General features: G+C 41.4%; 5 protein-coding genes across 9 annotated transcripts; 2 read left to right on the top strand and 3 right to left on the bottom strand.

Moving 5' to 3' along the window:
* Positions 1 to 10037: 10037 nt before the first annotated feature.
* On the bottom strand, positions 10038 to 11070 carry LOC114627678 (olfactory receptor 52B2-like). Its single transcript, XM_028775563.1, has one exon. It carries the CDS (start codon positions 11003 to 11005, stop codon positions 10058 to 10060), a length of 948 nt encoding a protein of 315 aa, XP_028631396.1. The 5' UTR covers positions 11006 to 11070; the 3' UTR covers positions 10038 to 10057.
* Positions 11071 to 19358: 8288 nt separating this feature from the next.
* LOC114627668 (olfactory receptor 52B2) lies at positions 19359 to 20330 on the bottom strand. Its single transcript, XM_028775551.1, has one exon. It carries the CDS (start codon positions 20325 to 20327, stop codon positions 19359 to 19361), a length of 969 nt encoding a protein of 322 aa, XP_028631384.1. The 5' UTR covers positions 20328 to 20330.
* Positions 20331 to 37501: 17171 nt separating this feature from the next.
* On the top strand, positions 37502 to 38491 carry LOC114627651 (olfactory receptor 52W1). The gene has a single exon (XM_028775532.1). The coding sequence runs from the start codon at positions 37502 to 37504 to the stop codon at positions 38489 to 38491; it is 990 nt and encodes a 329-aa protein (XP_028631365.1).
* Positions 38492 to 44047: 5556 nt separating this feature from the next.
* Positions 44048 to 47395, top strand: CUNH11orf42 (chromosome unknown C11orf42 homolog). 2 transcript variants are annotated; one of them, XM_028775544.1, is made up of 3 exons: positions 44048 to 44179; positions 46079 to 46906; positions 47169 to 47392. In XM_028775544.1, exons 2-3 carry the CDS (start codon positions 46372 to 46374, stop codon positions 47300 to 47302), a joined length of 669 nt encoding a protein of 222 aa, XP_028631377.1. In that variant the 5' UTR covers positions 44048 to 44179; positions 46079 to 46371; the 3' UTR covers positions 47303 to 47392. The 2 variants fall into 2 exon arrangements, with proteins under 2 accessions (XP_028631377.1, XP_028631376.1); XM_028775543.1 differs by having other exon boundaries at positions 44054 to 44179; positions 46108 to 46906; positions 47172 to 47395.
* Positions 47396 to 47620: 225 nt separating this feature from the next.
* On the bottom strand, positions 47621 to 69706 carry Fam160a2 (family with sequence similarity 160 member A2). 4 transcript variants are annotated; one of them, XM_028775538.1, is made up of 13 exons: positions 69590 to 69706; positions 64345 to 64383; positions 59124 to 59455; positions 58349 to 58987; positions 57868 to 58026; positions 57601 to 57687; positions 57229 to 57396; positions 54344 to 54423; positions 53956 to 54161; positions 52775 to 53566; positions 50386 to 50564; positions 50067 to 50229; positions 47621 to 48145 (listed from the first exon to the last, which is right to left on the bottom strand). In XM_028775538.1, the coding sequence occupies exons 3-13, from the start codon at positions 59259 to 59261 to the stop codon at positions 47787 to 47789; spliced, it is 2970 nt and encodes a 989-aa protein (XP_028631371.1). In that variant the 5' UTR covers positions 59262 to 59455; positions 64345 to 64383; positions 69590 to 69706; the 3' UTR covers positions 47621 to 47786. The 4 variants fall into 4 exon arrangements, with proteins under 4 accessions (XP_028631371.1, XP_028631373.1, XP_028631372.1 ...); XM_028775540.1 differs by having other exon boundaries at positions 53998 to 54161; XM_028775539.1 differs by lacking the exon at positions 64345 to 64383 and having other exon boundaries at positions 69590 to 69703.
* Between the last annotated feature and the right edge of the window lie 2091 nt (positions 69707 to 71797).

The following is a 71797-nucleotide window of genomic DNA, read 5'->3' as shown; positions in this document are numbered from 1 at the left end:
TGAGCCCAGAAAGACCAAAACCCAGCAAGAGAAGCATGAACTTGAAACTCTATGTCCATCATCAAGGGCACATGGTTCTGTTGTTATAAATTCCAAAGGACTGAGAGAGCCCCATTTCCATGGTTTTCCTGGGTAGAGCCCACAGGGCATCTCTTTTGGGTTAGTTCTGCTTGCTGGGAAACTTTCTTTCCCCTGCATATCTTCAAAGTTCTTGGCATCTATGCCTTCTAGGTGTCCTGATTATACTTCTTACTTACTTTCATGGTTATATACCTGTCAACTCAAGGTCTGTCTACAGAAATTCTAACTGCTTATCCTCTCAGCTTATCTATCTTTGGGTAGCTATCTCTATGATTTCACAATTCTTGCACTCTGCAGGCCTACAAACCAACACTGATAGTCTAATACTAAGAGAAGCAGTGAGACTGTTTCAACCTATTAATTAATTAATGAAGTAGCACAGAAAAAAAATTCAACGCAGTTCTGTGATACCATACCTCTTAGATCAATAAAGAGTAAAAGTTGTCCTAATATTGGAAATTGAGTAGGAAAACAGGAAATGGACTTAGAAAACTATAAACCATCATTCCCTATGATGTCTGAAGAAAAAGCTCCAACATAAATCAAGCCATTAACATAGCCCTTATTTCCCTTACAGTTTTGTCAAAGGTATACAGCAACATCCCAAGATGGCCTATTAACAAGGAAAACAACCACACAGCCAATGAACAAGTCTAACAAAACTTTAAACATGTTTATTCCCAGAAATAGCCCCTTAATCTCCCTTTTCTCAGAGCATTTGCTTCAGAAATTTGTTCAGCTCCTTCCAGTTCCCCCACACATACTTCCCCTGTCCCCTGCCCCAGTTCACTGCTCTGATGTTTTCCCTCAGAAAAAGTGCAGTCCTTCAGGGATATCAACCAAATATACAATAAAGTGTAATAAGACTATGCATAAACCCTCAAAACAGGTCTGGAGGAGGCAACCTAGTAATAGAAAAACAGTGCTAAAAGTAGGCAAAAGAGCCAGAGACACTCCCAGTTCCCACTGTTAGGAGTGTCATAAGAACCCAAAGCTAAACAACCACAACATATATTGAGAGGACCTAGTACAGACCTATGTTGGCTCCAGGATTGCTACTTCTTTCTCTGTGAGCCCCAGTGAGCCCTGTTTAGTTGATTTTGTGAGCCATGTTCTCATGGTATCCTTGACCTCTTTGGATTCTACAATTTTTCCTCTACAGAGTTACCTGGACTCCACCTAATGTTTGGCTGAGGGTCTCTGAATCTGCTCCAAGCTTATATAGCTCCAAGATGCAGGAGAAATCTTCTTCGATGATGATTGGTCTAGACACTGATCTATGAATATAACAGAACATCAATAAGAATCATTTCATTTTTTTCATATTCAATTCTATCACAGGTCTCTGGGACAGCCACCTTCCAGTTTCTAGCAATCCAGGCAGTGCTGGGAATGGGCTTCATCTCCTGACTTGGGCTGCAATTTAGACCAGTAATTGGTTTGCCGTTCCCACATGCTCTGAGCCATCATTATCCCAGCACATTGTTCAGTCAGGACTGGTTGTGAGTCAAAAATTTTGTATCTAGGTTTGTGTCCCAGTCCCACCACTGGAAGCCTTGCCTGGTTACAGAAGATGGCTGGTTCAGACTCTGTATCCTCCCTTACTAGAAGTCCCCACTAGGGTCCCCCTCATAGGTTACAGGAAGTTTCCACTGCACTAGGTTTATAGATTACCTCCTAAATGTCCCCCTGTTTCTATTCATCTTTCACAGTGTTCTCACCCTCCACCCCTCCATTCTCAACCTGATCCCTCTTGTTCTCATACCCACTGGCTCCCAGTCCACCTACAAAATCTATACTATTTCCTCTTCCTAGGAAGATCCATATGTCCTGACCTAGACCCTTCCTTGTTACTTAGCCTCTTTGGGTTTGTGGAGTTGAGTGCAATTATTCTTTACTTAACAGCTAATATCCACTTATAAGTGAGTATACATCATGTTTGTTTCTCTGGGTCTGGATTATCTCACTCAGAATGATTGTTTCCTAGTTCCATCCGTTTGTCTACACATTTCATTATGTCATTTTTTTCTACCAGCTGAGTAATACTCCATTGTGTAAATGTACCACATTTTCTTTATCCATTCATCTGTTGAGGGATGTTTATCTCTGTTGTTCTCAGTTTCTGGCTCTCATAAATAAAGCCACAGAAAACATGGTTAAGGAAATGTTAATGTGTTAGGATGGAACATCCTTTGAGTATATGCCTATGAGTGGCATAGCTCAATCTTGAGGTGTACTGATTCCCAATTGTCTGAGGAACTTCCATATTTATTTCCATATGATAGTATACATAACTGACCCCAAAATTTCTACCATGGAACTCTTATTGCTAATAAACACCTTCAGCAATGTGATTGCATACAAGATTAACTAAAAAAAAAATCAGAAGCCCTCTTATATACAAATGGAATGAGAAAGAAGTCAGGAAAATAACACCCTACCTAGTAGTCACAAATAATAAATATCTTGGAGTAACCTTAACAAAGCAAGTGAAAAATTTATGTAACATAAACTTCAAGTATTTAAAGAAATTGAAAAAGTTATCAGAAGACGGATGAATCTCCCATACTCATAGATTGATAGAATTAACATAGTAAAAATAACCATCCTATCAAATTAATCTACAGATTCAATACAATTCCCATAAAAATTCCAACACAATTCTTTACTGATTTTGTGTAGTGGTTTGAATATGCTTGGCCCAGGGAGTGGCACTATTAGGAGGTGTGGCCCTTTAGAAGTAGGTGTGGCCATGTTGAAGGAAGTGTGTTACTATGGGGGTCAGCTGTAACACTCTCCTCTTAGCTGACTGGGAGACAGTCTCTCCTGGCTGCAATCAGATCAAGATGCAGAATTCCCTGCTTCTTCTACTATGTCTGCCTGGATGTTGCCATCTTCCTGCCATGATGCTAATGGACTGAACTTCTGAAACTATAAGCTCGCCCCAGTTAAATGTTGTCCTTTATAAGAGTTGCCTTTTTCATGGTGTCTCTTCACAGCAATGAAACCCTAACTAATACAGAAATTGGTGCCAGGTATTTGGATATTGCTATGATAGGCCTGGCTAAGTTTTTGTTTGGAAGAATGTGGATTTTGGGACTTTGGATTTGGAATTATTTAAGTGGAACTTAATGTACCATCCTAGTAGGAACATTATAGGCTTAGATTTTTCAAAACTTACTTTAATAAGGGTTCTTAAATGCTTCAACCTCCTTTATAGCCCATGACTAAAGATGGGGAGGAAAAAAGGTTCATTGGACAACAGGGACATGGACCTGTTCAGAATTAGTACTTTGGGGTAATTCTAATCTTTGTTGTCAGAATATCACCAGTACAGTCAACAGTGTCACCAAACATGAATCAGCAATGGCAGTCCAGTCCAGAAATCAGTAGCAGCAGTTAGATCCAGAAAAAACAGAGAGGCTATGCTGATTAGCATAAATCCATAAAACCAGCAACATAAGTTCTTTGGTGCATTTTATCTATGAAGTTACAACAAAGACCTGTAATGTAGGGCAAGGCAAACCAATGCCAAGGCATCATCAGCAAAGACCATTGTTGGCAAAGCTCAATGACCAGGGAAGAATTGCAAGGTGAACCAATACAATCTCCTTATCTACTATCTGTTGGGTTATACTTATAATCTTTCTATCATTATGTGTTTTCTCAGGAAAACATCACATGTTCTTTCACCAGACAGCTTCCAGAAAAGTATCACATAACACAACTGAGTCTCCAACAAAACAATAAATTTCCATGTGAGAATATGGAAGACAATGGTGCTGAAGGTGATTTGAACTCTTGAGATTGTTTTTCTGATGTTTTGGTGAAGAATGTTGCTGCTTTCTGCCCTTGTCTGAGGAGTCTACTTAAGCCTAAGGTGAGGGTTTTCAGTTAATTGCATTGACAAAGCAAGTCTCAGAAATGCCCAGCATAGACTTTGTCCTCTGGTTTGCTTCAAGGAAGAGTGCTTTGATCAAACATAGCAAGCTTAGAAAGAAAAAAATAGAAAATGTATGGTTCAAGTAATAAAATGTTACTAGGAAATGCAATGGACCTAAATTCTGTGTTCAGGAAGATAAACAGCTCAAGGGAGTGTTGTCTTTAGTGCAAGAGCCCACCCAGCTATTCTTTTGTTTATGCATTTGCCATAATAATATCTAACATGACATAATTATTCCTTGATTATTGTTTTCATTTTGACTTTTAATCTGGAATTAACTACAGTCCAGAAATGGAGGATACAGACTTTTGATCCAGATCTTGAGGCATGGTAGCTATGAAAAGCTTAGACTCAGGCATGGTGGTATATGCATTTAATCCCAGGAGACAGGGGTAAACAGATCTCTGAGTTCAAGGTCAGCCTGTTCTACAGAGCAAATTCCAGAACAGCCAAGCTTAGGCAGTGAAGGATGTAATAGAACAAAAGGGTCATGCTCCAGCCCTAGCAAGCAGCAGAACTGTGACTTTGCCTTTTAGAAGGGACATATGTTTAGTAAACTGTCATATCATTCCTTGTGGATGTTTGTATGATCCCAGGGAGACTACAAAGTTATACTTTGTTCCAGGCTACATATAAGCCTATAACCTATTCTAACATTCATAACCAGATATTGATTGCAACTAATAAACAGTAGAAAATATTCAAGGAATACTGACAAATATTTCATTTACCCCAAAAATATGCTGTTTTCCTAGGACATGTGGGAAACTGTTTAGATCTAACCAAAAGTAGAGATAGCTCATGAAGTTGACTCTGCTGTGAAGAAGCTGTGGTATAGGGAAGCATCTTTCATTTGCACTTGTCTTTTCTTACTTCCTAGTGCCTGAGCCTTACCAAATGTCCATGACTATGCCCTAGGTGTTCTACTTCTTATCCTTTATTCCCTTGACCAAGATCACTCAGTCAGTCAACAGGGTCTCGAGGGGGTGGGGGAAATGAGGATTAAAGAAAGAAAAGGCAGTTAGACAATACAATATGACTCCAGCAAGTGCTGAGGTAAGTTTATTTTTTCCCAGCTGCTTTTATACCATTCTACGTATATACAAAGAATAGAGTCAGTTCTTGGTCAAGGACAAACAAGGCATAAGCAAAAGTCCTGTGATCACTGGCTCCAGGGACTTATCAAGATGATTAAGATACGAGGAACACATTCCTCAGTTGTATTTATCTTGAGCCTACTTTCTTGTCCTAGCCCAGTGTCAAATATTCTCACTGATATCCTTGAAGCAATACTAAGAGCTCTCCACACTCCCTAAGTGTTTGATGTTGTATGTGATGCACTCCAATTTACAACTGAGGTGAAGAATTCCCTTAATGGTAAGATAAGAAGTCATGCTGTCAATCAACTGGATGCACAAAACTCAGGATACCATTTTTCTTATGAAACAGAGTTTATACATAAGAATATAATATATCATATGTAATATAAGTAATATAATGTAATGTGATATAAAACAGTAAGGAGTGAGAGACAATGGAAGAAAGGATTCATTACTTACATATTCCATCCTGTCAGGACATATCTGTATTCCACATCCTAGAAAGGAATCCGCACATACACATTTTCTGAATGGAAGATGACTCTCTAAGTCACTCAATATATATTGGTCACATACCCCTTCTACTAAGACAACGTGGAAATGTTATATGATTATCTGAATCAAAATGAAGACTTAATATCCTACATGCATGGCCAAATATCTAGCTTCTGAGACTTTCTTCCTATCCTATAAATCAATAAATTCTAACTCTGCTTGAAGAACTTGTTCTACTTGTCAACAACAGTCCCAAAGCCAAGAGGGAATTATGTTATTTGAAATTTACCAACCTCTCAAATTTCTCTCCTCATCTGTGCAAAGACAAAGTTGATATTTCTCTATGTGATTACAATGTTCAGAAAATCAAGAGACAGATGAGGTTAGAGCATGCCTAGTATGCATGAGGAGGGAGAAAGATGAAGCAGAAAAGACTATGTCTAAATGTGAATTCCATAGAGTAGTAATTTATTTACAATAAAATTCAAAGTATTCTAAAATCATTCCATATTCCCTTTTATAGCATTGAAATAATTTTTTAAAATTTTTAACTCTAATGAAACTATGAACAAAACAGGGTATCTGTCTGGCAGGGAGTTCCTATTCCTGAACCTATCCAACAAATTCACTAAGGATGGCACAAAGTAGTCAAAGAAAGTAAAGGTAGCATTACCTATTGGTATTTTTAGCAGTAAGTAAAAATAATGTAGGTGAATGGACTGCCACAGACCTAAAATCCCAACTCTTGAGATGCAGTGGAAGAAGAATCATACGTTTGAGGATAGCCTGAACTATATAGAGATTTATCTGAAAACACACAGATACACACACAGAGACACACACACACACACACACCTGTGAACAAAAGCATCCTTCAAAGACATCTATAGATGAATCCAGGCTTAACAATGAGCTGCCTGTAAAACAGGCTCTGGATGTGGAAAAACGATATGAATCATGAGGAAATCAGAACTACATGGTTTAGTACAGAATGACACAGGAAATAAAAAACTGGAGCACAGCCACGGATAATCAGCCCTTAAACGAGGATAGGTGAATTTGAGAGCCATGTTCAGGTATTCACATGGTAAAGCTGCATTCTCTCCCAGTAAGACAGGTGCATCATTCATGATCTGCAATTTCAGCCTCTAAAAACGTAAGAGCTAGGGGGTAAAATATGAATATTGAAACCATTCTGACTACCCCAGTAGTGCACGTGGTGAAGCACACAATAACAGTTATGTCTGTGGGTAGTGTTAAGGTGCTCATACTACAACTGCCCCATCCTTTGAAATTCCTGTTAGTAAAATAATACTTCTTGGTACTTCAAAAAACTGAAGCACAGCTACAAGTAGTCAGCCCTTAAACAAGGATGGGTGAGTTCAAGAGCCTCTAATGGACTTCTAAAACCCTTTCACTTTAAGGGCTGCTGTCTTCCTCCAGAGGTCACAGAGAATCTGCAGGATACTCAATGACCTTAATGTGAAAGAGATACCTATTAATTACCTCTGCCTGTACTTCTTGATGATAGCCAGTCGTGTGGCCCCATCTAGAGGTGAGATTACAAAGTCCCTCATAGCTTCCTAAGAACTTTTATCCTGCATGGCTGGAGGTTAACAGGATTGTGTGTTCTGTAATTTCTCTCCCTGTTCATGGCTGGAAGTAAGTGAATGAATAATCAATTAGTGGGTGTGAAATCTTAACAGTTGCCAAATTATGACAGAAGCTGAAGAGAGCTTAATGGTAATAGGGAGACGATTGGTTCAGGGGTGTCCCCGTGAGATCAGACCACCTGAACTCACAGCACCAGCAGAAGATATGTTGGGAAAGAAAAGGTTGGTAATGTGTGTTGGCTACATTTCTGAGGTAGCTAAATGAGAAGAAAACATAAATAATTGGTCACTTTTTCAGCAGGAAACAAGGTGGCTTGGAGACTTAATGGCTTGAAACAATATGTCTTTACATTCTTCCAGTTCTGCAGGTCAGAGGTCTGAAGTGCATTTCTTGAAGCTAAAATAAAAGTGTGGACAAGGCTGTGTGTATTTCTGGAAATAACTCTGCAAGTCCTAGGAGAATCTGACTCTTCTGTGCACGGTTCTTGGTTTGTTGTACTGATTCATCTCCAACACTGGCAAAAGCCAGTTGTACCTTTCCCATTCACAATAAGTTCTTTCAAAGCTTCAAGCAAAACTATCCCAACAAAACGTCTTCATTAAATAAAATACCTTAGGGAGAAGTTTGTGTTATGAGTGTTGTGCCCAATAAATACTTCATATGAGGCAATTAACAGCAAAGGTCTCAATAAATCGTTATTACTACAAATTATCCTCCAGTAAGTTACAGAAGTAAACACAAAGGCTATCAAGAGAGAAATAGAGAAAAGTTAAGAATTATGTCTATAGAAGACATTAAGAGGTACTGATTGGCATACCATGGAATCAAACCATGAGAGGTCTCCTGGGGATCTAATAAACATATCTTACCAATGAAACCAACAGCTTGACTAAGAAAACATTTGAACTATTAAAAATCAACATAAAGTCCAGCATGGTAGCTGTAATCCCAGCACTCAAGGTTGCAAATTTGAGGCTGGCCCGGTCTACCTGGTGAGTTCAAGACCAACTTGGGCTACATAGTGAGACACTGACTCAGAATGGGGAAGAAAGAACTGCTATAACTCTTAACCCAACATTTTGGCACCAGGAAGAAGACTGCATGTTCAAGAACATGAGACTATAGGTGAGAATGTGAGACTAAAGATGATACATTTACCACAGCAGCCACTACACAAAGAGTAGCTCCTACTGCCACAAGCAACATTTTAAATGAAATAACAGTGACATTTCTTTTGCTAATTCCCCTGAAATTTTATGATTTGTTACACAGTGTAGCTTAAGCTGCCTTTCTAATGTAGACATGTTTATTCTGAAATGCCTGCAAGACACAAAAAGGGAAATGCCAAGAGATAGTTTACTCCAACTGAAGACAGTGATGGCCCTCTCCCTAGAATCTTGGCTATCTACACTGCTGAGCCCACCACACTCCATGGTAGTTCTGAACTCATGAACACAAGTAGCCCTGGGTATGAGAAATGGACTAGAATTTGGGAGGTGACAGAATGTAATAAGGAGTGAGATGCTGGAGAGGTGGCTCAGCAGTTAAGAATACCAGCCATTCTTACAGAGGCCTTGGATTCAGATCCCAGCTTGCACAATCTGTAACTCCAATTCTAGGGCATCTAACACCCTCTTTTGGCCTCTATGGGCACAAAGCATATACATGGTGCACAGACACACATGAAGACAAAAATACCCATACATGTGTGTTTTTTTTTCATTTTTAAACTTAAAACAAAAATGGGGGTAAAAACAATCAAATGTATTATATATAGTACATGAAACTGTCAAGGATGGAATTTAGTTATGAAAAAGAAAGAGATGAATGCATGAATGTGGATAACAAAGGAAAAGACTAAGCTGGAATTATTAATTAGGTAGTCATCGTAGTTAATGGGAGTTAAAGCCAGACAACTGGGTTTGTCAGGTTTAAAGCTGGACAACTGATGAGGGGGAAAAACTCTAAAGGACCTCAAATCAGAATGTTTAGTTAGATACCATTTACTTTTATATTACCAGTATGATCTGATTATATTTATTCTTTGTTCATGCATTCAGCTCAGACACTCAGCACTCTATAGATTGTGTCTGTGCTGTCTCATATGACTCACTTGCTAGATGAAGAAGTGGATTTCTTTATCTATAACAATGATCAAGTTCCCTTATGTATAAATACAATCAATCTCAACCTTAACGTATTTAAACACTTTGGTGTACTTCAAGGTACTCTGACATTTTCACCTACTTTTATATTTACTGGAGCTGTGTAGTGATGGCAGCCATGATGCTGAAAAAGATGACGGTCATGGTGTAATCTGAACAGGCAATCATGAGAGAGAAGAGAGGCCTCTGGACATCTCATATAAATAAAATCAAAATTATCTTTTTCAATCACTATGCTTCAAGTTCAAATTACAGCTATCAAGAACGTATATAATGCCAGGCATTATACCAAGTGGTCCGTATATTCAAATTAATCCTCACAAAGAGCTTAGAACATAGGCAAAGAAGTTTTATTTTATAGGTTATAATTAAATTTCCAAAAGACATGAACTCCCATGGCTCACAATCAAAATGAAATAGAACCAGGATTTGAATCCATAGAGATTTTATTCTAGTACTCTAGTACTCATTTGCTTTCTGTAACAGATAACACCGTTCTTGAATGTAGGAACTCACTGGCAAGTTCTCTCTCTCTCTCTCTCTCTCTCTCTCTCCCTCTCCCTCCCTCTCCCTCTCCCTCTCCCTCTCCCTCTCCCTCTCCCTCTCTCTCTCCCTGTTGGTAAGAGAAACTGAGACAGCTTTGTGAACTGTGACCACTCTCAAGACTTCCACACAACAGACAACATGTGAGTCATGCTGTCTCTAATCTGCTTGGTCTTAGCACCATAGATGATTGGGTTAAGCATGGGAGGAACTAACACATAGAGATTTGCCAGAAGAATGTGCACATGATGGGGGATGTTCTTGCCAAATCGATGAGTAAGGAAAGTAAAAAATGATGGTATGAAGAAGAGGAGAATGACCCCAATGTGAGAACCACAGGTGTTGAGGGCCTTGTGCCTGGCATCCTGGGAAGGAAGTCTAAATACAGCCTGGAGGATCAAAGTATAAGAAATACCAATGAGTACAACATCTACCAAAACTGAAGCCATTGGCACTGAGAAACCATACCAGATATTGACAGTGATGTCAGCACAGGCCAATCTGGCTACACCAATATGCTCACAGTATGAATGTGGGATGACATTGGTCCTGCAGTATGACAGCCTCTTCAGCAGGAATATGATAGGGAAAATGGTCCCAATGCTCCGTCCCCAGATGGCCAGGGTCATTTTTCCAATTGCCATAGGTGTTAATACAGCTGAGTATCTCAGAGGAGTACAAATAGCCACATATCTGTCAAATGCCATGGCCAGAAGGATTCCCGACTCAGCCACAAAAGCAACATGGATGAAAAACATCTGAGCAATGCAAGCATCAAAGGGGATCTCCCCAGCATGGAACCAAAAGATAGCCAAGGCCTTAGGCACAGTGGTGGTTGACAGGAGAATGTCAGTGCCAGCCAGCATGGATAGAAAGACATACATGGGCTCATGGAGGGTGCGCTCACTCAGGACAACAAGGATGAGGGCTCCATTTCCCAAGACTGCAGCAATGTACATGAGACAAAAAGGGATAGAAAGCCAGGTGTAGTACTGCTCCAGCCCTGGGATTCCAAGTAGGATGAACACAGTTGGATGGATGATGGTGAAGTTAGTTCCAAGCATGTTTGCTTTTGAATTCTTCCTGTGAAGAATGGAGAAACAGTAGGAAGAGCCAGCTGTGAGCTCTGGTAGGCGGTGAGCAAACATCACAGTGACTTACAAGTGAATAACATTACTCCTCCATTTCCCACATTTGCATTGAGATACAAGCAAGTGTTCCTGACCACACCTCGGCAGTGTCTGGAACACACACACACACACACACACACGTGTTCCACCTAACTCTTTTCCAGGCTTTGATCATTCACCTGTTGCTCCTATGCTAGGCAAGGCCTCACATCCTTACCCCTTTACATTGAGCAGATCTGATACAGCCTTGGTGACAAAATGCTTACTGTGGTTTGTTTTGTTTTGGTGTATGTGAGGTATGGGGGTACGGTTTGTGTTCATGTGTGTGTGTGTGTGTGTGTATGCATGTATGTCTGTGTGTCTTTGTGTCTGTGTGTGTGTGCCACCAAACTCTCAGAAACCTCCTGTTCAACCTCCCAGTGCTGGAGTTACAGATGCTTACAGAAATGTCCAACTATTTGTATGAGTCCTGGAAAACTGAACCCAGGTCCACCTCCTTTCACAACCACTCCTGCCCACTGGGCCATCTTCCTAGTCCCTGTGTTTTTCTTTAATAACCCTATCAACTTATAGGGTAAAGCCAAAATCTTTTAAACATAGAAAACCCTCCACAATCCTACATTCTTCCTCTTCTTTTTTTTTTTCAGCTTTAGACATGGTGTCAAGGTTAATTTACAGTGTTACCTGCTCTCCACTCAGAACCTGAATTTTCCAGTTTTCATCACTTTTGGCAAGCACTTTCCTCACCTACAACAAATCTTTCTACTTTGAAAATCCCCTAAATCCCCTAGTTTGTACATTATCACCCAGGAAGCCCTCTTACTGTTAGTGAAGAGATAAACGTAACAGAAATCCAAGTAACCAATGGAAATATATTTGGAACTTACACTTCCGATCTAATGGAGATCTAATCTATTAACCTATTAATTAGATCTAATCTATTCAGTTGATGACATTGGGATATTTGACTAGGTTATTTTTGTGAGAGAAAAAGACTATTTCCCAACTTGTTAGGTAAACAAACAGAAATTCCAGATGCCTAAACAGCAAAACTATAAGGATATGTAGAACTAAAATGAGTGTTTTAAGATAAAACATTTTTGGCATTTGAAAGGTCTAAATAAAATAAGAGAACCAAATTCCATAGAAAGTAACAAATGACTGACAGTTTTGTAAAAGCAGAGTGGAGGATATAAAAAAAAAAGTAATTCTAGAATAAAGATATATACAATGCTTGCAATAGAAAAAAGATTGATGTCCTGAAATAATAAAGGTCAATGAAAATAAAGAAGTATTTTTAAACCTGCAAAGAATCTAAATGGACAATATATACTATAATAAAATCAGTCTATACATATGAACAGATGTTCAATCACATAATATTTAAAGAAATGAAAATCACATAAAGTTTAAAGAAATAAAATATGTCCTCTTAAAAATATAAGGAAAATAGCTCCCTTTGAAGACATGTAACTTTCGATGGCCACTGTGGACAGTAACTTGAGAACAGCTTCTAAATGTTTATTGTTGTATTTTCTTGTTGTTTGTTTGTTTGCTTGCTTTTGTTTTGATTTGAGGTTTTGTTGTTTTGTTTTTTGATTTGTTTGTTTGCGGTCTTTTGTTGGTTGGTTGGCTGGCTGGTTGGTTGGTTGGTTGGTTGGTTGGTTGGCTGGATGGTTGGTTTTTTAGGTTTGAGTGGATGGGGGGTGATGGGGGTGGTGGTTTGGTTTGGCTTGGTTTTTAGAGACAGAGTTTCTGTGTGTAGCCCTGGCTGTCCTGGAACTCACTTTGTAGACCAGGCTGGCCTCAAACTCAGAGATTCATCCATCTCTGCCTCCGGAGTGCTGAGATTAAAGACATGCTCTACTATGGCTCAGCACTTTTAAAGGTTTTAACTCTGCAAAGGTTCTGTTCAGTAACTTTTGCCATCTACCTTCAGAAATCATAGCAACAGCAAGAGAATCTACAGACATCTACATACTTACACTATCAAGTTAGCTGTATAACTTCATAACCATCTTAGGGTAGTAAGTTAGGATACCTATATTGCAATGAAATGTTTTGTTTCCAGTTTTTTGTTTGCTTGCTTGCTTGCTTGCTTGTATTTATATCTAAGAGCTGGAGAGATAACTGTCTGTAAAGCACTTCAGGTTCTGATTTGAGCTCCAGCACCCACATAAGAAGCTGTATGTTCTGACATGTACTTGTGATACCACTGCTTAAAGGTAAAGATGGGAGAATCACTGGGATTTGCTAGAGACCAGCCTCACTATTCAGGAAACCCCAGGTCTCAGTAAAAGTCTCTGACTTATCAAAAATGTTACTCCTGAGGAAAAACAACTGAAGTTGACATCTGATCTCTACACTAATGAACACACATGCACACATGTATACCTCTACACACATGAAAATACACACACACACTCAAACACACACACACACACACAAAGAAGTATCAATGAGGACATATAGTTAAGTAAATAAAAACTAGTCATAGATCAAGATGCAAAATCTGATTTCTGTCTATGAGGCACACTACACTATATTACAAGCAACAGAAAACCCAAATCTACTTTGGCTTGAGCACACAGGAACTGTCTTTAATTCTGTTTCTGAATAAAAATCTAAGGACTGGGAAGACAGCTCAGTTGCAAAAGTGCTTGTTATGCATTTAAAAAGCCAGGCATAGTCCTTCAAGTCTACGGTCCCAGCACTATGGAGGTGGGAGACAAGAGCATCACTGGAGCTTGCTGGCCACTAGCCTAGCTTTAGCTTCAAGGTTCAGGGAAAGACAGCCTCAAGGGAGTAAGGCAGAGAGTGACAGAACAGGGTTGGGAATGTCCTCTGATCTCTGCACATGTACAATGGCATGCTCACACACGTGCACATCCAACACACACATATACACATACATACAAATACACACAAAATGTTTCTGTCTCAAGTTCACATAAGAATTCAAGGGTCATTTTATGTCTTGGGCTTGCAGATGCTGAGTCACCTAAGATAAAGTGAATGAGGAATTTGTCTTCTGTACCAAAAAAAAAAGCCACCAAACAAGAGAAATGATATTTTAGCAAAAAACTAAGTAAAACTCCACAATGAACAAAGGATCAAAATTTGAAATACAGGTCAGTGTGTGACAACACAATACTGAGCCATATCTGAAGCATGAGAGGAGAAGAAAATAGAAACCCATATGCACGCATTTATGAAGAAATAATGACTAAATTGATTCTAATTCTTTATTTTTCAATTACTTTGGTAAATTTCTATTAAAGTCAGTAAAACTATAGTGAACCCTAATTCTGTAACAAACTGTTTTAAGCAACCCAAAGTTGTAATTTTTAATATGTGTGCTTTCAGTATTTCAACAGTTTAAGCTACTTTAATATTCTAGGGAAAAAGATAACTCTATTCCTACTTCTGCACAACAGAACAAAATGTCAAAATGAATACATTTAGTATAGCTCACTCCCCAGATGACATAAAAGATCCTATTGAAATCTATATCAGGCAGAGAAAAGCTAAAAACCCCAGAACCAAACAGCCCAGAAATTTACCCAAGCTGAAGAGAAAGTTCTTTCTCCACATGTGGCATAGGCTCTGGAGTAGAGTGAGATCATATTTGTACCTCATCTTAGAGTCCTTTGGGTCAGGAGACAACTTCTTCCCCAGCGTTCTGTAGACGGTATCTGGTTTGGTTAGATAGAAGCAAACCCCAGCAGAGCCAGTCTCCAGAGATCACTAGCTCAGAAATCAGCAGAATCCTTCCTACTGTTTCTGCACATACACCTGCTGATGACTCCAGATCACCAGCACGCAGGCATCAGTGAATTGGAGATGCTGCTGCTCAATGTGTAGATTATTTAGATTCCACCTATACCCACAAAGTTTCAATATGCATAGACATTTGTAGACTAAAGAGGAAACAATAGATCAGAAGGAACTAGGGACATGTATGTAAGAGCATATAAGTAAAAGAGAAAGAGAGGGAGAAAGACACACACATAGAGAAATTTAGCTTTATACTAAAATGCTAAAACTGTAGTGATGAGTAAGACATGGTCTCTGCCACCTCCCAATAGTTCCACCAAATTATAAATCCATAGTGGATGAATCCGCTGATAAAACCAGAGCCATTGTAATCCAATCACATCTCAAACCTCTCACCTAAGAGAGCTGGAGAGATGGCTGTCTCAGCAGATAAGAGACTGGACTGCTTTTGGAAAAGGCGTGGGTTTGACTCCCAGCAACCACATGGTAGTCCACAACCAATTATAAATCCACTTCCTGTAGATCTGAAGATCTATGCTGGCCTCTGTTAGCACCAGGCAGGCATGTGATACACATACATGCCTGCAGGCAAAATATTCATACACATAAAATTAAATAAATGAGTCATTTTTTAAAATTGAAGAAAAAATATCTCATCTAATTAAAAGCAAAAGTTTCTGGGCTGGAGAAATAGCTCAGTGGTTAAAAGCACTGACTGCTCTTCCAGAGGTCCTGAGTTCAATTCTCAGCAACCACATGGTGGCTCACAGACATCTATAATGGGATTCAATGCCCTCTTCTGATGTGTCTGAAGACAGTGACAGTACACTCTCTCATATATATATACATATATATATGCATTTAAAATATATATATATATATGTATATGTATATGTATGTATATGTATATGTATATGTATATGTATATGTATATGTATATGTATATGTATATGTATATGTATATATAAAAGTTCTACCTAAATATACTGCACTGGAGACCAAGTCTTTATCCCATGAACCTCTTATGGGGACCATTTTATAGCTACATCATTACAGTCATCACTAACATCATTAATACTTATAGCATGTAGTTTTTGCTACCCTACTTTAAGCTCTGGGTGGACCACACTATCAGCCCATACCCAGAGAATACTGGATCTACAGATGAAAAACACAGACACATTTCAGCCTGGTTTATTGGCTTAGTTGTTAGGTTCTTCTAAGCCTTTCATGGCTATCGCATGTCCTTTTCACTCCCAGCTCAACATCCCAGATATGTCCTCAACAGATGCTCAGTTTCTCAGTTACCCTCTCCTTGTTCAACAACCCAAAACTGCCCTCTGTCTAGTTGTGTTCCCAATCTCCTGCCTGGGGAAGTGGCCTATGGCTGTTCTGCCCAAGATCTCACATAGCTAGTCACCTTTTCTCCCTCTAAAGCATGGCAAAAAAAATTTTCCATCTCTTAGCCTGCCTGTGAGGACCTAGAAGTCCCACCTTTCTCTTTCTGCCCAGCAACTGGCCCCTGGCATCTTTACTGATTGATCAAGAACCAATTGGGGAACAGGACCTTAATATCAGAACCACCCCCTACAAAAACTACTTACTATGTTCTACTTTAATCAACTATTATACAGTGACATGTTTGAAAATAGAGATAGAATATTAAGTCAGGATCATATTATTAAACTAATGTTTACTTTATGATTGACTCTAATTTCCAGACTTTAAAGAAATACTGAATTATATTATAAATGTAAATTGCTATGTAGTCAACAATAATTACGTGGACATGGAAACATTTACCTGTGATCACAGAAATGAAAAACTATGAATGGTATCTTCTCTTGGACAGCCATGTGCACAACTCAAAAGATGTCAATATGTTCCACCCTTATTTAACCAAGGAACATCAAACTACAAAACACCAGTATTCCATGCCTACAGCTACAGAATATTCTATGGAAAGCATTCTGCAATTAATGAATGATCCTCTGAGAATCTGATAGAAAGTAGCACTTGCTGTATTATGCCTTTACAATGCTTAACACAAAGTCACTTGTATTAGGTTAAGGTATAAAAGATATAAAACATTAATTCAGTTAAGAAATTAAGGTTGGGTATGGTGGTGCACACATTTAATCCCAGCACTTGGAAAGCAGAAGCAGACAGAGCTCTGAGTTCAAGGTCAGCCTGGTTTACAAAGTGAGTTCCATAACAACCAGAGCTACAGAGAGAAATTCTATCTAAAGGGAAGAAAGAAAGAAAGAAAGAAAGAAAGAAAGAAAGAAAGAAAGAAAGAGAAAAGTTAATACAAAACAAGGTAAATAAGATAAAGTTTTTTATTAATTTGCAGAGGCAGTGTTAAAAATAATAATATAATTAAGCAAATAACTCAGCACTAGTAAAATAGTTGCTGTATAATATGAGCTGAGGATTATATAAGTGATATATGTGTATATTTATGGATTATCTAATTTAGCCATCAATAGCTCTACAAAAGTATCCATAGTTATTACATGTGTTACCACATAGTTCCCATTGTATAGGTGAAAAAGTGAATTTCCAGGTTTGCACACAGAAAATAATAGAAACCAACAAGATTCAAATAAAATTTATATGACTCCAAATATCTCCTACATGACTAAGCAGAAATTTCATTATTAGTAGTATTGATAATAAAGTATTGAAGAGCAGGCCTGAGAAGAAGTTGAGAGGATTCCAGGGTTCCCTGCATGGTGAAGTTGTGAGATAGCCCTAATTTAAACAAATTCTAGAATAGAGACAAGAACATAGTGTCCACAGTGCAGGTGCTAACTGCAGAAATGGACATGAGCTTTCCTAGATAAGTATGAAGGAGCAGGGGTCAAAAACAAGAGTCCTAATAGAGTACTACAATTCCGCTAGTCTGACCACATTATTGCAAAAACATCATTCCATAAAACACAACAGACTGGCTGTTGGAATCCAGGTAGAAGAGTCAAGCATGTCCTATGTCTCCCTGCCCAGTGCTGAGTTAGAGTCAAGGTGTGAGAAGTAAGAGTTACATGCAGCAACTGACTTACCTTGGTGACACTAAACCATCACTGTTTTTATGGAATGATGCTATTGGCCATTTCAGTGCATCGTAGAGATTCATGTTCTGAGTTCAGGAAGGTCATCATACTTTCACTTACTTCCCATTTAATGCCAGATATTTTCACACGTAATGGTATAAATATAAAAGACACATACTCTTCTGGTTTCAAAGCATTTACAGTTTGTCTTAGTTATGGTTTCCATTGTTGTAAAGAGACACCATGACCAAGGCAACTCTTATAAAGGACAATATTTAATTGGGGCTGGCTTACAAGTTCAGAGATTCAGTCCATTATCATCAGGAGCATGGCAGTGTCCTGGCAGGCATGGCACAGGAGGAGTTGAGAGTTCTACATCTTCATCTAAATGCTGCTAGGAAAAGACTAGCTTCCAGGCAGCTAGGAGAAAGTTCTCTCAAAGTTCACCCCCACAGTGACACACTTTCTCCAACAAGGCCATTTCTACCCCAGCAAGGCTACACCTCCTAACCGTGCCATTCCTTGGGCCAAGCATATTCAAATCACCAATCAGTCACTTCTGGTTACAAAGAAATGAGCAACTTACTATAACTAATTCTGCACATGTAGATATTTTTATGAGATGAACTAGGCAAGCAAAAGTAGGAGCCATGGCTTGCCTGGAGAAAGTAGGGAAGACTTGACAGAGAAGGTAGTTTCCTCAGACCCATGCCCGATCCCTGTCCCTGCCTGCCTCTGCATCCCAAGTGCTGGGACTAAAGGTGTGAGCTACCACCACCCTGAAGACAAAGTAGTTCTCTGGTTGAAGTTTAAAGAATGAGACAATTTCCCAGAAGGGATAAAGACATATGTGGCCTTCTTTTTTTTTTTTCAAAAACACATAGCATCATAGATATTAGTAAAGAAATTTTATTTGTTTTGTTTGTTTGGTGTTTGTGACAGAGGGTTTTTTTTGTGGGGGGGTGTCTTTGTTTTTGTTTTTGTTTTTTTATAACTCAGGTACTTCTTGAACTGACTAAGCCAAGCTGTCCTCAAACCCAGATCAATCCTGCTGCCTTAGCTTCCTCAGTGCTGGTATTATAGGCATGAGCTACCAAGCCATGCTTACTGATTCTATAACAAAAAAAAATCATCTTAAGGACTTTAAAATGCAGATCCTCTTTATATATTAAATATGTTTAACTATATTCATTAGTTTATAGCCTTACTTCCTGTGATACATCAGTTATGAGAAAGTCAAATGCTCCTATCAGAGAAATGTACAGTCAATCTTTTCTGGTTTTTAAGGACAAATGTATGAAGTGGGTACCAAACATTAAACATGAGTAAGAGAAAGGAGGGCCAATTAGAAAATGGAGATGTGCAGAGCGGTGGAGAAGGAAACAAAAGACAATCTTCTCTGTCCAGGAGACCTGTGCTCCTTGGTGAAGCTGGGTATCAAGATTCATAGGGACCAGTCATCCCAAAGGCAAGGAACAACAATGAGTCTTGATGTCCAAGAACCAGTGAACCACACCCTCCCGGATCTGCTTAGTCTTCACTCCGTAGACAATGGGGTTCAACATTGGTGGCACCACCACATAAAGATTGGCCAGCAGGATATGCACATGTCGGGGAATGTTTCTCCCAAAGCGGTGGGTCAGTAAAGTAAAGAAAGATGGAACATAAAACATGAGGATGACACAGAGGTGCGAGCCACAGGTACTGAGAGCTTTGTGCCGAGCATCCTGGGAGGGTAAACGAAACACTGCTCGGAGAATGAGCGAGTATGACACAGCAATGAGGACCACATCCACAATGACCATGACGATGGGCACTGAAAAGCCATACCAGATGTTAACAGTGATGTCAGCACAAGCTAAGCGGGCCACCCCAATGTGCTCACAGTAGGAATGGGGGACAATGTTGGTTCGGCAGAATGGCAGTCGCTTCAGCAAGAAAATCACAGGAAAGATGATACAGACACTTCTGAAGACAATGGCTAGAGCAATCCTCCCAACTATGGGCCATGTTAGCACTGTTGCATATCTCAGTGGGGCACAGATGGCTACAAAGCGGTCAAAGGCCATGGCTAACAAGATGGCCGACTCCCCCACAAACATTGTGTGGACAAAGAAGACTTGGGTGACACAGGCATCAAAGGCAATGTTGTGGGCATGGAGCCAAAAGATGGCGAGGGCCTTGGGCACAGTAGTGGTGGACAGTAAGATGTCTGTGATGGCCAACATGGAGAGGAAAAAATACATGGGTTCATGAAGGCTCCGTTCTGTAACTATGACCATTATCAGGATGCTGTTTCCGAGGACTGCAGTGACATACATGAGGCACAGGGGTATAGACAACCAGGTGTGATAAGCCTCCAACCCAGGGATGCCAAGTAGCACAAAAACTGCAGGGTGGATGATGGTGATGTTGCTGTGAATCATGATGCTCACTACAGTGCTGAAAGAACAGAAAAAAACTCTTGAGTGTAATGCAGAGGCACAGAGATAGATGTGAACTTGTGAACTGCTGAGCTCCCAAGAGAAAGTTCACCTAGAGGCTAGTGGCTAGGGTGTTAGAATAGCTTCTGTCCCTGTGTGTTTCATTTGTACAGTTTCTGTGGCAATGTGCTTTAAGAACCAATCGAAGTTATACCTGCTTCTGTTCATCCTGCCCCCAGTGTTCTGACCCACCCTCCATCTTTCAACATTAATTCTACCATTTCCACATACCATTTCCACATGCTTGCTATCCAGTTTGTACTTGTTCCATCCACAACATTTTGTTCTGTGTTTACCTAAATTTCTCTCCCCTTCCTCTTGCTTGCCCCATCTTAGCCTTAAAATAGCTCCTCAAAACACACCACTCTGTAATGTGTTCTTAATATATCTCCTTCCTGAAGACATATTAACTAAATGTCTTGAAACTCGATTATATGTAATCATATTGTTTATCTGCTTATTACCTTGAGCATTTCTCAGAACAGTTGTCCTCATGACTCCCTTGATGGACATGGAGAGTCAGGTGGACACTGGAAGGTAACTAAGGGATGGATCTGTCTACCCTGGTCCAGATTCACAGCCTCCCTGAAGGCAGTAAATAGGGATCAGCCAATGAAACTGAAGGAGTAATTTTTATCACTCTCCTCATGAACCTGTGTTTCAGAACGTTCCACACAAACACCTTTTGATCAGTTCTACATCTCTTTATCCACATAACCCTGAAGCTCATGGACCCCTCTTCTGGAAAAACTGTGTTAACAAGAAAGAATCATCAATTCTGCCTCCCTGTCCTCTACAAGCTCCAATATAGCTTTCTCCCTACTTGTTCCTTCACTCCAAAGTAACCAAGTCTCCCTGTTACTAAAAAGTACTCTAAATCCTCCTTGTCTGTCCAACACTCATGGAATGTTTGTCTCTGAAGCTAATTATCTGCCTGCTATTTGGACTACAGAAGAGTTAGTATTGATAATGTAGACAGGACCTTGATGAAGATTCCATGGGTTAGGCATGGTAACATGTGCCTGTTATCCCAGCACTCCAGAAGCTGGGGCAGGAGGATGGGCACAAATTTGAGACTAACCTGGAATACATAGTGAGCTCCAGGCAGACCAGAGCTAGGGAATAGGTTCTTATCTCAAATAAACAAACAAACAAACTGCCATGAGAGAATAAAGAAAGAATCAAAACCAAGTATCAAAACATAAAAACTAGACAGACATCCTGATAAACATGTTCCAGGAGCCCTATGGAAGAAGCCATGCAAAGGAATAAAATCCTCAGTTCAAGAGTCCATCCTCACCGGGCAGTGGTGGCACACGCCTTTAATCCCAGCACTTGGGAGGCAGAGGCAGGCAGATTTCTGAGTTCGAGGCCAGCCTAGTCTACAGAGTGAGTTCCAGGACAGCCAGGGATACACAGAGAAACCCTGTTTCAAACAAAAACAAAAACAAAAACAGGGGAGAGAGAGAGAGAGAGAGAGAGAGAGAGAGAGAGAGAGAGGGAGAGAGAGAGAGAGAGAGAGAGAGGAAATAATTTTTGGGTATGGCCCTCATGCCTCACTACACAACAACAGGGGGACTGGAACCATTACAAGGTCCCCTTCAATTACTGGAGGTCAGGCCTCTATCCCCACCTTCACAAGATTAGAATCGCCACAGCCCTTCTATACTTAGAGAAGGGAGGAGATGTCAGGGGCATCCCTGCTTATACACTGAAGGCCTAAAATCAGCCATAGGCCTAAAATCAGCAATAAGCCTGTCGTACACAAAGTCTTGGGTATCTGTGGAAAAACATTGAAACAGATGGCTATAAGCTATTGTAAACAGGCAGCTTTTGTGGAAATTTACCAGCCTGAGTAGTCATAGACCTTGTAAATAGGTAGCCTTGGCAGATAGTACCAACTTAGATAAGAACAAATGAATCATAGACAGAGTCATAGTGACCTGTCCCCTGAACCTTCACCCAGCCAATACCCTGTTCTGAAAGATATCTGTACTCCCCATGAACACCCACGGTGTCATCCTCTACCCCATATCCTGCCTTTTTGTGTTTATAACCCCTGTGTGAATAAGTAAAAATTACAATTTGATTTAAAAATAAATAAATAAAAATTAAATTAAATTTTTTTATTAAAAAAAAAAGAGTTCATCCTCTTGGAAATGTCCTGGATAGAACTACAACCAGCTTTGAGGAAGGAACAGTGGAACTACAAGTGGATACCAGGGAGAGAGCAGAACCAGATCCTGACAGGTAATAGCCAGGCAGACTCGTCATGCAATACCTCTCAAGACAGATCTCTTAAACATGTGCTCAGTATGCACTGGAAGGAGACAATGAGCTTTGCTGGACTAAGCACTGAAGAGCAGATGTGCTGAACAGTGCTGCCTCTGTTCTGAAGGAACTCCCTCAAGTCTATACAAACAAAAGCCACACCAGAAAACTAACCCACTTTTCTCAGAAGGAAAGATATGGGTATTTAAATCTTTACTACTTCTACCAACTCTGCTACTTACTAATTTATTCTTTTTTTTTAATAAAGCAGTATGTGCTGATACAAGGCCCCAATTAACCCCAGTTCTCCTCTTGCAACTACATGGCATAACCATAATACTGAGATGCCAAGAGGTTGGGAAGCTGTTTTTCAAAGAATGCTACTGACTGGAAAGGACTGTCATTTCACTGTGTGCTTCCTAGGGGTGCCATCTCACCCTTGCTGTTTCTCTGACTAACAGCACTAGGCTCACATGGCTATTGGAGTGAGGGTCACAAAGAGGCACATGTGGTCTCACAGAAAGCACTTCCCAAGACTCTAGAGGAAAATTAGAGCGATTTTACAAAAGTGATGGAGAGCCAGAATGGTAGAGAAGGGGGCAAGGAGTCCTGTGAATAAAGGAGACAATGTTGGGTAGGAGCACTTATTTTCAGGGTCACCCCCCTCCTCCATGCCTCTATTTTCTCCTCGGCAATGAGAGGACACTAGTCAGCTGTGAGGGGTAACTGTGAGGGTTACAGGGCTCTCCTGAACAGCATACTGAGATGGTGAGGGCTATTGATGTTATCTTACCATCATTGTTATTTGGACATCATCCTACTACACTTATCCTAAAGGAAAACACCTGAGCACCACGCTAGAGTGAACACCATGCTGAGACCCTATTCTCCACCCAGATAGGACCTGAATGAAACACCTTTCCCAGGAGGAACAGGGAGGAAGTTGAACAGAAGAAGCTCCAAAGTCACCAACAAGCAGGTCTCTCCCGTGGACCTGATGTCTCAGAATTCACACCCAGGCTCAGCCTAGCTCGGAACAACCCAGCAGAATTCAAGCAAGTACTTTGAAAAATAACCGTCTGAATCAGCAGAAACGAAGAGAAATTGTCCCTGTAATTTACAGAAGTTCCTAGGACATGCTGGGGAGGCAAGGGTGGCCACAGTGTCAAGGATGCTGGAGTGGGAGCCACAGGGAAGCCGTCCAAGCTAGGAACCAAGGTGTCCTGTGGCTCCTCTCCAGAGCTGTTCTTTTCCTTCTCCGTGTAGAGTCTTACCTGTCTACAGACGCTGTCATTGTCGCTTCCTTCCATCTGGAGTTACACAAAGACATTTTGTATCTCTACAGTCTGAATTCGGAAGACTTAACATCATATTAATATAATAGAGTGTATACATAAATCCCATCTTATGGAACTCCTAGGTGACTATATCAGCTGCTCTTTGCCTAGCTGAATCACCTGGACACTTATTAATACACGTATCAGTCTCACTTTCCCATCTTCCTTTCATATTTCAAGTGTTTTCCACCATTCAGACTCTCTAGCCTGCACACTGAAGCTGTGCATCTGATGGACACAACAGTGTACGATACAGTAGGTTCACTGTGAGCTGTATCTCAGAACTTCGTTTTTCTTTAACTTTCCTCAGTAACATGCATTAATTGAACACATTAATGGAGCGAAGTTTGTAATTTGGAAAGAGTTTTCCTTTTACTGTATTTATTCAAATTCAGATTCAGTCCTCACTCCTGGCCAAAGGCACTCAGACAGCATGCCTCATGGTTTCACAATGGAAAAGTCAGCATTAGCTATACTGCAGAGACACCAAAAGTCCCCTGACTCACTACCACATCTCTAGAGAATCGGTAAGTCGTTTTTAACAAATAAAAATTTATGTATGTTATACATTATAAACACACACATATCGTATATAATTATATATCTATATATAAATTACTGTAGCAAAACTAATAAAGTGAAGTATTGTGTGTATTATTTTACATCATACATTTAAAATCTACTTTCTGAGCAACTTTAAATACATAATATGCCTTTATTAACCACAGTTATTATGGTGAAAAGTAGATCCCTTGAATTTATTTCCTCTGCCTAACAAAAATGTACATGTTCTTATTGATGTCTCTCTAAGCCCTGGACCTCATACCCTCTGCTGCTCAGCATAACTCTTTTTTCTTGTTTTAATGAATAAGTTGTTCAAGAAAAGTGTCCACCTACCTACTGGCTTCACTCTGTAAGTATCTTGGGGACGGTGTTCAAACTGAAACGACCCAGTGTGTCATGTGGGATGGCCACCTCTGTGCTCTTGTGATATACCAAAACTGTGGCAGCTCCATAAGCAACCTCTCTCCCAGTGTCTACATCTGCTCTCCAAAATACAAGACAGTGGACCAAATGAGTTTAGAAGTTGAGTAAACCAGACTCCCAGATTACCAAGAAAAATTGTCCTGAACAGTTCTCACCTGGGCTAATACGATAGCTCAGTGAGTAAAAGTCCTGCCACACAAGCCTCAGGACCTGATTTAGATCTGCAGAACTCACAGGAGAAAATGAACTCCCAAAAGTTGTCCTCTGATCTCCAATAATGCAGCAACCATGACACATATGTACCACACACATACAAATAACAAAAATAGACAAAACAAAAAAATTAAGGAATTCTCCTCACTTTAGGACAAGAGTTCGTGGCACTAAGAGAGAGTGTGTCATGCTAGCATTTAAGACGTATTTGAATCAATAACCTATGAAACTAGTAGATTAATATTTATCTAGTATTTTACTCCACCAAAAGGAGACAATAGTCAAAACCTAAGTTATTTCTGTGAGGATTCCTCTGGCACCTCTTTCTTCCTACAGTCTGATCTGAGCTGCCTTCAAATCTTTATCAAGAGCTGACTCCTGACCGCATCCTCCTAGGACTTTCCAGTCCCCTCTTTGGACCATCATTTCTACTTCCTCCAGTGTCCTCTGTAAATTCCAGTGATGTCTCCCTGTCTATTCTAATGTGGTGTAATCTGTCTCTCTCGCAGTTTGTCTATTCAGCTTCCTTACTTTCTCTCACAAGCACTTCCTCTCCAGCCCCAGTCTTTGCCCCTTGCAGATACACACATCCCCACCTGTTCCTCTTTCGCCACCAGTGTTCTTACACTCACCTATTACATCACAGTATCAGCTGAGGGCCTGAGAAAAGCTAAAGAACCACTCATTCTGAGAAGAGAAGAACAACAGGAAAAAGGTCAGCATGCTGTTCATGTGGCTTGTGTGGGTATCACTGCTCCAAGCCAGTGCAGGACCTTTATAGCTAGATACTGAGAAGCCATGGGCACTCATCTCCTGGAGGCAGCTATCAGTGCCACCCTTGAGATCACAGAGCATGTGTCCAGCAAACCTCAGGGGAAATGAAAACCTTTTCACTGGTGCCACCATGAACACTAACTCTATGGATAATTAGTAACACCAGAAAAAAAAAAAAAGGACATAACATAAGAGCAGTATTGGACATCCTGGCAACAAAGTAGCATAGTAACATTCAGATGTGATAAACGTTTACTATATCCCTGTCACTATCTTGAATTTTTAGCACAAATTGTATCATTTGATTCTCAAAATAACCCAATGATAAAAGGCACTATTATTATATCCACTTTTTTCAGATTTAAAAAAATAGAGGCTGAGAGTGAACTAAATAGTTCATCAAGGGAAAAATATAAAATTCTAAAAGTGAATACATAAAAGTGTTCAGACTCAGTCGTAAACTCAGTCCCCAACTAATTATGAAGTAACCCTGGAGGGCCAATACCTCGAAGTAATCTCAAAGAAAAAGGACAGAACTAAGGAAAATCTGATTAAAATTCTTGCACCATTAAAAGTAAAATGTACAAGTTCATGATCATTATTGGGGAAATGCAAATCAAAACTACAGGGAGATACCACTGTGTACTCATTAGGAGAGCTACCATTAAAAATTTAAGATTAAAAGAAGAGAAAATAACAAGTTCTGGCCAGGGTGTTAGAGACTATGCTTTGTTAATGGCAATCCCAAATGGCACAACTGCTCTGGAATCAGCATGCCAGTTCCTCAAAACATAAAATTACTATATGACCCAGTACACTGGTTCCTCAAAAGTTAAAATTATTATATGACCCAGCAACTCCATTTCTTGGCGCATACCCATAGCAACTGAAAGCTGGACAGCACATAAAATCTCAAGAGGTGGCAAATGTGGTATATTACAATTGAAAGATTCTGCACAGAAATCATCCCCAGAGAGAACAGAGTCTGAAGGACTGAAGAATGGAGGAAAGAGAGACAGGGAAAAATCTCGGCCACACAAGCCTAAAGATCTCATTTTCTATCCCCAGAACACACTACAGTGAGAGGTGAGGTAAAACAGAAGAACCCCCAAATGCTTGTGAGTTAGCCTGGCATGTACAGCAGTGAACAAGAAATGCTGTCCCAAACAAGGTAAAGGGTGGGTCCAACACCACACACATACACACACACACACACACAGAGAGAGAGAGAGAGAGAGAGAGAGAGAGAGAGAGAGAGAGAGAGAGAGAGAGAGAGCTTGGCATGCATGTATAATCACACACAAATTTTATTTTAAAAAATGGACAAATGAAAAAAATATTTCCTAACTATACATGAAACTGGTGGTTAACACCTAGAATATATTGCCTAGAAACATAGCACAAGAAAAGTGGTGAGTATCTGTAATCCTAACACTTGAGAAGTAGAGGCAGGAAAATCAGAAATTCAAGGCCAGCCTTGGTCTTGGTTACAATATGAGTTTGAAGATCAAAGCTAGCCTAGGTTACATGAGAACCTGTCTCAAAAAAAAAAAAAAAGCTGCAGTTGGGTGGTGGTGGTGCATACCTTTGATCCTAGCATCCTAGCATTTTGGAGGTAGAGGCAGACAGATCTCTAAGTTCGAGACTGGCCTGGTCTACAGAAGTGAGTTCCAGGACAGCCAGGACTACACTGAAAAACCCTGTCTTGAAAAACAAACAAACCAGCAAGAAGTAAACGCTGAAGAACCAAAGCATCCAATCAATAAATGGGCTAATTAATTGAATGGCCAGTTCTCAAAAGGAGAAATACAAATGACCAATTTAAGGCTATTTTGAGATCACCTGACCCCAGTCAAAATGAGGACACTCAGAAAACAAATGCCAGCAAGCTCTGTGAGGATATGGAAGAATGGTGAATGGACTCTGTTTCTTGCTGGTGAGAGTAAACACTGGTGTACACTATGGACATCATCTGAAAGTAATCAACTATATGAGCCAGCTATCCATCCCTGTGTATAAACACAAAGACTGAATAAATGAAGACGAAAGAATAACACAGAAGAATGTGTGAGGCCATAGCTAAAAGCAGTTCTAAGAGAAGTCTTATAGCACTGCAAACCTACATTAGAAAAGGAAAGGTCCCAGATCAGATCAGTAATCCAAGTTCCCAATCCCAAGAAGCTAGGAGAAAATGGAAAATAAACTTTGTACTTACTAGGAGAACTATATTAGAAATTAATTGAAGTAAACATAGGCAGACAATATCATTAAGAACAGAAACTGGGAGGGGAGAGGAGGCTTAGTGATTAAGAGCACACACTTACTGCTCTTGCAGGGGACCTGGGTTTGGCCCTGGCACCCACATGGAGGCTCGCAGCTGTTTGTAACTCATTTCAGGGGCCCCAATGTCCTTTTCTGGATTCTGTATGTACATGTTCAGGCAAACATGAATTTAAAAAATACTAGACCTTTTAAAAACGAAGTTAACAAAACTGACTGAACAAAATTAGTTAACAAAATTTGCATCTTTCATTGTAGCATTATGGTAATGAAGTAACGGATGCTTGTGAGCTTTTGCGTGAAGATCCTTCTCACATTTCATTTGCTAGGATGAGTAAGGTATGCTTCTTTCATGTTACTTCCCCTTCTGTTTTGGAAAAGCAGTTTTCCCAGGCTTACTGCAAGAATATGACTGTGCAGAAGGGATTACCACAGTCTCTGGTGGCTTCCAGGGCTGTGCTCACCAAGCTTCACAATCCCAGAATGAGCAAAACACTGTCCAGCCTTCATTATGATTTTGTGATAAATGTGCACATTTTTTAAAACGCTGAACAACATGTGAATAAAGGTATGTATATACAAATGTGTATATATTATATAAAAATATACTTGAAAAATGTTCGTCCAACTCTATTTTTAGAGGTGTGCAAGGATATAGTATATGAAAGTGGGATTTTCTATAACTGTTACTTAGAAGACTTTGTTATCCCGTGCACTGAGTTACAGCAGCCAGTGCCATCCATACCCATGCGAGTATGGTGTGACTTCAAGATGTGAATGGAAACAGTTCACTTGGCTGTTTGAGTAGCAGTGTTTCATAGGAAGAGGAAACAGATCTATCTTGTATTTTCTCACTACATAAAGGCATCTTCTCTTTGAAATAAAGTAAAAAAGCTCTCCTCCAAACAAAAAAAAAAAGTTACATCTATTGACCTGAAGAAGGTCTGAAATGTGTTTGCCAAGTGCATAAGAGTAGTGCCTGCTATAAAGACAGCAGTCATTAGTAGTCAGTGACTAAGAGGAGAGTGTGTAAGATATTAATAAAATAACTTAGGCATAGAGGAGCTGCTCATACAAGGACAAGATGGAAAGAGATTGCCATTAATTTGGCCTTTATATGCCTTTATTTTTACTTTATAAGTAGTCGTGAAATCTGTTTTAAGAGGAGACGATAAATAAACAACATTTTAAAATATATTTGGATGATTTAAAAGCAAACAACCTAGCAAAATAAAAGGAAAAACTGAACAACAAGAACACAACCAGGACAGCCTGGATACAGTTATGATAGGATAATAGATTTTAAACTGAGGCAAACGCAACCTTCTTTTCATGGACCTCTGGCAAAGGAAAAAAGGAAGTGGAAATGTTCTGTGACAAAAGACTCAACGCAAAAGCAATCACAGACAGAGGAAGATAGCTGCGGAACTCAAGGACTGCTTGTCCTCAGGCACCACACACCTCTGTGACTCTGTACCCACCAGTGAGAACTGGAAAAGCACAGTCTGGCCCGGGAGGAAGTAGAAGAAGCAGACTGTTAAAGATGTGTATTTGAGTAATGTGAAAATGGAGAAAATTGACATTTTCAACGACTCTTACCCAGCACCGAGCCCCATGCTTTCAGGACAGCCAGTTCCACAGAATGTCTAACACTGTTCAGTACTCAAGGAAAAAAGGTGATAAGAGATGCTAGACAAGGAATTGGGGGTACTGAATGGATTTTAGAAAAGCTGGAAGATACATTTGTGTGCCTTCAACAGGGAGTATTTCAACAAATTTAAAAGAGAATGCCGGAGTGCAGGCAGGAAGTGCGGGTATCTCATAGACAGGAACCATAATGTAGAAGATTCTTTAAATATAATTTGAGCAGATGTGAGGATAGTCAAGTAAATATAGAAGACAGAAGAAAAGCCATTTATTTGCCTACTGATTTCAAGCAAAGCACTTGGGGCTGCTCCTTCAATCTCAAACAGAGTGTTGTTATGAGGAAAGGAAGTACAAGCTGAGGAGAAATGAGATTACTCCAGAAACACAAGATGAGGCCCAAGCTGATTTCATTTTATTAAGTTCACATAACCCTGAAACATGCTGTCATTAAGAGAAACCATTCTAGACTCATACTGACTTGAATTTAAATTCAGATCCATTAGATGTTTGGTTGTCATAAGTAAGCTACTCATTCATCAAATTGTATCAGACATAATGTAGAAACAATAGCATCTGGCTCTACACTAAGATGACATATGTACAAACGTTTAGTTTAAACCTGACTCATAGGAAGTGTTTGATATCTCATGACTTGACAGTTGTTCAGAGTGAATAGCAGTGTCTTTACAACCTCAGGGGAGGAAAACATATAATAAAGCATATACAAAAAGCATGTGTCCTAGACATGTTTTTATTAAAATTTAACTTTCCTGCAAGATAAATGAGACCAAAAATAAAATTAAAAGACATAAGCCTGGGAGGTTATATTTCTAATGTAAGATAAAGAGTTACTGTCTAAAGTACTAACAACCATCTACATACTTACACAGGAAGGAAAACAGCTGCCTAGAAAAACAGACCAAAGAAATGACTGAGGGGTTTCCAATATAGAAATCATAAATAACCAATAAAGATACATGTAAAATGTATTAAAACAAAGTAATATTATTAGTTATAGTCATAAAAATATCAGTCTGATACAAAAATCACTAATAGTATTTTAAAAAATAAGATCTTATATAAAGTTGCTAAGAAGCCAAATTAGAACAATTTTGAGAACAATTTTAGAGTACTCTGCTAAAGACAAAATGTGCCCTAAAGAAAGACATGAAATTTTCACATCTCCATTTATACAGAAGATGTATACAAAGTTGTCAATAATAATATACATAGCAAAATCACCAGTAGCAATTTTAAATACATTTTAAAATACATATTTGGTGTAATCATAAGCTATAAAGCTGTATAGTGATTTAAAAGGGTGATAAAAATCTGCTTACCTGTATAATCATCACACAAAAACATAATTTCTACATATAATAGGGATTACTTCATGTAAGTATATAAAAGTGCCAACAAAGAAAAGCATTAAAGATTCATAATAATTGTTTTAACATGAGAGTACAGGACATTATAAGGGTTAAAAAAGACTTTAGCATCTGTAATTGTTATTGCCTGTATTAAAAATATCTAAAGCAGTTGAATAAAACATTAACAACTGACAATTTGGGCTTATTGTTACTTGTGCATATTCTTCCTTTGTACATTTATATATTGGTAACTTCTAAGATAAAAGTATAATTTTTTTTAAATAAAATACAAAAACATACGAGAGACAAGAGGATCAGTAATGAGATGACTACAATATTCCAGAATAGGTATGAGACAAAAAAGGACATGCTCCAGTGGAGACAGGGATCTCAGACACATAAGGTCCTAATGACATGGCCTTGGTGGCTCCTTGAGTGTATATCCAGGCTGCTGTGATAAAGTACCACAGACTTTGTGGCTTAAACAACAGGCATTTCTATCTCATGATTCTGGGGGCTGAGAAGTCAAAAATCAAGGAGTCAACTGAGGAGATCCTAGTGGGAGCTCTGTTCTCGATTTAGAGTCAGCTTGTTGCCTTCCCACTGGTCCCACATAAGATGGGAAGAGATAGGGAGAGAGCAAACTTGCTCTTCCAATTCTTGTAAGGACACTAATCTCATTCAGAGGGTCTCGTGGTCTCAGGTTAGCCTAATTATCTCCCAAAGACCCATCTTCAAATATCACAGTGGGGATTGATACAATAGATGAATTGAGAACATAAATGTATATTCATCAACAAAAATAATAAGAATATTTATCCATATACAGTACTGTGTTGGCATATAATGAGTTCTTGATAATATTTGATGATTCTGTATCTAACATTAGTAGTTTTCCTGCTTATAAGTCAACCATACAGTGAGTTCATAGGGAAAGAGATTCTGGTAGAAACAGTAAAAGCACTGTCCAGTACCTCAGAGAAATCTTGTTTGTTGTTTTGAAACAGTCTCACTCTATAGCCCAGGCTAGTGTTAAACTAATAGTAATCCCCAGGCTTCTGCCTTCCAAGTGCTACAACCACATGCATGAGCTACCATGTCTGGATAGAAAGTAATCCTTCTTGACAGCCCCAGCCAAATTCCAATAAAAGGAGTCACTTCAGGAGCCTTCTTCTAAAAGCTAGAGAACCTTTACAAGAACCTATATCTCCTATAAGCTTTTAAAGAAACACCCCAGTATGGGACTATGTTTTTACCTAATAATAGTATAAATAAATAAATAAATAAATAAATAAATAAATAATCCATCTTCTTCCATGACTCTCCTAGAAAAAAAAAAACTATTCTGTATGTTAAAGGGGTTCCTTAGTGGCCTAACCCAGTCTCACAGGTACAGTGTGCACCAGGAGACTGTGACATCAGCATGCAGAATAATCTTAGACATTAGTTAAATGTGGTCAAAGATGGTGTCAGTCTCAGAATTCTATAATTAGATAGGACAATTCTGTTGCAGAGGAAGAAAAAATATATATATGGAGAGCAGATGATGGCTAAATTAGACATGGCAGGTTATGGTAGCACACACCAGTAATCTCAGCTATTCCAGAAGCTGAGGCAGTAGGACCATCAGTCAGAGGCCAGCCTATGTTATGTAGTAAGTTCCAGTACCAGTTGGATAAATTACTGAGTACATATATCAAGAAAAAAATAAGAGACTAGGAATACAGCTCAATGGTAAATAACTTGCCTAGAGCATGTATGTGCCCTAGTTTCAACCCCCTGTGAGGCAAAAAAATACATACATACATACATACATACATACTAGACCTATTTTACAGTCCTAACACAACTTGATTTCCACAGAATACCACAATAAAGAAGATGGAGAATAAACAGTTCCTTTCTCAAATCAGTGCCCTCAGTCAAAGCTCATCTACTCCATGGGGTAGAGACTGATAGTGTCCCGTGGTTAACAGACTGTTTTAAGGACCTTCACATGCAAGGATTGGAAGGCTGGAGATGGTGGGATGATTGATGCTAGAAGACAGAACAGGTGTGGTGATTCCATGATCTTTCCACATTTCCATATGATAATGCCGCCTGACCTTACAAGGTCCCTTCTCTGGATTTAGGGGAAGATGAAGCCTCAACTGCTGTGATGCTGCTAGGTCTGCTGGCATCTCATACTGACCTGGTAATTGTGGTTTGATATTCCAGTGTTACTTAGGTTTCTGTCAGAGGATTCAGGGTTGTGTGGCACCACTAAACTCAAGGTTTTCTGAAATGCAATCTACTGTATAAATGAGTAATGTGAGTAATGCTTAAAGACCATTTAAAGTAAAAACAAACCAACACAGAAGAGGTCCATGTGTAAATATGCTGGTATCTGACAACTCTGTCTATGGAAAATGATGGTGGAAGCCTATCCTATTTTTCTCTGTCTTGAAACAACTGAGGGGTTCAATGTCCTCTTCTTTATAGGGGTCTCTGTAAACAGCAAGGCTGAAGTAACAATCTATGTAAGGCAAAAAGGAAATCCCCTTCAACAAACTTCAGTAGCTAGTATTGGTTAAAACTTCTAGAGTCTGGTACCAGACTGTTTATTTTAGGTATGTTTAAGTTTAGTACAGTTTTGGGAAAACTTTTCTGGTGTAACGCCATCTCATGTGCACAAGGAGGCATAATTACACAGAAACTCTTCTTAAAGAACATGTCACTTCCTCCATGAAGATGGGTTCTAAAGACAAGCTACATGTGCTATGGGACTAGGAGAGGAGCTGGTGTGGTCTCAGCCATAGAGTTAGCACAGAAGTTATCTAGGTTATTAGCTACCTCTGGTCCTGCTTGTGGAAACTTGGAGGAGCCGCTGGCCATATAGACATTACAGAGGTCATCTAGACTTTTAGCCAACTCTGGTCCAGGTTATGAGAGCTTGGGAGCAGCCAGATATGGCCTGGCTCTATAGATAGCCCAGGTTATCTAGGCCATTAGTCACTCCATCCCAAGCCTTCTAGGCAGGAAACAGGTTGTATTATATCTTCATTTCCCCGGTGCTATCTCTGAGCACAATGACATTTGTGCTCCCAACACTTCTTCCCTGCCACTTCCCACAAACTTTCGAGGCTTCACATCCTCCTATGAGAAGCAGGTCCTAACATAGTAGTCCTATAAAGTCATGGGCATATTGTCAAATTTTCATCTAAGTCAGGTGACCCCAACACACACTCGGAGAACTTCTATAAAGATGATCAGGGTCTAGAATACCAACAAAAGAATTTTCTAGAAACAAATCTCCTGGTGCATCTTGTAAACTCAAAATTAGGTTCCCAAGAACTCAATTACCTCAATTCTAGATTGTTGGATCTAAGAGATCTGTGATTTATCTTACAAGTCATCTCTAATTCAGCCAAAAACCTCTGAATCTCTTGAAGCCAAAAGCAGTTTTCTCCAACTCCCTCCATAGTTGTCCTTGTACAGTTCCTAGCTCCTGAGCATTCCCCTCCTTCCTCAAATAGTTACCCACTGCCTACTGCTTACCTGCGACCTGCGACTACTCACCAAAACCATAGCCCCCTGAATTATCTATCGCAGGAGTAAGTACCCATTGTCTCTAGCTATTTTACTAAACTTCTGTCCACGTGCTAAACTTCAGCTAAAGTACTTAGTGGTGGCTAAGTGCAAATATACTAAAGCCAAACTATTTGAGTTTGTGTATTAACTTTGCTGTCAGTTGTGACTATTGGCAGGTTATTTCATCTTGTGCCTTAGGGTGTTTGTTTGTTTTGTTTTGTTTTGTTTTATAAAATGAGGGAAAAAATCATACTTTAAAATCTGTTTGAAGGTGAGGGTTTAGAACAGTACATAAACTCCTGGAGAGCAACAAACAGGTCTTGTTATGGTCCCTTCATCTTCTCCTACATGGCAAAGGACCAGGAACAAAAAGAGTTCAGTCAGTTCTGCTCCAGTGCTGGTTTTGAAGTGCAAATTTGTCCAAACACAGCTGACACATTAGGAAACTGAGCAGTGAGTTTTATACTTAGGATTCTGCATTTCAGAGACTTGATAGCCACAGAAAACTTCACCCAGATGATCCTGGCTGAGCATGAAAACTCAGCATGCACTCTTCTTCAAACATCTGTCAGCTATCTCAGCTTACCCCTATAACTTTCAACACAAATTTGACAGGCTTTCTATGAAACTCAAAATTTTCTTCAGATAAAGTATAGTATTTGCATACTTTTTAACCATATAATACCTAAGACAATTGTTTTTTGTTGTTGTTATTTTTGCATGTGTGTGTGTGTGTGTGTGTCTGTGTGTGTGCGTGTGTGCGTGCGCGCGTGTGGAGGCCAATCGTCCTCCATTTATTTATGAAGAAGAATCTCTTGCTAAGCCTAGACATATTCTAGGCTAGCTAACTTTTTCCCGGGACCCGCCTGTCTCCTAATTGCAAGGATTTCAGGTGACCCACCACATCCACTTAGCTTTCATGTAGGTGCCATGGATCCAAACTCAGTCTTCACATTTGTGTGGCAAATACTTTATCCAATGAGTGATCTCCTTGGCCCTCATTCCTACATGTCTTATATGTGTCACTTATATTTTGGGGTGCTGTGTCACTGGTATTTTGGAATGCTATAGCCTTATTTCCATTTTTCCAATAATCCCACTGGTTTTCATTGTGACTTTTGCATACTGTGGTCATTTTAAGGATGCCTTTTTATAGCAAAAAAAAAAACTGCATTCTTCTGGTTGATGGTGAATAACACTTTCTCTTCTCTGTGGACGCCAAACTGCTAAAACTGTAGTAACAAGCGTACCTGTCATCCTAGGCTTTGAGGCTAACAGATCTGCTCACAGTTGAAAGTCATAAATGTTCTTTCATAGCCTAGACATGCATGCTAGACAATATGAAGCTGTGAAGTCAATGGTTAAGGAGAAGCAATGCTTGCTCTGCACGTCTACTCAGGTGAGGAGAGACAAACAGTTATTATAGTGGAGCAGATGCCATTACAGAATGACACAAGTTCTCTCCAGCTCCTTTCCTTGTCTCCTTTCCTTTCTCCTTACTGAACAGGCTGAGTCTGTGAGCACTGAGTACAGTAGACGAAGAGTTAATATGGCACAGGTGGAAGGGATAAGGGCCCTAAGGAATGCAGGCAGAACAGCTCATAAAAGGCCCCAAGGGGCACTGGTCAAGGTGAAGAGACTGCCAGCACTCAGTTCTCAGGGTGGCTCCCTAGTCAAGTCTTCCACTGGTTTTGTCTTCACTCAACATTTAAGCTTCTGCTGGGGGTTAGATGCTTGCAGGGACTTCATCTACTCCTCGTGCCTCCTCCATCAGAGGTGTTTCTTATATTCTCAGTACACGGGCATTTCTAGCATTTCCTCCTTCAGTTGCCTTACCTCTGAGGCAGTCCAGGAATAAGATTCAAGTGGAACCCCCTTCCGAATCCAGAAGAATGCAAGGATACCAAGAAGAAATGCTTCCTTTTTTTTGCTGCCATCTCTCTCTCTCCATTGCTCCCTACTCACAACTTCTCTCTGCCTGATGTTCAAGATTACAGCATCAGCACCAAATGCAGAATAATGTAAGCACCCCTTGAGCCTACCAAATTTCTCCTGTCATTTCAGGCTCCCAGCTTCACTGTAGACCCTACTTGTGCCATTACAGTTTCTCCCTGTCTTTCTATACTGCTTCCTCCTTGCTTCCTAGTGCACTGGTACCCCAACTATTAATTCAAGTAAATACTTAAGATCACTGTACCTAGCCTTATTATAGAATCAAAACCATAGAAGTTCAAGGACTCTCCCATAAGTAGTCAAGGTGAGATAACATGGTCCTCACCTCACTCCAATTTTCTCCCCAAATACAGAGAACAATACTGTCCCTGAACTCTGAGAAGGCAGTCATAGCTCTATCTCTTCAGATGACCTCATATGGGAGGACTCTTTGACTGTAACAGCCACCTCATCAGTCACCCACTTCCTTAACCGTTCCTTTCTAACTCTGCCTCTGCTCTCCTTATAACACTCATGGATAACTAGGAGCAAAAGATTATCCCATGACCCAATTATGGTCATGACCATAATTACCAATCCAACCCCTGTCTCAAGCAAAGATTATGCTCCTGTAATAATCCAGGCCCTTTACCAGTCCATAGGTGGGTTTATGGCACTGAAACATCCCTAGAATCTCTCCTCCACTTGTCCTTCCCCCACCAGGAAGAATAACCCCATGAGACTCAAACTTCATCCTTACAGAATGGCAGAAAGTTCACAGTACAATTCCACATTCCAATGCCCAGCTTTCTTTATATTGACTGGCATCCCAGGGTTGGGAGATGGCCAGGCCTGGCTGACCCTAGTGTTTGGGCTCATGTATCTGCTAGCACTACTAGGCAATACAACACTTCTGACAGTGATCCGAATAGACTCTACATTGCACCAACCAATGTTTCTACTCCTGGCCACACTGGCAGCTACCGACCTGGGCTTAGCCACATCTATAGCCCCAGAGTTGCTGGCTGTGCTGTGGTTTGGGCCCCAATCTGTGCAATATACTGCCTGCCTAATCCAGATGTTCTTTGTCCATGCACTAACTGCTATGGAATCTGGTGTGCTTTTGGCCATGGCCTGTGATCGTGCTGTGGCAGTGGGGCATCCACTACACTACCCTATCTTGGTTACTAAAGCCCGTGTGGGCTATGCAGTCCTGGCACTGACACTGAAAGTCGTGGCTGTTATAGTGCCTTTCCCTCTGCTGGTGGTACGATTTAAGCATTTTCATGCCAAGATCATACATCATGCCTATTGTGCACACATGGCAGTTGTAGAGCTGGTGGTGGGTAACACATGGGTCAATAACATGTATGGGCTAGCACTTTCACTGGCTGTGTCTGGTGTAGATATTCTGGGCATTGCTGGATCTTATGGGCTCATTGCCCACGCTGTGCTTCGGCTACCTACCCAGGAGGCCCGAGTAAAGGCCTTTGGTACATGTAGTTCTCACATCTGTGTTATCCTAGCCTTCTATGTGCCTGGTCTCTTCTCCTTCCTCACACATCGCTTTGGTCGTCACACTGTCCCAAAGCCTGTGCATATCCTTCTCTCCATCATCTATTTGCTGCTGCCACCTGCCCTCAACCCCCTCATCTATGGGGTCCGCACCAAGCAGATCAGGGACCGATTCTTAGAAACGTTCAAATTCAGAAAAAAGCAGTTTTGATGGACCTTGAAGTAAACAGGGTAAGGAATTCCCTTGGAACAAAACCTGTAGTTGGGAATGTGGGTTATATTGTCATTGTCCTTTGTATGCATAGCACTGTGATGACTCAAAAGGTATTTGCCATGAAGCCCTTAGTGTGTATAGCATTGGCACCTGTAAACTCTGGCCTAGCCAGCCATATCTATTACTTGAAAGGAGGCAAAGGCAGAGGCTACACATTACCATGCACGGAAAATACAGAGATGAAGAACTAGTTAAGATTCTAAGATTTAGTCTATTAGAGAATTCCCCTCTCCTGCCTGACCCTATCAATTCAACCCAAGTCTCACTCTGCTTCTTAGATGTGTAGGTACTTGTCTGGAGTTACACCCCTGTCTGTACCTGGAGCCAGATGCTATTTTCAGCCTGTTCTAAAGATGTTATACAAACTTATACTCCACATTGTAAGAATCTGAAAAATGTACACTATAAGGCCAATTAAGCCAGTGTATAGGACTTAAGATACGCACAATCAAAGAATTTTTTTGGTCTTTCCAATAAAGACCCCCAAAGCAATAGCTACAACTTCTTTCTCTGAGGCTGGGACTTTGGGAATCAGAGGTCCAACTAAAATAATAAAATAAAGTAATAATAATGCTGATATTTAAAAGGGTCATTAGGATCACTTGTCAACCGGCCCTTTTGTGTACCCTCATCCAAGAATGTAAAACCTCCATCAGCACTCCTCTCTGCCTTGCTCATTGTCTCTAACAGCTTGTGATACCAGTACAATATGATGAAATGGGAGTATTTCATGCTGCTGCAGCTGCCCAAAAGAATATTACACTGGAAGCAGCACGGTGTACATGGAAGACTATTGCATGGAAGCTGCCAATGGGGGAATCCATTTTCAGTTAAGGCTGGTCAATAGAAGGAGTAATATATAACAGGCAGGGAATCACAGCTGTAAGGTCAGAGAAAACTGCAGTCATAGCCACAGTATTGGGGTTAGTTATGGAAACCTGAAGCAAGAGCAACCTAGCCCAGTAGTTCAGAGAGCTAGACCAAGCACCATGAGACACCACGCAGAGGAGATAGCTCCAATGACTTAAGGACATTGGTCATTTCTGGGGCTAAATGAGGTCTTAATGGACTCCTATTAACAAGGAAGAGGTACTTCAAAATGTCTGCATGATTTCAAAATCACACTGAATCTGACTGGGTGAAGAGAGCATCTAGTCCACGTGGTTCTCAACCTTCCTAAACTGCACCCCTTTAATACAGTACCTCATGTTGTGGTGACCCCCAACCATGAAATTATTTTCATTTCTATTTCATAACTGTAATTCTACTAATGTAAGTATCTTTGGAGGTAGAGGTTTGCCAAAGGTGTCACGATGACCCATAGGTTGAGAACCACTGGTCTAGTCAATGATGTATGAGTTCAGTCATTCTCAAAACTAATCTTTTTCATGCAGTTATAAGTTTAAAAGTCCTCCACAAAATGATTTTGTAAAAAACTGACAACATACTAGTCCTGGAGCTGGAAGAGAAGGCTCTGAGAAACATTGAGAGCCTGCTAGCATAACGACCTCCATTCAGATTCCCAGTACCCACATAAAAAGCCAGGTGTGAATCTATAACTCCGTACTGAGGAGGGGGAGGACTAAGAGGAGACAGATTCCTGGAGCTCCCCAGCCAATCAGTGAGCTCGGGTTCAGTAAGAAACTGTTTCAAGAACAGAGGAAGACACCCACCTTCAACTCTGGCTCCTCTGTGCATGTGTGTGATATCCACATACTTCTCTTACCCTTTTACTGTTCTAGTCTGAGAAAATAACTGAGATGTGAACAAACACGTATGGCAGTAGGATATTTATTACATTATTATAAAGAAATATAAAGGAATTTGTGTGTGATAATCCCATGTCAAACATACATACACACACACCATTTTCTTCTCTGATACATGGAAAGGGAAATCATGTGCAATCAATGTTCGTGAGCAATGAGTCTGTTACCATCCCGCCATGGGAAGATAAGGCACCTTCAACTCTTAGCTGTGCACAGTTCTCCCAGTTTGCTTCTTCCAAAGCTGTGTGCTGAGAATGTTTTTTTCTTCAAGCCGAAAATCTAACACATTTGTGTTTTGATGATCTTCCATACATACCTCTCATATGATATGTTCAGAAAGCTTTGCCAGCACACTCTCATTCTTGTTCTTCATAATAACCTGAGAATTAACTATATGCCCACTGTCCATCCACCTATACTTTCAAAATAAATAATCTCTGTAGAAACATCTTTTTCATAACTTTGGCCCCAACCATTATGATCCTATTTATAGCCTTTATTTCACTTAATGTAAATGTTCACATATCTAACTGAAAGGAACGTTGACAGGTTTGACTAGAGGACATTGCCCTGAATCTCAACGGGGACATTCCCAAACATATAAAATATTATTCCCTTTCTGTAAACTTAAAAATTCTCAGCTTTATTACCTATTTATCCCAAAAAGCTTAAAATAAAGCATCAAGAGTTTATAATGTTGTCCCTGCATCCTGAAGCAACAGACCATTATGGATCTTTATCACTCTTTATCTTTATTGTCAATGCTACCACAAGATTCATGCAAAGAACCCCATGTTCTCTGCATAAACAGTCCTATTTATTTATTTCCTATCTCCATCCACATCATTCTCTCATATCCTCAAGGCAATCAGTGCCTCTTTCCAAAGATAACCACAGAATGGTGCCACATGGGAAACAAATCCCAGAAAGATATGGCCCAAACAGTCCGACCCTTGGGCTCACCCACTCATTCATGACCTAGTTAACATCTGTTTTCCTTGAGCATCGTTCAGTCTCAGACTCTGAGCAAAAAGGAAAGACAGACTTACTCAATATTAAGGTAGAGAATCATAGAATTTAGGAAGCCTAGAAATGCATGGAAATTGAAAGGCAAGAAAAGAGCAGAAGATGAGGACTTCCAGCTGAATAATTCATTAGAACCCAATGTGACCTCTGAACCATGTCCATGAACAAAAACTCTAAGAGCTTCTGCTTCCTACTTGACCAATAGGCCATCCCTGCACTGACCTCATTCATGTCTTCTCACTCTGGACTCCCCTTGTCATCTGCACATGCTTCTCAGTCAGCTCTACTTCTACACTGCTGAGGTCCAGAGGGACATGATTCTGTCCCTTCTGCTTGTTTCTATCTGCCTTATTCCACCTCAGTGTTGCTCATCAGAATTTCTTTCTGGGAGAACAGAATTGCCAACTACACTACACTGTATTTCTTTTGGTTTCCTTGGCAACCAAAATGAAAGGATGGTATACATCTTTGAATGTAGCAATTAAGTCAGAAGTACACAAGTGGGAGGCCAGCTTCAGTAACACAGTGACATTCTGGCTCAGGAATGGAGAGAATGTTTCAGTGATTAAAAGCACTGACTGCTCTTCCAGAGGATAAAGGTTCGATTCCCAACACCCACATGGTGGCTCACAACTCTAATTCCAGTCCAAGGAATCCAATGATCTCTTCTGGCCTCCACTTGCACCAAGCACACACACACACACATGATGCACAGCCAAGCATGTAGGCAAAACACCCATAAACATTAAAAATTACAGCCCTGATATCAAAGATAGTATTGTGTGAGGGGCTTGCCAAATAGGCACAAAAAAGAAGGAAGTTGGTTTCAGCGGTCTTAAGAAACCTGAGGTTTTTCACTTGGACTGTTGTGGCTTCTCTTGCATCCTCTCACTTCCTTCTCACTAAGCCCATGTGTTCCTCCCATTACACTTTCAAGCGAGCAGTCCACCACCAAAAGGAGCTACTGTTCAATATTAACAGCTGGACCCCAGAGCTGTTGTTAACTACTTACTGTGTGCTGTTGACGAATTAAGTTTTTCTGAAACTTTTCTTCACTATAAAATGAAATAATAATACATACTGCAGAAAAGAAGCAGTGGTGCACACCTGTAATCCCCGCATTCAGAAGGCTGAGGCAGGAAGATTGCTGTGAGGTTCGGGCAGCTTGCAGCTTGCAACTACATAATGAGTTCAGAGCCATTCTGAATTACGCAATGAAGCCCTGACTCAAAAACAAACACAAAACAGAAACAAGAAACATCTAAAAGGATCATCTAAGATAATATACTTAGTATTGGACACACACCCTGGCACTGAACAAATATCTGACATTAATTCCTTTCCTGGAAACAGGACCAAGTCTACTGTCAACCATTTGCTCAAAGAACTGGCACCTGTCCACGCATTAGTACTGTCTGAGGAGATGTGCCTTTCCCTCTTTCCCTTGAGACCAGCTGCACTTCCTTTTGGACAGTTTTCTTGATAACACTTTTCCATCATTGCTATACCCTTCTGTGTGGCATGACACACACTACCTCAAGCTGGCTCTGAGTATAGCCAGCTTTGCAGGACAGCATTTCTTTCTAAGTCAAGCTGTAACAGGACACTCCCTAGACAGGAGACCTCCAGGAGACCTCAGAAACAGTAAAGACACAGTGTAGAGTGGGAAACGATTACTAAAAAGTTCTAAATTTTTTTTTTTTTTTGGAAGAGTCATTCTTCTCAAACAAAACATTAGGTGAGCTCTCTGGGCAAAGACACAGGGAGAAGAGTAATAATGAGAATGGGAGAAAAACCAGTACACACAAATTGGCCTTCGATAGGAATGGAACGTGAAGAAACTCTTCATGTTTACCTGGGTGATTCTGCCAGTTACTAAGGGAACATACTCCATCTAGCTCTTACTCTCCACATTGCTTGCTCAGCCTAACACCCTCCTACACACACCTGCTTTCTACTCATTAATAACTGGTTTCAACCTAGGGAAGTTAGAAGTTAGAATACCCAGGCATACTCTCAGATGAATTAAATCATAATTTGTAAGAACAGGAGACAGATATCAGTAATTTTCAAATCTCCCTGGTAATTTACAGGTTGAGAATCCCTGGGATTCTGTTATTGTTGATGTTGTTGTTTATATATTTTTCAGTGTATATCTTGATCTATACTTCCATGTCCTTCCAGACCCCAATGCAACCTCAAAGAGAAGTAATCCACAACTAACTAGATAGCAGTTACTCTAGTAAAGCAGTTAAAAAGAGGAGTGGTCCTACCCTGTTTCCTTAAAGACTTCAAACCAAGAACTACAGATGAGACTGGACAAAAAGAATGTGTTGTATTTTCCTCTCCCAAAGCAATATAATGACCACTCTAGACTGAGGCAGAAGACCACAAGATCATGAGGCAAGATTGTATAAACAAAAGACTGAATGAGTGAAAAGAGAAGAGATTAAAGAGGAGAGCATCTGTGTGCTGTTTAAGGACAGGACAGGGCAGGCAGGAACATAAAGGAAAAGGGCAAAAGGTAACAGAAATGGGAAAAGGAAATAAAAATGTGTAAATATTATGATCCACAGGCTGCAATGAGGCCAGTAGAGTTATGGTGCTCTCTGTATCCAAGGCTCTATCACCTAGCAGGGCCTCTATGACCTCATGCTGGAGTAGGTCACAGCCCAAGATAGGCGGGCCTTACCTCTCTGGGCAGCTTGGGGGTTCCTGCAGCAGCCACTACCTTGCCCAACCCCTCCCACTCCCCACCATGTTGGTCAGTACCCCCCACCTGCTAACACTGGATGAAGCAGATGCCACTTGGGCCCTAATCAAGGATAAGGTAGGTAAAGTAAGAGGGCTAAGAAGAAAGTGGCAAAGTATGACCAGGCTGGGTCTTAGGTGATTTCTATGTAGAAAGAGGTGGAAAATCTAAGACAAGAGTAGCAGTAGCAATCGACTTACAAAAGATACAAAAATACACAAAATGAATGAATGATGGGTGAATGAACAGCAATAAATTTAAGATGAAAACCAAAATCTATGAGAGGAAAAAGGGGGGGAAATGTGAATTTCCCATCTTAAATCATCACCTTACAGCAGCATCCAGCAGACTTGAAGCAACCTTAATGGCATTAACTCCCATTGCTTGGGAATGTGCTAACCACAAAGGCAAGGGAGGCAGAAACAAAAGAGAAAGGGTCTTCCCAAGATTAAGAGTAAACTGTTTTCAACAGTGTTGAAGTCTGTACCTATATTAGACCTGCTAAAATTACATTATCATAAATGAGGTATTCCACTATAGAAAAAGAACAATGAAAACTCTCCTTATATTATCTCAGTGAATAACTCAGGGCAGAAATACACAGGATAAACATGGCAAGTTCAACCAGAGCTGGGCATCCCTGAGTGCCTGATTTCTTTCTTTCAATACTACAGGCCAGCACTACAAAACTGCTTTATGTTACAAAATAAGAGCAGAGTAGCTTCAGGGGTCATTGGGTAAACTCAGTGTAAGAACACAGATATGTGGGATCTGGGAGATAAAAGGTAGATTACTTGGAACTACTGTATGGTTTTTGCAATCTAGCATAACTGAGAGCCAGAAGGCTCAGCCAATGAAGTCTATATGGGTCAAAACTATAGCAGCTAAGTTACTAACTACTGAAGAGGAACTTACCAGGTTCCCATGTACTCTCAAGAACTGGTCACCAAGCACAAATACCCCCCCAAAAAAAGTAAGTAAGTAAATAAATAAATAAATGACAAACCTAAGGAACTGGAAATCCTAAACAGATATTGGAACGATACAAAGATTAGACATCACATGCACATCCCTTGTAGCTAGAATAGAAAACACCGAAGAGGTAACTGACCCCTCCCCCAAAAGAATGAACATTATAAGCCTACATCTGTGTACCCATTTTTCACTAATATTAGTCACATAACCCATCACCTAGGCATGATCTTTGAAGATTCCTTTTTCCCCCACATCCATGAAGAGACCAAGTTCTACCAATTCTGTGTCCTCAACTCTTTCCCATTATTTAGTTTAGGAAGTAAAATTGTGCTGTGCTTGCAGTTATTGCAACAGTCTTAAGTTACTTCTCTTTCCTGCTTTATGTTTATTAAAAAATCAGCTCTCTTCTTCCTGGTCCCATCTTCCCACCATGGGCCTGTAAGTGGCTTCCCATTGGCCTCTGAATAAAACAGTCACTTATGAAAGGCATACACTCATGACTTTCCATATCCTACTTCCTGTGTGCCTTTCCTCTTCCTTCCTTAAATGCAAGTAATGTGAAATTACGTGTTTCTAAATGTTCCTAAAGGTTCAGGGATTTTCCCTGGCTGACCATTCTGCCAGGAATGACTACTGCCCAACCTGCTAATTCCTCCAAAGCTCAAGTACTGCCACCTACCACATTTCTTTGATCATCTTTCTATCACAGAGGCTGCTAAATCACTTGTCCTTGTCACATCCTGCTATTTTACTTAACTACTGTTCACATTTTTGTTTCCTCTATTAGCCCAAGCTACATTAGGATAAAGACAAAGTCTCATGCTTTTATGTATCCAAGTATTTACCAAAATTTGGCACAAAATAAATCATTAGATTCTTCTACAGGAGGGAACTGGGAAATAAGAAACAGATCTGTATATACTGTAGCAATGTACTCAAACAGTGAACAGTGGTGGGTAGGTCAATTTAGACAACACAGGTTAACCTCTGACTTTAACTCAGCCCCTGACTTATAAACTGGCCACCTGCAGGTCATCGAGGAGCGTTTTGGGTCCAATGTAGTGGCAGTACCTTTCCTGTCGGATGCAGCCTACTATGATCTACTGGGCGTGCTAGTGAAACAGTCCCGTCCAGCCCACACCCGCCTGGCTTTGCCAGGTCGGCAGGGCCGAAGGGCACTTAAATCAGTAGGGCTGCTACCAAATCTTCTAGAACAGGCAGGGTCTGAGGGTGTCTTTGCCCACTGCACTCGGGAATACTCACCAAATGGCCGAGCCGAGATAGCCTATGAAGAAATGCGAATGTTGGATGGGCAGCCCTGCAGGATTCGCCTACATATGGGAGGCCTGCGCAAGAAAGTTGCTTTCCTACTGCTCCCACCAGGGCAGGTGAGCCTACAGCAGAATCTTCCCTGGCTCCGAAGCACCCACAGCATCTATGTCATCTACCAGGTCTTCTCCTGCACCTGGCTGCAGCTCGGGCTTTTGCCTACAGCCCGTGAACCCCAGCTGCTCCGGTTACAGCGATCACTACCTATTGCTTTCTCCTGCCTCAAGTTTTCACTGCAGCCCAAGGGTGTGCTGGGACCACAGAAGTCTCTGACCAAAGACCCACTGCCCCAAGGAGCCAACTGGGTTAGACCTAGCCTTAGCAGCATATCAACTCTGGCCCCCACATCAGTACCTGCTGATACTCCTGAAGTTGCTGATGTACCTCCACCTGTCCCAGCCCCACCTACACCACCTCCCCAAGAAGGGCCAGAATGCAGACCCACCAGATTCTCCTATAAGGGTCGAAACCCCTTTCGGAGAGGCCCCTATATGCTTTCAGGTACTGCTAGGGGAAATGAAGATGAGGAATGGGAAAGACCATTGGAGGGAGAGGGTATAGAGAATATAACCAAGGAATGGGTTTAGCAGCCCATCGTTTGTATAGGACCTTCACAAAGGACTGAGGGAGTCAAGGGGAGGGTGAGGTGGAAGCATGGCCGTGGTAGGAGTGGGATGGAGGGGTTGTAGCACAGACAATCAGAGGGAGGGACTAGGGAGGAAGACCGGGGCATGAGTCAAGCTGTGACTATCCCCAACCCTAGCAGAGAACTGGCTCTTCAGCCCCCGCAACCCCCCACCAGGAGTCCAGGGTGGGGGCCCCGGGGACCCCGACCGGCACTCCATGTCCCTGCCCCTGCTGCAGGGTCTGTCCTCGGAGTTCGACAGCGACGAATGAAGCTGAGGCAAGAGATGCAGGGGGCAAGGCCCCTAAGATCTGACATAGGGATACTGGTCCCCAATAAACATCAGCTGCTGCACCCCCAAACCACCCTGGGCCTGTGTGCGTCTTCTTCCAGGGTCCAGAAAGATGAAGAGTCTCCATTTTCCCCTAAGCATCGAGTTCTCTCACCTTCTAACAGTAAAAGGGCTATCTTGAAACCCTATCATCAGTGTTTTGACCAAGAGAAAAATGTCCCTGATGATTCCCCCACCTATATACAACCTTCATAGGGCCACAGCCCCATAGATAAAGAGTGGCAAAGAAGAATGAGCACAGAATAGAGATTTCCCTTTTATACATATTGCAACAAGTTCTCATAAAACATTCATCTGAAATAAATTAAAAAGTCCACTTGCCACTGCCTCCAAACATAAAAAGGAGCCCGTGTCCTGGATTTCAGCCCAGGCCACAGAAGGCCCTGATTGTCCATGGAAGAAAATTAAGGATTAAGGGGCCCAAAGCCTGAGATGGGAGGAACTGACACCTCCTCTGAAGTATCCAACAAGAAAGGCGAGGTGACAGCATGGGCCTGGGAGATGGCAGCCAACTCCTTGAGAAACTCAGGGAAAATGACTGCACAGTAGACAGCATTCTTGACTCGCAGAGCCTCACCTTGGCGTTCAGAAGCCCCGCCCCGGGGAAGTAGAACTGGAGTTGAAGCCCCTGGAGAGCCCCCACCTAGTCCAAGTCCCGTTCCATCTCGCCCAGGTTGAAGAACCTGTGCCGCCTGTCGGGCCCTGGTTGGGCTGTGTGCATGCCGCAGGAGTAATTCCCCCAAGGATGGCCTCCGGCTCCTCACTGGGAATAAACAGGGGTATCAAGAAGGTGCTGGGATCAGGGAACCTGCCTTAGTCTGAGGAACAGATTCCCCAATCCCCTTAAATTCTTAAACTTCTCCCCTGGGGTTCTGGAAGAAGGACAAGATGGACAAGACATGAATCTTAGTCCATTTCTTGTCTTGTTTCTAAAGATGACTAAAGATGAGAGAGGTGCTTTTCTCACACCCAAATCCAGCTTGTTCAGCATTTCCCCTCTATCAAGTCTCCTCAACAGCCAATATTTAAACCACTTTGTTCCCAGCTACAACTCCTTCCTTCTCCATGACCCCTCCCCCTAAAGAATTTAATCACTATTCTACCACCACCGAGATTCTCCTCAGTCTGTATGCCCAACTTCTTGTTTCCTATCATCCTCTAGAGCAGTAAGTCTCACCTTTCCTAATGCTGCAAACCTTTAACTTAATAGTTTCTCGTGCTGTGGTTTTCATTGCCACTTCCTAATTGTAATTTTGCTACTGTTATGAAATGAATGTACATATCTGATATGAGAGCTCCAAAGGGTCACAACCCACAGTTGAGCACCACTGTTCTAGACCTACATACATATACAGTCAATTACTCCTACCTTGCTCTGCCTACCTAGAGCTGACCCACAGCCTCTCTGCTCCTTCAATAACTACATGTACAACTGTAGCTCAGGACTGCTTCATTTCTTCACTCTAGTGCCATCAAGGGTCAGCTTCCTTACACTACTACTCCGTCACTCATCAGTCTTGTCCTATACCCACCAAGACCTCCCTCCCATTGGGTATACCCAGACGACTTCATATTTGCTTAGACTGAACTGAACTGTCTAAAATACTGTCCTTTGTCTAACTTTCTAGACTTCATCACTATGGAGCCGAGAGTCTCACCCCTAAAGGATAATAATAAAGGATAATGTTTCTATTCACCACCTCTCCTATTGGTTACAGAGACAACATACAGACTTATTAGCCTTGCATTCAGAGTCCTTTACAACCAGGGTCTCACTGACTGATCTCTTCTCAAATTCTCTAAACCACACACATGTCTGTGCCGACACCGACCTGAAATCTAACAGGGCCCTCGTGTCTCTCTGTAGCTTCCCCTGGAGACAATGTGCCACTCCTACTCTTTTATTCCTTCTAGATTAGTTATGTCCACCTGGAAGAACCCTGAAAATACCTGGGATATTCCCTACACTGACTTCCTGTTCTATCATCAATGTCAATAATTTCTTCCCAAGGCTGCTCTCTCAGGCACTAAACTATGAACCCAAGAACTTGGACTGTCACATTTAATGCTTCCTTTGTCTCCTCAACCACTAATCATACTCTGCAAAAACTTCCTGTCCACTCTGCCCTGTCATATGCTTCCTTTCTTTTCAAACTTCCTGGTCCTGACTGTTCTTCCTGAATCCCTGCAATTACACACCACATGCAGATTTTTAAATCTCTCCTGATTTCTTAGTGACTGAAAGATCCAACTTCTGCTCATCCTGACTGCAACTCTAAAAACTACTCTTACTCCAGTCAAAGTTTTCCTGTCTTACCACCAATTGTTCCACAACCTTGTAAAACTCCCTATTCCAACTAAAAGCAAAGGTGTCTCCTGAATAGAAGAATAGAGTACACCTATGCCTATCCAATTATTTATTACTCAAGGCTACATAACACATCAAGTTCTCACAATTCCTCAACAATACCAATAACTTCTTTCTTCTTCCTTGTCCCTAGACCCTTACGCAGCTTTTGTTGATACTGCCAATTAGGCTCTTTTAATAAAACAACTGTATTCTCTGACCCAAAGCCTGACATGAAGACTTGCTTTTCAACAACTCTTCAGTTTCTGGATCTTAACTAATTCTAGCCAATGAAATATCTAGGGAAAATAAAGGAGGGTGGTCAGTTAGTCCTCACCTAAGGAATCAGAGCGGCGGGGTGCAGATCCTGCGGTAGGACCCTCAGCCCAGTCCAGCTTGCCACGGGCAATGAGGTACTTCTTGGCTTTGGATAGCAGAGCAGGAAAGTCTTCCTGGGAGGCCGCAAAGCTCTCTATCTTATTCTTCACAGAGCCCAGAACCTAGAAAGCACAACTTTATGACATTTCTGGTGGTTCTATGTTTATACAAGCCTTTCTAGTCCCACTGCACCTGGTCCCAGTCCACCCAAGGTCACTAGCTGTGGGCCTGGCCCACCACTGAGCCTGGACGCACCCATGCATGCATGCATCGCACACCTGCAGCAGGGACTTGACACTGGGCTGGAAGACCATGTTGGTGTTGAGCAGGAAAGAGCGGAGCAGGGGCTGGGGGTGACAGGCCAGCTGGGCCACCAGCCCCGTCAGCAGGAAGTTGACATAGACGGAGTTCTGCAGCATGTTCTCGAGTTTGGCAAAGAGCACAGCCATGAAGGGGCCTGGGAAGGGGGTGGGCACAAGGATACAAGGCCTGAGCACAAGGCACACTGCACGCATTACTCCCCCAAACAAGACCCCCACTAAATGAAAATTATATGTAAGTATCTGAGTGTGTCAAATGACCTGTGACCAGTTTCTCTAGACAATTAAGGCAAACCAGAATCCAGCATTATAGACATTATAACTGATGAGTCAAATCTTAGGCTTTCAGATTTCCGATGTGCCCTGGGACAGAATAAGCTGAAAGCTCACCAACATTTAGTTCCCTATTTGTGGTAAAATAAATATACCTACCTTAAATGATAATTAAAGAGAACCAATGAGATATCAATGTCAAATATCCAGTATAAGATCTAGCAATTTTTTATTTGAATATAATCATAACCTGTACTGTATTTCTCAGTTTTTAAGAAGCTTTATTAAAGAATACAACAGAAGAATAAGAGAACCAAAGCACAGAACCAGGTTTCAAGTAAGACAAAGTAACATGAAACTGGTCACAAAGAAAGTAAAAAAGAGATGTAACACAGAAGAAACTATGAACTTCAAAGCAAGTATTAAGTCTTTAAGGAAGCAGAGATAACATCAGCTCTGTCCTTCAGAACAGGGAACAGAGGTAAACTAGACCCTGCAGGAAGCATAGCTTAGCTGGAGCACAGAGAAGTGACTGAGGATAAAAAGGGATCAGCATTATGTCCTGGGACAGATGCCTTAAGACAGAACAGAACGCTAGACCACTAAAGTCATCACAGTATTCCTAATGAAGGATTTTTGGAGAAAAGAGCTGTACTAGCAACTATGATATTAGAATAATGAACGAAAGGTGGTGAATCCTCTAAGATTTTATACTACCATCTGCTAGAGGTGTTCACATGACTAGCCATAGCTCAAAAGTAATACTAGCTTAAGAGTCTAAACAAAATCTCTAACTTTTTCCTTCTGTTCATTCCCTGGGAGTACTTTGTAAACAGCACAAATAACTTTACCAAAAAGAAAAGGGAAAAAGGCACCAACTAATACTTCAAGACTGTGATAAAAGCATACCACCTCCTAAAGGTACTGAGCAGGAAAGAAGTAGAGCAGAGGCTTAAATGAATAGAAAGATAGTCTTCTATAGTCTGCAAGAGAAGGAATAGGCCCCAGTGCTATAACAAGATAGTCCCAAGCTTACCAAGATATACAGCAGATAAACTTGGTTACCAACAACTAGGATAGGTGGTGTCTTAGTCAACTTAAATCTCCCATAACTCACTGATGATAATCCCAGTGAAAAGTTACCATTTGCTGAGTTTTCACAATGTGCCAATATAATATTAAATGATTTTCATGCACCAACGATAGGTGCTAACTTAAGGTCTGCTTAATCTAAAGCCTTTGGTCTTCACCTTAGCCACTGCACTGCTTCCCAGATTGTTTTGTTTTGTTTCCCCATGCTGAGATGTACATTGGAGCCTGATAAAGGCTTGTCTTGCCCATAAATAAAACAGAGCCAGCCCAAAATCCCAGATTGAGTCTAGCTCCAGGCACATCAACCCAAAAGGGCCTACCAGGAACACTCAGAACCATACTTTATCATTTGCCCTCGAGGAGAAGTATTGTCTACCATCCAATCCTTATCAATCATGTCCTTAAAATAACTATATTGGACAAACATAGCAACCAAGAAAGTACAAGACAGTAGATGGAAGAAATGAAATTGGGTCCTTTTTGAAGAGACAGAAGGTGCTGAGCAGAAAGGAAAACAGCAAAAGGGCTGACTCCAGGACCATAGGAGACCTAGCAGAAGACTGAAAACTCAAAAACAAAGACTGGTAGGAATGGCACAAAACAGAGGTGCACGTATGTCTTTCACACAGGACAGTACAGACATCATTCATGTGGCTCAGATGTATTTTTCACCAAGCACAGAGCATCCTATTTACAAATCCCAGAAAATGGCCAGACTAAAGGAAAAGAAGGAACATGCATATAAGGACATACAAGGCTCAGACGTAAGTCAATATCCAAACCAGCACAAGCATGGAAAGACATAACAACAAACATGAGGGCACAGTATGACATGATATGTATGCAGAAGGGACTCAAGCAAAATGGATGGCGGCTAGGCAAATACACAAAAATGGCATAGCCAAAAAGGTCTTAGAAATTGGCACAAACATGTTCAGAACATGCAAGAGTACAGAGCGAAGGCTTAGGTCAAATAGCTTACCGGTGAAGGGCTGGCTTGGCAGCTGGTGGACAGTCCGCAAAGGGCTGCTGAGGAAGGGGCCGGGGGGCTCAGGAGGGCAGGTGAAGCTCTCGTACGCCTCTTCCTCCTCAGGAGGTAGTGGAGGCTCTAAGGGAGGCTCTGAGCCAGCTCCACCATTGCTCAACGCCACCTCCAGCTCTTGGAGCTCTTGCCCAAAGCTCTCTAGTCCTGCCATGCCCTCAGAGGTACCCTCTAACAATTCCCTAACTCCTTCCTGTGGCACCAATCGTGGCACCAGACGAACCTTCTTAGCTCCTTCTGGCCATGGCCCTGGTATGCCATTGAGCTGGGGTGGGGGTAAGTAGCCAGGGGTATCCCCTACACCCACAGCTAGCCCCCGACTCCCTAGGTTTTCCTCCTCTCCTTCCCTCACATTGTCCCTGTCTTCCTCTGGCAGTAGGCTGCGTTTCTTAGTCCGGGAGCCAAGAGGGTTAGGCTCAGGAGGGGGGCGCTCGCCATCATAAGGGGCAGACCAGGTTCGGCAGGCTTGGACACAGAGGTCCACACCACGGCGTGCCTCACGCAGATACTCCAGGTAATTGTCTTCTAGCTCACCAGGCTCCTCTGCAGGGCTCGGCCTTCGACCAGGGCTGGAGGTTGGGGATGCAGTAAGCCCTGGTGATCGAGGAGTTGGACCTGGGGACTCAGAGCCACCTAGGCTCTGCTGCCGAAGAAACAGAGCCAGACGAGATGGTGTGGAGGGACGGGGCACTGTTACCACTGATGAAGAATCAACACTTGGGCTTCCAGGGCCTTTAGAGAAAAAGAAAATAAGCAAATCAAGGAGACAGATCAAGAGGAGACAAGAGATCTAGAGACTAAAAACAAAGACAATGAGGAGGTAGAAATGGAACCATTTTGATAGCTGACTCTCCAATCTCTAGAATAATTTATCCTAATTCACCACCTCCCTCACCATCTCCATGAATGAAATTATGCAAACAGAATACATGACTGAAATAAAGACGAAGAGAGCTAGTTCTTCCCAGAAGTTTACCCTAAATTTCTCTGGGAATGCTAAAGATCCTCTTTGCAAGACTACTTATCAATCTCCCTAGAGAAGGAATTACACTCATTGTCACCTTCCTCCCCTCACCCAAGCCCTGCTTTCTCTTTAAGCTCACCCAGAACCCAGGCCATACCCGTGATGTCCTCCCTTCTCCCTGCCTCTCTGCTAGGCCCACCTCGTGCCCATGAGGCATGCTCTGGACGAGGTGGGCTAGGGGCATGGTGCCGACAGCAGCGTGGAATTAGGGAGAGAAACTTGTCAGCTGCTCGTCCATAAAGATCCACATCACGCACAGCTGGCTTCTGGCTCAGCATCACATGGTTACATGGGACAAGATACCTGGGAGAGAGAAAAAAAGAACATAGGGTGATCAGGAAAGAAAGGAAGAGAAGGCCATGTGAACTAAAATGCTAAACCAGGCTCCAAGAGACACTCATATGGAACCCCAATACAGCCCATCACCCCAACAAAGTACTAGGCCCTGAGGGTCAGCCATCCCTCAGCCCTGCCCCCACAGGTACCTGAGAACCAGCTGCAGCAGAACATCCTCACAGCTGAGGTTCAGAAGGGTCCTGAAGAGACTCAGAGAGACCATGCAGAGCTGAGGGGGAAGGGGAGGGAGGGAGTCACCATAAGAGCTCTCTACCCTCCAAACTATTTACCAATGGGAACTTACATTTCCCCAACCTCAGGCCCAACTAGCCACTCCTAGAATAGCCCAAGTGCCATAGTCTAGCACATAATCAATATACAAGTATTAAGTAGATAAACACACAATCTTTGTGAATAAGACTTCACCATTCACAGATAAGAAATAATCATGTGTCAGATACACTGGAATTCTACAGACCATATACATAACTGAAGACCATCATACTGATTCCATCAATGCTCCAATGAGACCCCAAGGAAACAGATACTAAGAAAGACTATTATAACATAGTAAATGATTCCTAGGAAACTATAGCAATATGATAGACAAGCAAATACCTGTCAGAAGGGACTGTAGTCAACATAGTACTTGAATGGCTACCAATAAGGAATCAGAGGGAACCTGGAAGAATCCCAACTGGGAAGTAGGTGGAATTATAACTATGGAGTCAGAGTCACCTCTCCAACAGCAGTGTATCTCAGGAGGTGGGATAAAGAGCTCAGGACAACCGACAGGAAAGGGAGAAAGTAAGTAGATAGGTCAAGAGCAGGAAAACATTTTGTTTTAGAAATGTTTTAGAAATAAAATTTTGTTTTATTCATTTCCGGATAGATATAAATAACAGACATACAATAAGCTAACTCCCATTGCTCTGAATTCCTAGTATTTTATGCTTTCTTTATGGCAAGTATGTCAGATATCTTTGTCTTGTATAGTCTTGGCATTGCTTGCTAAATGGCTGTTAAGAAAATTAAGAGGATCAATAATTGGAATAAGTTCACACTTGGGGCAACATAGATTTCTGAAATGACCACTTTAAACTTTAACTAGCAATAAGAATTCAGACTCCCGAATAGTAGGGTGTGTAGCAATGTAGTTTTTCAAAGACTTGATCGCTAGAACCCATAAGCACTTACAGTCCAGAAGAGACTTTACAGATGTGATTAAAATTATGGACCTTGTGGGGCTTCACAGTGCAGCTCAGTGATGGGTACTTGTTTAGTATGCATGATATACAGCATCATAGTTTAGAATGTGAGACGGTCTCAAAGAAAAAAACAGAAAGAAGGCTTAGGAATGTAGCTCAGTGGTAGATTGCTTGCCTAACACACACAGGGCCCTGGGTTTGACTCATAGTACTATTTATAAGAAAGAATTGTAAAGAAAATAAAATGAGAAAGGGGTTCAAAATATAGCAGGGATGTGACCCACAGTTGTTGGCTCTGAAGGTGAAAGAAAGCAGTCAAGCTGGGGATGGTCTTCAACAGACAACAAGAACAACAGCCCAAATGTGTACTCCAGAATGAAAAACTAATGTTTTAAGTCCCTAAGTCTGTGGTCATTTGTTTTGACAGCAATTAGAAACTAACACAGATAATCACGCCCACAAACAAGTTAGCCACAGTGGTTCGTTCACTTGAAGGCACAAAAGCCAGGACAACACACTATCTTAAAAAGACTAGAAGGTGGAAAACGAAAGTATCTATGTTTAACATGGGTACCCTACAATCAGAAGAGGCCTAGTTGCTACATGAACCAGCAACCAAGAAGTAACAACCCAAGAACATGAAGAGGTTCTAAAAACCCTTGGAGACTAATAGAAGTAAGTACTAGAAACTAAAAACCATGTTGGAAAACTACAAAAGTTAAGATTAGGATGAAAGAATGGCAGATAATCACAAGAATGATAGAGGGATGCACCTTGAGGGAAATTAACTGTCAGGGCAACCCATGGGGTCAGACAGACATCAGACACAGGCACACCCTACCTTTAAAATAAGGTAAAAGATTTGTACCTTTATAAAATTAAGTGTTTGATATCAGAAACATATCCCTTTCTCTTCTCTTCTCTCTCCTCTCTAGAACGCATGATTCCAACCTTCTCAACTCTCATCCCTCTGATTCCTTCTCCCTCTTGCTCAGCCCATCTCTAATCACAAAGATCTTTCAGTCCTAAAACACGCTGTACTCGTTCCCTGTTACATGCCCTTTGCATACTGGTCCCTCTACCTAAACTATTCCTCTTACCTAATATTCAAAAGGTAACTCATCATCTTGGGCATGACATCATGTCCTCTGGGACATCTTCTCTAGCCAACCCATATTTTTTCTAAACTCTATATTTATTTATTTTTAATTTATTTTTATTTACTTATTTATGTATTTTTGCACAAACAGAAACCTCAATTTTCAACTATTTTAGTAACTTACTTGATTTCCTATTTTCCCCATTAAATAAGCTCTAAGGTATCAGCAACAATGACTACCATGATATCCCCAGCATCCAGTGACCCAACGGGATGTTATATCAATACAAATGTGCAGGTAGAGGGAATATAAGTGGGCGAACAGGTAGATTTGTGCCTGATTATAGTTCTAATTCAGCCAATCCAAGGAGGAGAGATAGCAAGCCTACAAGTAACTAGACCATCTATTAGTACAGAAACAAAACCCAAAGCACTCTTACATCACCCACAGCAACTGAAGGAGTGATAAACAGTTTAAGGGAACTGTGAAGCAATAGTATATTACAAGCACTACATCATGGCAAAACCTAGAGCCCTGAAAGATAACTGTGCTGCAGATGCATAGTATGAAAACAGAGCAGTAAACTAAATTCTTTACTCAAAATGACTAAAAGCTTAGTGCTATATAGTGCCAGCTTGAAGCGAATGCCAGAGTCAAAACCCAATAGAGATCAGAGAAAGATGGCTCACCCAGGTAGTAAGCCAGGACAGAGTTTAAGAGCCATACCCGGGAGTTGCTGCCAATACGGGCAACGAGGGTGTCAAGGATGGTGTGGGTATCATGCCGATGTAACAACAGGAATCGAAGGAAGGTACGGAGCAAGGCAGGCTCTGAGATGCTCCGCAGGAAAAGTTCCAGATAGGCGGTACTCGCGATCATCTCCTCCACAGAGGTCTGGATGAAGGGAAGGGAAAGTTTGGAGACTTAGGGTTTCCCTACACATACAATGATTCATATTCCCTGGGTTCTAGGAAATAAGAAGTATCAGAAAGGGAAAAGGGAAGAAGAACACTACCCACTGCCTCCCATGTAGTCCTTCCATTGGTCAACCACCCTCCAGACAAGGTCCTCCTATGCCTCACCACCTATTATCCTTACCTTATGCAGGGCAGGACCCATGACAGGCACCAGAAAACCATTATGGATATAATCAACTAGCTGCTTCTGTACCAGGGGGTGAGCCACCTACATGGAACAAGAGAGAAGAGATTATAAAGAGTCCACTGCCTGGAAGGAAACAGAATAATATAATAAAAATAGGCATAATAACCCCAATTTCTATAGCAGAACTCCAGGCAACGGACCCTCTTACCCCAACTTCCCAGAAGAATCAAGTGTCACACCGCTTAAGAATGCTACCCCTACCTGAATGACTGCATTGCAGAACTCTAGGGAACTCATGAAGAGTGCAAGGGCAGGCACTCCTATCCAGTCTTCCCGGCGCAAGCAGTGCCAATCATCCCCTGGAACCTCAATCTTTCGAGGCAGTGAGGAGTACAGGGCACTCAGCCCTGTGGCCAGCACCTAAGGAGGGTTATCAAAGGCTCAGATAATATAACAAGAAGGCCTTGGGAACTAACTAACCATAAGATTTTATTAGAATACAACTAAAAGATACTATCAAGGCAGGTATTACATTGTCATGTATCAGGACCTCACCTGCAACACCTACCTGCCCTATCTAGCTATGCTCATGTTTCATCCCCATTCCAACACCAAAGAGTTGCTTTCAAATCTGAAGTAAAGGGCCCTCCTTGATACCTAGCCTTTTCTCATCTCCTTGATAGGAAGATGCTGTACAATGTTCATATGCCTCACCCTACCCCCCATCCTAGGGTTTGCTAACCGGGCAGAAGTAAGAGTGATCTGCGATGTAGCGGCCCACAGTGGGGCTCCCATCTGACAGAGCCATGAGCAGAAGTAGCGCATCACGGGCCTGCTGGCCCAGGGTGCCTTCTCGATGGACAAAGGGGACAAGGCGAGAAAAGAGAAGAAGGCGTGGAGCAGCTCCAGGTTCTGGGGGTGGCTGCAAGAAGAACTCGAGCAATGAAGGCTCCCGAGCAACACACACACATAGTTGGCTGAGAAGTAGCACCAGGCCTTCATCCAGTGCCGGGCTACTGGGCACAGGGCGGCCACAGGCATCCAGCAGGGCAAGCAGAGCCTCACGAACTGGCCCATGCCGCAACAGAGGCTGGCGAGCTTCGCTCACTAGCATCTCAAATAGTTTCAGCTGCTCAGCCCGCCGTTCTTCGACCCCATCCCCAAACTCATCCCATTGCAGCTGCCATGTCAACACTCGGCTCAGCAGATCCTCACGCAGAGCAAACTCTAGCAGGGGCCCAGGGCCTGAAGGGGCTGAAGGAACTGCTCGATCCTCTGCCAGCAATGTGAGCATTTGGTATGTGTGGTTTCTCACAGCACTAAGATCATCTGCACCTCCAGCAGCTGCCCGAGGGCCTTGCCGCTCCAGGATTCTCACCACCTGAGGCAAAGGACAGAAAAGAGGAGGAGTCTAAAATGATGAGGTAACTGAAAGGGGTGAGGAGAACATCAAACTCGGAAGGTTAGAACTACTGCTGCGAGTAACAGACTAGGTATTTTGTCATGGAGTCTCCTACCTGGGACCAGTGATTCTTGAAGACCATGAGGCATGTCTCAGGGTCAGCCATGACAGGGGTCTGTAGACTGGCCCCTTGTGGTACACGGTGCCCAGGGACCCGGGAGGCCAGCCTGCTCAGCCAGTTCATCTTCTCCATGAGGCAGGCTGGACAGGGCCAGCAGCCAGAGGACTATACTCTGAGAATGTACCAGCTGGAGGCTTTCTCCACTTCTATCTCCAATTTGCTTCATCCGGTCTGTAGGAGCCAGTAGCTGGCCACAGAGCCACAGATTACACCAAACTAGAGTAGTAGCAAGGCCAGAGTTCACTGTCCAGTCCAGTGTTGCAAATCTAATTCAAAGACAGAAGATGAAAAGGATTAACAGAAGCTCACTTCTCTTGACTTCCCTGAAACAGTAACTCAGAAGCACTCCACTGAAAATGACACAAATTATACAATTCTACACGGTACGTGAAACTTACATGTCCAAAATAGAATATGTAATTTCTACCACCAAATTTATAGCTTCCTCAACCTTTTCTATTTCAGTAAATGTCATGGCCAACTCCTTGTTTATCCTCTTCCTTCCAATATCTAATTCATTCAACAAATCTTATCATTCCAGAGGATTATAAGTTCAAGGCCACCCTGGACTACATAAAGTTCAAGGCAAGTTGAAGCTAAATAGTTAAGACTTTGTCTCAAAAAAATAACAGGGATGAAAAAAAGTTCAAAAATAAAATTATGTCTAATCTAATGTAGCTTTCTTTGAGACAGACTCTCAATATACTGAACAGGCTAGCTTTGAACTCACTATGTAACCCTCAATTCATCATTCTGGCCTCAAATTTATCATTCTCTTGCCTCACTGCCTCACCCTTGCCAATGCTGTAATTAGAGAGATGCATGCCACCATGCCTGGCTTATAGTTCTATCTTTGCCATCATGAGAGTTTATTCTCCATTCGACAACATACTGCTTTTAAATCTAGATTTTACTACATCTTTCCTCTGTTGGACAGCCCTCGGTGGCTTCCTATCACACTAGTAAGTTCTAATTCTTTACCTTATCCTATAGAAGCCTATACAATATAATCTCTACAAGCTTCTGTCAGTCTCCTCCTCACTGATGCTTTAGTCACACAAGTCTTAAATAGTTTCTATTCCCTGTGTCTGGAATGTTCTCCACCTCTTCTCCTTGCTCTTAACAGTTCTATTTAAGTGCTATCTTCTCAAAGAAGCCCTCCGTACTTAACAATTTTCTTCCTACCTTCACTTTCTAGTTCATAATCCTTTAAAGTTTCTATTATCTGAAATATATCTATCTTCTCTAACTAGCTATTTTCTCTACAAAGAAATTAGTTCTTGGAGGGTAGGATCTGCCTATCTTATTTACTTTTGCATCCTCAGTGGCTAGAATAGTATCTATTTGTTGAATGCTTGAATAAATAAATACCTGCTCAATGAATCAACCAATGGATAACATATACCAAAGTAGCTACTAGCTCAGACCATAACCCACAGTTCCTTCACCATCATACCTAATACCTCTTCATCAGTTTTGTCTCTAAAGAGCAAAAATTCTTCACAGAATGATGTGGTTCAGTTGTGTTTCCTCTTTAAAGGAGCGGAAAGAACCCAGAAATCTGACTCAAGTCCCACACTCTGACCTAAGGTTATATTAACCAACACATTCTTTCATCAATTTATTTCACAATTACCACATCACAACTAAAGGAAGGTGGCAACTGTGCTGAAGGACACCTTTTGTAGAAATGATCTTATACAGGGAAAGGACAGACCTAAAGATCAGGAAAGGCATACTCAACTGATTAACTCAATGTATAACAATACAGATAAAGTACTGGACACTGTACTAAGTAAGCATTGAAAATACAGGTAAAACAAAAAATGGGGTAGGATACGCAAAATACCTAGAAAAATTTGCAAAACTGTAATAGAAAAGTGAAGAGATGCAACTAACTTTGCCTGGGGTGCTATAAGAGGGCTCCACAGAGATAGTATGTGACTTAGGTCTTCAATGATACACTAGTTACATGAGGAGCTTTCTTCATAGCAAAACAATAAAGTCAGGCAAAATGGCTCATACCTTAAAATCCCAGCACTTGGGAGGCCAAGAAGGAAGATCATGGGTTGTATTACAGCCTGAACTATATAAGCTAAAACAAATCTCCATAAAGCAAACAAAAATTAAAAAAAAAAAATCTATCAAAAAGTAGAGCACTTGGAAAAAAGCATGACAAATCTAAAGCGAGCCTGCAGGTTCAGTGAAGCTTAATCACTACTTAGAGCAGAGGCATGGTACTAAGTTGAAAAGAGTGAAGGTTACAGACACCACTGAGTGTGATGCTACAGGAACCTTCAGTTTTAACTACTGACATCCTGGAGACAAAAATGTTTTTAACAAAGACATAAGATCAGATATAACCTTTAAAAATACTTCAGATAGGATTATAAGATAGAGCAGAGATGGACAGAAGTCAGTAGACAACTTAAGAGAAATTTTAAAAGATCTCTTTTTAAAAAAGTAATGGTATAAACGAAGATAGGAAAAAATACCAATAAAAAGCTAAATCTTAGATTCACCTCTATCTAAACATGTCCTGTGCAGTAAATATTCATTATCTATGTCTCTGCAAATTATTTATACTGTTTTTCTTCTCTTTCTACAGGGAGCCTTATCATTCACTCCTTGAAATCCCAGTGCCAACATAGCATTCAAAGATGTTTGTGAAACACTGGCTCAATATAATTAATAATAGCACACACACACACACACACACACCAAGCTCTGATCAAAGCACTACTTATTAATATTCTCATTTTACAATTGAGGAAACCAAAACCCAGAGAAGCTAGACAAACTGCCTCAAATTAGACAGGTGGTAGAGTATAACTGAAGATAATCTGCCTCTGGATTTAAATCAAAAGTGAAAACAGTAAGACCTGGAACATCCAGAGGTGAGCAAGAGAAGTGATTAATGCACCTAACACTGGAGACTTGGGAACACTGTTGATTGTCTATAGGGGAATTGTACTTCACAAAAGGTGATAAGATCAAGTATAGTACACACATGAAATACCAGTACTCACACTAAAGCAGGAAGACTACCAGTTCAAGACCAGCCTGAGCTACATAGCAGGTCCCCAACTAGACCAGACAAAAATAGCATCCCTCTAAATCAGATGGAAACAAATAAGATGGAAGAAGAGGGGAAGACAAAGAGGAGGAGGACAGACAACAGTTTAAAGCATGTTAAATTTTGAGACAAAGAAAATGGGCTAGGAACACAGCATCAATGGTAGAGTACTTTGTCCAACATGCACAAAGCCTCAGTTCAATCCCCAACACCACATAAACCAGGAATGATGGTGCATACCTACAATTCTAGCACTTGGGAGATGAAGCAAGACAGGACAGAAGTTCTAGATAATCTTCAACTACAAAATGAGCTTAAAAGCCAGCCTGGGCTATGAGACTGGCAAAAATATTAAATATTAAAAAAATGTTAAAAAAAAGAAAAGAAAAAGAAAAATAGCATACTTCAAGTTCAGAATGAAATTAAAACTAGAGCTATAAAATTCAGGAGCTGCCTGTCCATAAGTGATCAATGAAGCTGCGAATGGTTATCATGAAAGAAGCTAAATGCAAAATCTTAAAAACAAAAAACAACAACAACAAAAAAAAAAACCCACCAGGATTTAGGAAAGCAGAGTGTGGTATTTGAATGAAAATGGCCTCCACAGGCTCATAGGGAATGACACTATTAAGAAGGCTTGGCCTTGTTGGAGTAGATGCAGCCTTGTTGTCACTGAGATTGAGCTTTGAGATTTCCAATGTTCAAGCAAGGCCCAGTGTCTGTCTCTCTTCCTGCTGTCTGCCAATTCAGATATAGAGCTTTCACTCTGAACTCTTTCTCTCCATGCACACCATGACCATAATGGGCTAAACCTCTGAACCTGTAAGCCAACCCCAATTAATATTTTTCTTTATAAGAGTTGCCATGGTCATGGTGCCTGTTCACAACAAAAAGAATTCATTGACATAGATTTAGCCAGATGAAATCTGCATCCCTATAATCCCAACACTTGAGAAGCTGAGAGGGGAAGAATGTCAATTTGAGGCTACCCTGAGTTATATAACAAGGTAACTTCTAAAACAAAAAAAAAAGAAAAAGGAAAGAAAGAAAGAAAGAAAGAAAGAAAGAAAGAAAGAAAGAAAGAAAGAAAGAAAGAAAGAGAGAGACAAAATAAAAATGCCAGGTATGGTAGCATATGCCTTTAATCTCAGCATTTAGGAGGCAAAGGTCCGAGTTCAATGCCAGCCAGGACTATTTACACGGAGAGCTCCAGACCAGCCAGGAGTACACAGTGAAAAATTACCCCTCCAAAAACACACACACATATATCCCATTCACAACCCCAATAAAGACAGTGAGTGAAGATAGTCAAAAATCAGAGACATCTAAGAAATAATGATCCAGAAACCAAGGAATGGATGTTTCCAGAGACTGCAGAGTGCCTATAATCCCATAAAAAGAGGAAGTAGAATGAAGACGGGAAACTGTCCACTGGTTTTATTGATTCTTTTTTAATATAATCTTAGAAAATAGTTAAATGACTGAGAGTCAAACAAAATTCAGTGACACAGAGAAGGATGAAAACAGGGCCATTTGTGTAGAAAAAAACAGGGAGGTGGGTGGGAGTCAAGAGGTCATATGGTTCAGAATTGAATGCTGCTGGCTCAGGGAAGCTGAAGCAGGAAAATCACAGTGAGTTCCAAGCCAGCCTCAAAGATGTTTGTCAATTGAGAAAATTAGTCTGAAAAAAGGAAAAAGTTGATATGGATAAATAAGTTAGGAATAGCAAACAAACATAAGGAATATGATATCTGAGAAAAAAAGGAGCATACACCACCTTTTTTAAAGAAAGGAAGACAGCAGTACAAGATGAGTGCCACCTCAAGTAAATATAAACGCAAAGACAGAGGGAAGTATCTTCCACCTTACTACTCCCCCATCCTCCACCCACCACCCTCCCACCCCAGCCTCAGCCTGCCCCCTCACTCAGGAGACTAACAGTAAGGGAGAAAGGAGAAGTGAGAAAGTAAAGCCACAGAATGGATACTCACTCTTTGATACACAGCATCCTATAAACCATCAACAACTGCACACACTAGTGGCTAAGAACAGAAAGGATGCACTAGAAAAAGTACTTACTCATTGTCCCAAGGATTTGAGGTCCCAGGCAGGCACAGGCTGAGAAAAAAAAAAAAAAAAAAAGGCCCAAGTTAAATGATAAAACTCTCCCCTCTTACTGCTATTAGCCTTTCATACTGTATCAGCCTCTGCTGGTTTCTTTAATCACTGCCTATAACTTTGTAAATATAGTCCCATTATTAATTAAATTCTTGTGAAACCCAGCCTGAGCCATCTGCCACCTGCCACCTGCCAAGGAGCTTGACTTATACAAGAATATCACTGTTTACAAAGTACTCTCTACAATATATCTCATTTGAGGACTGAAAACAAAGAGAAACCTTATGCTTGGAAAAGAGTAACACAAATAATAGGTAAGGCTTGAGCTCTGAAATTCCTCAAACAAAAGTCTAAATCTCAGTGTACCATCTTTCAACTGTGTGATAAATCACAAATCTGAGTTTGTTTCCCTATCAAAAAATTACTAACAAAATAACTATTCCTTTTAAGTGTATGAGATAACAGCACTCCAGACAAAAGCAAATCCTCTGTAAATCGTTTATTTTCTGACCCTGTATGACAGGGTGCTCACACCTCTGAGATAAGAGGTTTAACCTGCTCTAAAGTATGTCCTGCATACTCAAGTCTCAGGAAGCTCAGCAAAATAAACCTTACAAGTGTCTAAAACAAATCCCCTCCAGGTTTTGGAAGATTAACAAACTGTTTCTATCATGCAATATCTGGGGTACCCAGTCTTCCTCCCCTCCATAACCACCATAAAGCACCTACAGATATAAGACTGACCTTCAGGCCTTTTGTGACTATCTCCTGCAGGCCTTGGACAAGAACCACATAAAATCAGCATCTCAGAAGTCAAAACTGAACACTTAATCTAGGCCCTGTTCATCTGCTGAAAAAAAATTTAAAAAGGTCTTTCCTGGTTATTCCTACCACCTATTTAAACTCCTGGCAAAGAGGCGAACTACCATGTAGTTAATGCCCTTTGTTCCACAGCAAAGTCCAAGGAAAAAGATAGATTCCTCTGTTTTCCCTGATTTATCTTCAGGCTAAACCACAAGGTGAATAGGGAAGAAGCAGTTGACTTTTCTGATCTACACCTGGCCAGGGTCAGCCACTCACCTCAGGATCCAAAACACAATACAGCTTTATAGGTCCACATAGCAAAAGGTGCCAAGCAACCTTAAAACAGCAGAGACAGGAAGTGGCTCAGCTTCAGCCTCTCTTAAGAACCTTTGCCCTGGGAGAGGCAAAGAGAAAGAAGCAGGAAGGGATAGAGAGATATATAACTTACTAGAAAGTGGAAAGACCTGATTAAAACTGAAGAAATTGGGGAGGGGGGCTCTCAATAGCCTATCTGGAGCTCAACTCACACATACCCATCCCTGCTTTTCAATGTCTCAGACAAATGGGCTTTCAGGATACAGCCTACCTCTCCCCATACCACCTGGGCCTCTTACAGGTATCTCTTCATCTCAGTGGATTGTCATAAGGCACAAAGTGAACTGCTAGTACACAGCAACTGTCTTTACAACAGTGAACTCAGTGTCACATACGGTTATCTCTACACCTGTTATTTGAGGGTGACAAAAAGGAAGTCAAAGACTGGATGAAATTGATCCTAAAGACTAAGAAAAGTTCACTGAGCAGAGAAGAAAAGATGTTCCTAGCAGAGGAAGCAGCTTTTACAAAGATTTCAAGGCTAAAAAAGTAACATGTTTGTAAGAGAACTGTGAACAATTTATTCAAGCTAGAACACAGAGGAAGGAGTGGCAACAGACAAAGCATGAAGAGGTGAGTTGAGGCCATATTAAGGAAATTGGATGTTGTCCTACAGGCTACAAAGAGCCAACTTTTTTAAGCAGCATAGTTCCATGATGGAATTTGTATTTTCGGAAAGATCATTCTAGGAATAGGCAAGAAAAGATCAACTTTTAAAGCAATAGACTTTAAAAATAAATAAATAGATAAGCACCAAGGAGCTGAGGACTCAGGCAAAAGTTGGTGATGATGTGGCAATGGAGATAATGAAGGGAAATATTGGTCATTTTAGAGACTGACCAAATTTAGGAGGTAAAGGAGCAGAAAAAAATAGAGAATGATACCAAAGGCATCCTCTGGATTGATATATGGGCAGATAGTTGCAAAAAAAAAAAAAAAAAAGGGTCTTCGGGGCAAAAAGACTAAGTTCTGTTTTAGGCATGTTAATTCAAAGATCCCTGGGAAGATTTGTCCATAAGTGCATATGTATATTTAGGACACAGAGACTAAGACAGACACAGAGAAATAATCACATCATTGTGAATTTTTTTTATATTTTCACATTCTCCCTTTAAACTAAAACTATCTTTTTATCCTCTAACCAGAATGAGAATTCTATGGAACGGCATAAGACCACAACTTATTTCTATTATCTTATGGGACTGAATTCACAACAAGAATTTATCGAAAGAAAAAAATGAATGAATTTGTTCTCCTAGCCCTTATTAAGAGTGCACACACCACCACAAAAAATGTTTCTATCACTACAGCAACCTCATCCATGTTTCATCCTCTCAGACCAACCATTCCTCTATATATCAGAAGTCAAAATCCACTTTAATATGTTACTATGACAACAAAAAGTTTAGTATAGCAAACAAAAAGCTTTCCAATTCTGTGCCTTCTCTAGTACAACCAAGAATGTAGATAGATCCTAAGAATGCTCTAACATGCCAGTCATATAGTGAACACCTTTTATCCTAGCACTTGGAAGGCAGATGCAGGCAGATCTCTGTTGCCAGCTAAGCTACATAGTGAGACCTCATCTGGGGTGAGGGAGACAAAAAAATAAAATAAAAAGGAGTGGAAGGGGGAGAGGGAAGGAGAGAAAGAAGGCAAAGAAATTCTTTAATGTGATTAGCATAATTATCAGTAATACGCACCTAATACTATACATAACTATTCCATGTCATTGATACAATATTAAACAAAACCCTCATCTGTATGACATGCTCATACCCCTTAATTTTTTTGTTAGTAGAACAATTACAAAAATACTTCTTGCAGGTATGAGGTCCTCTATTCATCACAACTGTTCCAATATATAATGTGCCCTTTGTCCACACTGCCTTTACTTTCTATTACAAATCTTTCTTCCTCTAGTCACTAGCACTATGAAGATGCCAAAATGACTTGTTTTGTCACTCTATCCTGTGGAACTGCTAGCTTCTGAATCTGATTCCTCATCTCTAAAATCCTTCCTTTGCCTATACAAGGTATCGACATAATTTCAGCAAATTTTGAGGATGCTATCTATGTAAAGCATGTCACTTTGATCTTATAATGAATTAATATGTGAGCATGCATGCTATTCAGATATCAGAGTTACATAAAATTACTGTACAAGTACATGGTTTTTCAAAACACACACCATCATTCTGAATATCAGGATTTCATAAACCAGTAAAAATATTTATTTTAAAAAATGCGATCAACTTTTTATTTTCATGACTTTCTTTAAACTTATCATGTATTTTACCACTAATTATTTCTTCAGTGAAAGAGCAAAGAGTACCTTAACACCAAAGAAGTAAGAACAATATCAGAATAAGTTAACCCCACCCCCTCTTTTGGCAGTGTTGGGATCAAACTTATGGTCTTGAACATGGAAGGGCACTCTCCCACTGAGCCACACCCCAAGATATAACTTTATCTTTAGTTCTTTCATCCTAACTTATACAGAAGAACACTACCATGGACTGGATCCACAACTCAGTGTTTAGGGACCACTACTACAACCTGTTATGCTTGTCGGGCCTAAAAAGTTCTGATTATCTGGCCAGGCATATCATTATGAAGAAGGCCTCTTTGGGCTCTAGAGAGAAGAAATGAAAATATATCAAAGGATAAGATAATTAACTCTGAAGCTGAGATTCTTTAATAGAACAGACTGGGGCTGTCTCAAATTCTCAAGGGATGGTCTTCATAGACCATATTGTTATGGTTAAAGGAGGCTCAAGATGCCTCAACTGCATAGCAGACTGTCAGCAGAGAAGATCCAGAGATGTGAAAGTGGCCATATCACTGAGACTAACCAAAATTCATGTGTGTGGGTAAGGAGATGGGATTGTAAAATACAAATAAAATGAACTTAATTACAGGGTACAGGGGAAAAGTGAACTGTAAAAGAATAGAGAAAACTTTTCAGGTGGTCAAAGTGTGCATCTTGATTTCACAAATATGCACATATGTCAAAACATGTACATTTAAAGTATGAGCAGTTTACTGTACAAAAATTTACGTCCACAAAGTCATCTTTTCTTCCTGCTTTTCAAACTCCAAAGAAGAGCAAACCTAAATACAGTGCCACATGTTACAAGCCATGTGACTTCCATGAAAGTATAGAATTAGCAACCGATAGTCCAAAACAGATGACAGCCATGACAGCCGTAAGTAAGGAGAAATGTAGTAAGTGTCCAGAAGCAGGTAGAGAGAAAATATGGATAGTTCCATCTCTCTACCTCTCAAAAAAAAAAAAAAAAAACCTTCATGAGGGTCTCATTTTAAAGTCTGCCTTACAAAAGCAGAACCTGAGGAAACTGTGGTTCCATTATTACTCTGTGGATGACTAAACCTCAAACATTTTCATTATCACAGTTATTGTTGCTCATAATGCTGTCTTGTGTGTGCTGTTTTGGGTTTGTTGTAGCAGTTTTTCCTCCCTCTCTCACCCTCTAAAATATCTACGGGCGCAGGGCGGCCAAGTGCACAACACTTGCACCTGTACTTTACTTGATCTAAAACTATTGCTCTTCCAGGACATCTAAGGAGGCCCCACAAACAACCTCATCTCTCATCCAAGTCTCACAACCCTCAACCCCTCTTTCCTCCTTTGCCCTGCTTTCAACTCCTACATCAAAGCACAGTCTTCCCCCGCAGGTTCCCGCCTTGGCCTTTAACGCTCTCCATCCTCACACAGGCCTTACCCCCTCAACTCTTGTCCCAGGACGTCCCTCACCTTTCCAAGCTCAGCAAACCCACACACCCTTTGCAAACGGTGGCCATGAGTTCCTTCAACTGGGCCCTTCAGATCTGGGCCCAGGATCTTCTCTAGCTGGCTTCTTCCTGGTCCACAGCACCTAGGCTGTCCCCCTGCCCCCCTACCTCAGACGTTCGCAGCCCCTCACCACCTGCTAACCCCTCACCCTGTCCCTTCAACGCCAGCAATTCCCAAACCCGGTGCCGTCATCCCAAATCCCCTCGGCACCTTGCGCCTCTGAGTGCGCCGCGGCTCACGCGTCTCTTTCGCTTGCACCACGCTGCCCTACCCAGGCCTGTCGGCGGCCGGGCTAGGTGAGTTCAGGCCGCCGCCATCGCTCCTCAGGCAAACCAGCCGCGCCCCGCCCCGCGCCACACGCAGCCCGCGCCCCCGCGCACCTCACGCAACCGCCCAGTGACGCACGGATGGGCAGCGGCGTGCCAGCTCATTGGCCCGGCTAGGCCCCAGCCAGAGCGTCGACGCTCGTTTCCTGGCAACTGCCGAGCGCAGGGGCGGGGTCTCCGTCCACATTCCAAGAAAGGAGCGCCTCCACACTTCCAGGCCCCGCCCCTTCGCACCTCAGACTCCGCCCTTCTGAGAATTCCAGCGTTTCATAGGGGACGACCTGAGAAGAGGCGGGGGCCTGAGGGCAGGGGCGGGGCCTGAGGAAAAAAATTCGAACCTGGGGGCAGAAGACTCCTCTAAGGGAGGGACAAGCTTCTGAGGCCAGGAAAGACTAGGCCTTGGAATGCCCAAAGTTAGAGGGCGAGGGCGAGGGGGCGGGAACGCAGGCCCTGGGCGGTGCTTATGGCGTCAAGTGGGCAGGGCTTTCCCTGAAGGATAGGCCAAGGACCAGTCTGTGGGCAGGGCTGTGGAAAAACTCTCCTAGAACACTGACTGTTTGCCACCAAGCTAGTTGCAGACTTGTACACGGAGGTTGGATTCTACCTTCCTACCCTCGAGAGCTTCCTCTTCCTGGCTCTCCCCGAAACTTCCGTGACCTCGTGGAACGCGGAAAAAGTTCCTACATGACAGCCTGGAGTTCTGATCCATTAGAACCTGTCTCATTTTTAGGGCTGTACAAGGAAAAGCATCTAGAAGCAGCACTTAGCATGATTTCTGTGCAGAGAGGATGAAAGAGCTGAGAGATGGCTTCCAGGAGGAGATGCTGGCTGAAAGAAGAGTGAGAAACGCTAAGAGAATTAGCAGTTTCCAATAAAATCTGTAGGTGAAAGTATTCTGTCAGTGTTACCTGATAATGATCATTCTTCTGTGGTTACATAAGACGATGGATGACAGGGGAGTATGGGTAAAAATTTACAGTTTGGGTGTTGTTTTTATGACTTTTCTGTGAGCCTAAAATTGGTTCAAATTAAAAATATTTAAAAAGAAGAAAGAAATGGAAATTTCACCCTAAAGAATTAGGTATTCTAAGGCTAAGATGGTCAAGAGCCTGAGAACACCAGTACAGTGTGTCTGGAGTCTGGGAGCATGCAAAGCAGAGATCAGATGAGAATGAAAACAGAAAATATAATACTGCAGGATGGGTTGTCCATGTTAGTCTATATTGTATTCTTGGAATAATAGAGAGATACAATTTTATACATGGTCACGTGGACAGGGCACCTTTGCAAATGGTCATTCAAAAGCAAAGCCCAAAATAGGATCGTAAGAATATAGGAAAGGGAGTATGTGTACATTAAAAGGGTTTGAGAATTAGGTAACTGTGAAAGGGAAGGGGAAGAATTAAATATTGATATCCTATATAAATTCAAAAACTAAGGGAACTGGAGAGATACCATCATGGTTAAACACTGACTGAGCAAGTACGACAGCCAGAGTTCAAATTCCCCAGAATCTACATAAATGCTGGGCAGGTGTGGTGATCTACCTGCATCTGACCTTGGAAGGTAACTCGGTTTTATTGAGAGAACCTGTCTCATTAAATCAGATGGAAGAACAAACAAGTATGATTCCTTCCATCAGTCTCAGACCTCCACGTGCACATAGATGTGCACACATACATGTGCACACACACACACACACACACACATAGTACTCCAGGGCATACTCACAAATTTCCAGAACTGGGAGGATTGTTATGAAGTGGGAGTAACAGTGACTGGAAAGGAGAAGAGTGACTCCTCAGGCCAATAATAGTTCTACTTCTCGATCCAAGTGCTGAGCTGGGTAAGTTCAGTTTGTGAAAGTGTATCACGCTATATATTTCTCTATTACTGTTGTTACAGCAATAGCGGTAGTTACAATGCCGGATGTACTAGTCAGCTGTCCATCACTGTTACAAAATGAGATTAATAACTTTAAAAAAGTTTATCTCGGCTCAGAAATTTCTGCCCATGGTTACTTTTGGAGCTGTGGTGAGGAAGTAGGTCATGCCACAGAGTGTATGGCAGAGGATGCTGGTTACCACATGCC

This window comes from Grammomys surdaster, unplaced genomic scaffold, assembly GCF_004785775.1.
Source record: "Grammomys surdaster isolate TR1022 unplaced genomic scaffold, NIH_TR_1.0 256, whole genome shotgun sequence".
Lineage (NCBI taxonomy): Eukaryota > Metazoa > Chordata > Mammalia > Rodentia > Muridae > Grammomys > Grammomys surdaster.
Note: the sequence above shows the minus strand (reverse complement) of the source record. Positions and strands in the feature narration are given on the sequence as shown.

Excerpts from the sequence above, each read along its gene's own strand:
- LOC114627668 (XM_028775551.1), bottom strand. The coding sequence starts at position 20,327 with ATGATTCACAGCAACATCACCATCATCCACCCTGCAGTTTTTGTGCTA.
- Fam160a2 (XM_028775538.1), bottom strand. The coding sequence starts at position 59,261 with ATGGAGAAGATGAACTGGCTGAGCAGGCTGGCCTCCCGGGTCCCTGGG. Across the intron at positions 58,027-58,348 it reads ATCACTCTTACTTCTGCCCG|GTGCTGGCCACAGGGCTGAG; the intron begins GTTAGCAAACCC and ends AACCCTCCTTAG. Across the intron at positions 54,424-57,228 it reads GTATTGGCAGCAACTCCCGG|CTCTGCATGGTCTCTCTGAG; the intron begins GTATGGCTCTTA and ends CTTCCCCCTCAG.
- CUNH11orf42 (XM_028775543.1), top strand. The coding sequence starts at position 44,108 with ATGTTGGTCAGTACCCCCCACCTGCTAACACTGGATGAAGCAGATGCC. Across the intron at positions 44,180-46,107 it reads GGGCCCTAATCAAGGATAAG|GTCATCGAGGAGCGTTTTGG; the intron begins GTAGGTAAAGTA and ends GGCCACCTGCAG. Across the intron at positions 46,907-47,171 it reads AGGCCCCTATATGCTTTCAG|AGAACTGGCTCTTCAGCCCC; the intron begins GTACTGCTAGGG and ends CAACCCTAGCAG.
- LOC114627651 (XM_028775532.1), top strand. The coding sequence starts at position 37,502 with ATGAGACTCAAACTTCATCCTTACAGAATGGCAGAAAGTTCACAGTAC.
- LOC114627678 (XM_028775563.1), bottom strand. The coding sequence starts at position 11,005 with ATGCTTGGAACTAACTTCACCATCATCCATCCAACTGTGTTCATCCTA.